Source organism: Urtica dioica, chromosome 4 (genome assembly GCF_054948205.1).
Source record: "Urtica dioica subsp. dioica isolate 48M chromosome 4, U.dioica_male_clone48M_v1_H2, whole genome shotgun sequence".
NCBI lineage: Eukaryota > Viridiplantae > Streptophyta > Magnoliopsida > Rosales > Urticaceae > Urtica > Urtica dioica.
This window is the reverse complement of record NC_142759.1, coordinates 29138579-29210667: the sequence shown is the minus strand read 5'-3', so window position 1 is coordinate 29210667 and position 72089 is coordinate 29138579. Positions and strand designations below refer to the sequence as shown.

Here is a 72089-nt window from a genome sequence, read left to right as displayed (position 1 = left end):
TTTAAAGCTTCTCTCGTACGCTTCATCTGGACCGTCCGCCCATTGAGTATTTAAACCTCAATCCGGGTTTCTGGCTTCATTTCCTCATTTCCCCTGGTTTTGATATTTCCCTTTCTTTCTCTTCTCCGGCGATTTCTCATCTTTTCCGGCCGTTTGTTCAATTGAAAGCTTGGTTTTCTCAGACTTAACGCCTTCAAATACATTGGGTAAGTTTTTTATATGTTCTATTATGTGGTTTTTGTTCACAATGCACGTATTTTGCCCAGTTTTCGCGAAATTTTATTAGAGGTTTGCATTGTGAGTCTGCTCGGACTTTTATGCTAGGAATTATTTATGTGATATCATAGGAAATGGGTGGTTGGTCGAGGCCGAATTTGAGGATTGATCCTCGGGTGGTCAGGAGGATCGAGCCTGATCCCAATTAGGTATTCTTCCTTCTGGGAGTAGTATCTCGTTTTTTCGAGATCGTGATTGGTATCACGTCCCGGAGATTGGTTGGGATCAGCTGGTCTTTTCTATCGCGCTTTCTCAAGTTTTCCATCGTCCTCCCGTGCATCCCGAGCTTATGAATAAGGAGCTTGTGGATTTGGTGTTTGACTCCTCGAGATTTTATTGCGGAGAAGAGATGTCGTCCGAGTCGAGCACTCTTATTTCCGTGGACGAAGCCAGTCCTCATCCGAACTCTTTCTCAGAGCATGCGTCTTCCTCTATGCCTGAGGCCGAGGAGGCGGTTGCATGGTCTGGATCGGCTGGTCCGAGCGGTCGGACCATTGGCGTGGATATCCTGGAGGATGACCTTGACGAGGATGTCTCTGAGCGCTGATAAGGTCATTTTCGGCCGTTCAATGGACTTCTCCGGTTTCTCTTGCGTATCTTGCAAGAGTACGAAAGGAGTTCTAGATTCCCGAGAACATTGTGTTGTCGGTCCCGGAGAAGCAGAACGGGCTTGTAGCCCTCCTCCCGGGAAAACGGCGCTAAATGTCACCATTTGGAGAGTGATTGGCGGGTTGTCTATGCACCCGCTCGTCTCTCAATTTGTGGCCGACCTGGGTTATGCCCCGACGCAGCTTGTTCCAAACGTCTACCGAACATTTGTTGGGATGACAGTACTCTGATGCAGCTCCGACCATGGCCTTTCTTGAAGGTCATTTGTCTGCGGAAGGTGTTGGGGCTTTGTGGTCCAAAGCAATGGTGGCCTGTTTGGAGTCGGTGGCCGAGGCCACATCCTTGGTATGTTCTCGTCTCTTTGCTAACTTTTCTCTTTAACAATCTCTACTATTATTGTTATTTATGTGATATGTTAGTATTTTGCGTAGGCACTTGCCGGGGCTGTGAGTTTGGTGGACACGGTCGGTGCCGAGCTCCAATCTTTCCAGAGGAGGAACGACCGCTTCCTCAAAGAGTGGGGTGCGGCTAAGGCCGAGCTTGACAAGATCAGGTCGGAGCTTGAGGAGAAGCACCGTGTCGACCTCGAGGATGCTCACGCTGTTGATCGTCCGGAAGGAGTGGAGGCTTACAAAGCGTTAGAAGATTATCGCAACATGCGAGATGATCTTTATAACGCTGGCCTTATCGAAGCGGTCAAGATTTTGGGTCCGAGGAATCCCAACTTGGATACCACGAATTTGGATGACGAGTCCCAATCGACTGAGGGCAATGCTGATCAAGCTCCTCCCTCCGACACCATTGTGGGCACTCCCATATAATCATGAACAAGTTGCTGTTTTTTCTCCTCTCTTCCCCCTCTTTTTTTTTGTTTTAACCCGAAAGGGTTTTGAACAATTGGTCCTGGTCGGACCTTATTATTGTAATAATATATTTTTGTTATAACCCGAAAGGGTTTTGAACGATTGGTCTGTGATCGGACCTTATTATTATTGTAAATCTTCTTAGACTTCACCATAACTTTTCTTGTTTATTTTCGTTCAACGGTTTTTGAAGTAAAGATATTCCCAAAGTATTTTTGGTTCTTTGTCGGTACTTTTATTTAATCTTTTCACTCTATAATTTCTCTCGAAAACATTTCTTTATTAAATAGAAGTCTTTCTTTAAACTTTTGGCTCCGAAGTTGTATGGTAAAGAGTAATTTTTAAAAATATTCCCAAGTACTTTTGATCGGTTCTTATACCAGATGAAACTTTTCTTGTACATGCGTTGAAAATCAATCATCTTGTTAAAGCTCGACAATGTCAATAATAATCGGGACCGGACTTGTGTTCGGTACCTTTGTTATTATTATTTTTTATTTTTAAAATGAGTAATGAAATTGAAGAAAAAAGATAAATGATTTTTTAAATTAACTTTTTGATGGTTACATACGGCCAAGCTGTTTTTTGAAAATTAAAGACGGTACATTAACTTTCGGCTACGCCGCTTTTTGAATTTAACTAAACGAAAAATTAGCGAAGGTGCTCGGCGTTCCATGGATTTTTTTTTCTGCGTTCCCATTCTCCTGTTGTAGCCAATACCTTCCCAATTAGCTCCGAGTTCTCCTTCTTATTGGATTTTAGTGTGGAGGAAGATTTTTCGGAGAAATTTGTCACCAACCTGGAACTGGCGAGGTTCGAACCTTCCTGTTAAAGTACCGAGCAATTCGTTGTTAGTCAGCTAGATTTTTTAATCGTGCTTTCTCTTGTCTTTCTTCTAGTAGATCGAGATAAAAACAGAGATTTACAATATTTACCTCCGTTGAGTAATTGTTTCGTCGCACGGTCGGGATCATAACGTCTGTTGGAAGCAGAGTGTCGGAACCATACACGAGAGGGAAAGGCGTTTCTCCAATTGCAAAGTGGCTGGTTGTTCGGTACGACCATATGACCTCGGGTAGTATGTCTACCCATGCCCCTTTGTGGCTTTCTAACTTTGTCTTCAGATCATGTTTGATGGTTTTGTTGACAGCTTCGACTAACCAATTGCTTTGTGGTCGGACTGCACCCTCCTTTTCCTAGTGGTAGTGCTCCAATCAGATCAATCCCCATTCGGCAAATGGTACCGAGCACGTCATCGTGATGAGGGGAGAAGGTGGAAGTCGCGGTATGTTAGAGAATTTTTGGCACTTGGGGCATTTTCGTACCATGCCCCGAGCATCCACCGTGGATAAAATTAAATTTTGTAATATGTTATGGCATCCCATTATTAAGTTGACTTGGGTTATTGTGGGCCAATAAACTCCTTGTCGGAGTATTTTTTTTTTTTGTGCTAACGCTTCCGCCCCAATGTGACTTCCACAAATTCCTTCGTGAATTTCTCTGAGGGAATACTCGGCATCGTCCTCCTCCAGACATCTCATCAGTGGATAGAAGAATCCTCGCTTGTAGAGTGTGTTCCTTTCCAGTACATATCTTGCAGGTCGGAACTTCAGGTTTCGTGCTTCCGACCTGATTTCTGGTAGGTTTCTGTCTTCCAGGTACTTCTTGATCGGATCTTGCCAGCAAGACTGCTGCCTCACTTGTAAGAATGGATCTCCTTCTGGGATTCTCGGATGTTGGATTTGTATGACAGAGACGGGGTCGGAAGCAGACCCCTGAGTGGCCATTTTTTCTAGGGCATCTTCTTCTTCATTCATGGACCTAGGAATTTGAGTTATCTCACAACTTTCAAACTCTTGCATAAGGTTACGAGCCTTCTCGGCATGCGACATCTTTTCGTGTTTTGCCTGAAATTCGTTTTTTATTTGGTTGATTAATAATTGAGAATCCGAATATACTTTTAGCTTTCTGGTTTCTAAATCTTTAGCTATCTCTAATCCATGGATCATGGCTTCGTATTCGGCCTCATTATTAGATGTATTAAATATAAATTTCAAAGTGAATTTTACCTTGTGTCCGTCGGGTCCGATGAGTGCGACTCCTATTTCGACGCATTTTTTGTTTACAGCACCGTCTACATGCATCTCTCATGTGGGGTACTCGACTGGCCTGTAGGTGAACTCAGAAATTAAATCCGCCACGGCCTGCCCTTTTATGGCTGGTCAGGGCTTATTGCTTCTTGGAGGCTTCATGTCCAGTAGTGTTGTTATCTTCTCGGGATTTACCTCAATTCCTCGTTCGTGGAGAATGAACCCAAGGAACCTTTCTGCGGAGACACCAAAAGTACATTTAACTGGGTTAAGTTTCATTCTATATTATCGCATAACTTCAAAAGATTTTCTTAAATCTTTGGTGTGCTCGTTTATTTTTCGACTTTTCACGAGGAGGTCATCGGTGATGCTTCCATGGTGACTCCGAGTAAGTCTGCAAACATATTATTTACCAACCTTTGATATGTGGCTCCAGTGTTTTTCACTCCGAAAGGGATCACTGTATAACAGTACAATCCTCGGTTTCTTATGAACGCGGTATGATCCTGGTCGGGGTCATACATGGGGATTTGATTATATCCCGAGTAGGCGTCCATGAAGCTCATGAGTTCATGCCCGGTCGTAGTGTCTACCAATTTATCTATTCTTGGCATTGGGAAACTATCTTTGGAACATGCTTTATTTAAATTTGTGAAATCCACATAGGTCCTCCATTTCCCGTTAGGTTTTTTTACTAGCACCGGGTTGGCTAACCAACTTGGATATTTAGTTTCTCGGATAGATTTGTTAGAGACTAGTTTATCTACTTCTTCTTTCAAAGCTAGATATCTTTCATTATTCAGAGCTCTCCTTTTTTGTCTAATAGGTTTTTCTTTGGGGTCTATGTTTAGCCTATGACATGCTAGCTCGGGATCTATCCCTACCATGTCGGCCTGGCACCACGCAAAGATATCTAAATTTTTTGACAAAAGAGATATGAGGTTTTGTTTGGTACCTGAGTCGAGATATTTTCCGATCATGAGCCTTTTTTGTGGATGCTCGGGAACTGCAGTGACTTCTTCGACTTCGTCACTCAGGCCGATAACTCCCCGGCTCGAAAAGCGAGGGTCGAAGTCGAAACTGATCGCCATCACCTTATGAGCTTCTTTGTCCTGGCTGTCAAGTCGGCGTAACAGTTTCTCGCCAGAGCCTATGTGCCTTGTACCTCCACAACTCCTTCGTCGGTGAGGAATTTCATTTTAAGATATTCCACCGATGTTATGGCTCCGAGTGCTTGCAAGGTGGGTCTCCCTATTATCGCATTAAAGGAAGTCTTACCCGAAACCACCACTCATTGGGTGTTTACGGTTTTAGTTCTCGGATTTTCTCCTAGAGTCAGGGGGACTGAGATGATACCTCTTGGTTTTATCGAGTCGCCCGTGAATCCATAAAGATTTTCTGGGGAAGGAGCCAACGAGTCTTTCTGAAGACCCATTCTATCCAATGATTCTTCATATAGGACGTCGACGGTACTTCCGATGTCCACCAAAATTCAGTGAACGTTCCGATTACCGATGAGGGCGGAGATGACCAGGGGGTCGTTGTGTGGAAACATCATCCATCTATTGGCATTGGTGCCCACAAGAGGAGTAGTAGTCATAACTTATATACATTTTATATAATAAAGTCTCACGAAGACTCTTGCTTGTAACTGTTGAATAATTAATAAAGAGTTGAAACTTTCATTCATTCTTCCTTGTTTGTTTGAAGCTTTATGATAAACCTTAATCTTTAGTCCTTAAAAAAAACCTAACAACAAATGAAGAGTCAAATATAGATTTGCATGAACAAACTCTTCATGGTTTGCTTAAAACAACATATTCACAATCTAAGGATCAAATGGCTATTGATCTCAGTATGATTGTTAGGAGAATCTATGATGTCTGGTTATGACACATAGACAGTTGGAGACTCTATAATTCTTCCTAGGTATCTTCTAAAGATACTGAGTTGACATGTGCACTTCTAGAGACAATGTAAGAATAAACCATTTAACCTCTTCTGTCTCGAAGTCACTATGTATGAATTGCATCATGCTTACCTCAATCCTTAAATGAGACATGTCATTTCATAGCTTACATACTCTCATTTGAGAAAGTCAAAGTTCTAGATTCACTATGTGATATAGACAAGACCTATTGGTGAAATACTAAGTTATGAAGATGTCATGAACAACTTTGTGAAGATCTCATAGATATGAAATTCATGTACAAGATTGCTGAAATGCAATGTATATCACATCATGCTTTGTTCCTTGGAATGTGAATAAATGAACTAGCCAGTGTCCAAATTGAGTCATGACTCTTTTGGATGAATCAATGTGACTTGTTAGCTCCTCGTCAATACATTATTTCTAACTTATTCACAAGTGACAAAGGAGTTGAGAAAATAATAACTAGAATGGTAAAATTGTAATTTTATAATTCACATCTAATTGATGATATTCATGAAGGGTAAACATAGATAATATTCAATGGATCCACTCATCACAATTAAGTAGAATTTTGAGTAGAAAATATATTCATTTGAACCGAGAGATTTTCAGTGTCAACTCTTTAGTGGAATCAGTTGACATTAAGCTAGAACTTGGAAAAGGTTTGTGAACTTTTGTGTCCAAGTGTGCTAGTTCAAGCTTTGTTCATTTGGATCCATGAGGTAACTACCACAAGTCATTAGAGTAGAATTTGTTAAACTAGTAGCTAAGTCAAAACAAGTTCAAGTGTTGAACTAGACGAATTTTACGAAAATCGTCTAAAGGGTAATTTTGTCCATAAGGACAATAAGATTGTATAAATGTCAAAATAGTATTTTGGACATTGTCATATGATGACAATGTAGATGATCCACAGTGCCAACATGGACATTTGGGCCTTGAGGATTGAATCTCATTTTATGGAAGTTTATGTGAAAATTTTACATGGGCTTTTCTTATATTGTCATGAACAAATAAAGAAACATCTAGAAGCTTGTTCTAGACACCGAATTTCGTGGCCTCCATCAAAGAAAAGAAGAATTTATTTTGTGCATTGATGTATGAAGATAATTGCCAAAAAAGGAAAAGAGGAAACAAATTTGTGGCACATGCCACATCATGTTAGACGGCCAAGCATAGAGAAAAAGAGGAAACTATTTCCAACCTCGGTATTTTGATCGGAATGGAAAATAAAGATTGTGCTCATGAATATTTGATATTCAATAGAAAAGAGGAAACTACCTCATCAAGGCAATCTGTCCTCCTATAAATACCACGCCTCATTCACAATGTTGAATACACAAGTTTTTTAGATTGAGAGCTTCTCTCTCTAGACTTGGCCGCCCAACCTCCTCTACCTCTCTCTCTCTCTTCTTGCTCTTGTTTTGGAACCTAGGTCCTCATTAGACCTAGCGTTTTGTAATAGCTCTTTGGCTCTAAGACTAGTTCTTGAGTCATTGTGTTTAATAGTGCCCACACACTAAATCCTTTCTAAACTCAAAGACTCTAGTGGTAGAAACCATCGTGGTTACTCAGGATTTAAGAAGACACAAAGGAGACAAGCTAAGTGGGGAGACGAGCGGTTTAACCTTTCCAAAAGCTTCTCAACGTTCAAGCTTCAAGCGAGGTTGGTACCAAGTGAAAACTCGTTATAGTTTTAAATTTTAAATTATATGCTCATGCATTTTGTCTAGGTAGTAAAATCGTTTTACATGTTTTAAAGAATTTTTTATATTCCGCCGCTTGCTAGAAGCGATAAATTATTCTTAATCCTATATCTATTCCAACACCATCTTGCGTCTTCTGAGGTGAAGGTGATTGGTTCCGAACTATACCTAATGATCTTGCTCGGCCTCTGCTCTGTTGTTAAGAGGATTTGTCGATATCCCGCCCGTGCTTCCCTCCCGTAATTTTTCTGGGAACTTCGAGTGTTTCCCCTCCCACGATGAGAGATATCTCTCCATAGGCTTCCCTCTTCTGCTCTTCAGACTCCTTCTGATCCGCTCGAAACTTTTTTAGTGATCCTCGGCGGATCAGAGCCTCGATTGCCTCTTTCAGGTTGAAACAATCCGCAATCTCGTGGCCGATGTCGTGGTGGAATGCACAATATTTGGTTTTATCTCTCTTCGAGATATCTTTCTTGATCCGATTTTGCTTCGGAAAGTCTTCTTGATCTTGGGTAAGGATGTAAATTTCATCTATTGATGTATTCAAAGGATGATATTTATCGTACTTAATCGCAAAAGGTTTTTGTGGCCCTGCGCCTGATCGGATCTTCTTTGGGGGGCACGCGTGTTCTGATCGGTGTCTGCTGTGTTCTTCTCATCGAGGCCTCGGGGATTCGATCTTTCGTGCCGCCTGCCTGGCTTCCTTGGCATTGATATATTTTTGCGCCCTTTTGAGGAAATCGTTGTAGTCCCGAGGACTAGTCTTTTGGAGGGATCACCAGAATTTTGATTTTTTTTATCCCTGAGGTAATGCCAAAGAGTTTAAAATCTTCGTTCAAATCGTCGACTTGGAGCGCTTGCTTCGAGTAGCGGTTGATGTAGTTCTTCAGTGTTTCTTCATGGGCCTGCTTTACAGCCAGAAGCCTCTCTTTGGGGGTTTTCCCTGAGCTGAAGCCGACGAACTGTTCCATGAACTTTCTTGCCAGCTTCTTCCAGGACCCTACTGAGTTAGGCCTCAGTTTTCGATACCACCTTTTGGCTGAGCCTGCGAGAGTGATCGAGAAAGCTCGGCACATTACCTCGGGGCTTGCTCCCTGCAATAGCATCCATGACGAGAAAGTGTCGAGGTGATCCCCTTGGTCAGTCTTTCCATCATACACTAGGATGCTCGGCATCCTAAAGCGATCCGACAGAGGGTGCTCTAACACCCTAGCCGTGAATGGTGACACAGATTCCCTTATCTTTTAGGGTAGGCTCTTTTTGACCCAGTGCCACTTCTTCGATTCGGCGTTCCAACCTTTTGAAGTTGGCTTCATCGGTGTTTGCGCTGTCTCCGATTTCTGAACCTTCGTCATGATCTTTCATGACCGAGGTCCGTCTTTTTTCAGTGGAGGGCTGGTACCGATCAGGGATCTTTTCCCGACTGACCAGGAACCCTTCAGACTCTATGTCGTCTTCTTCTCGCTCGTAGTGGTCTTTGGCGTGTTTTCGGGAGTTCTTAGTCCGCTGATCTGGATCCAAGTGTTCTTTCCCGGACCGGTGTGAGAGCTCGTCATTTGGGATCACCACAGCGCTTCGCAGGATGACCTTCTTCGTCTGGAGTTTTCCTCTCAACTCCTGGTCACTGGCTCCCAGCTCTAGGACGCGCTCTTGCATTTCCTTGAACTGCTCGGCCAGACTGGGCTGGGGGAGAAGCTCCTCAATTTCTTCTGTCGTGATCGGTACAGTGCGGTTGTGGTGTTCGATCTCTTGATCAGCAATGTTGTCTAGTGGGTTGGATGAGCTAGCCATTGATCGCCAATGAATTCTTACCCCCTCCTTCTAGCGCCAAACTGTTGACCTATAAAATTAGTACAACAATATCTCACGAAATACGCTAAGTTCCGGGAACGTGAGTTCCGAGAAGGCTAAGTGTTTAAGAAAGACTTTTTCAAAATACAGACGAATCTCGTCCAAGGAAGTAAAATATAAGGGGATTGTAGAAGTAAAGCTACGACAAGTTTGTTAGTAAAAAATAAAAGTCCTCCTCTTCCTTGAGTCTTTCCGCTATTTATAGATGTCCTACATTGATAACGTGAGGTGATCAGTCTCACGTCTCTAACGGTTACCACTCCACTGTTTTTTGTTTGTGCATTTAGTGGGTAGTTATTTTTTGTGCTTTCCTTGGTCATAACCGTCGAGGTGTTTATTTACACATGTTTTCTTTCTTTTGAGTAGTCTTTGACCTACCAACTTCTCTTCTCATTGAACTTTTGCTCGGTAGGTGCCGTTCTTGACTTATGAACGTAGTGCTCCTTATCTTTCGTGAGTTCCCGGACCTATTTGACTCGAACTCCAGTCTAGATTTCTGTTGTTCTCGGCACTCTGAGGACTCTCTTAGTCGCTTCGGATTATTTACACAATGTGTTCGTAATTATATAGGGTCTTTGTGTACGTTTCTAGAATAATTTAGATTGTAGTACGTGGTCAAACTTCCATGGAGTTGTCACTTTATATTACTTGTATGATGAGATTTCAAAGATAATGACATATTATATTTAGGGAATATTTTCTAGCATGTATAGATATTACCAATTAATTATTGACGTTGATGGACTCTTGAGAAGGTAACAAGTAGCAACTTAAAAGAGCTTTATGTACAGCGCTGTGTGACAATAATTTGGTCACAAAACAACTCACTACCTCGTCCTTAGTGCGTGATTGTTTTGAAATACGACGTGACATGTTTCGGATATAGAATTTCAATTTTAAGTTCTACATTTTGCCCTGCACTTTCAGTTTTTTTCTTTCTTTTTCTCAGTTGTTGATTGGTGATATGATTCGAGAGTGCCAAAAATAATTGAATAAATATATACAAATATATATCATTTTATAGATATGTATATATACAAATGTATACACACACACACACACATATATATATATATATATATATATATATATATATATATTACTCATTGGAATTTGAATGCGCACCATATATTTTTTTTAAAGAAACAAAAAATATGTATCAATTAGCCAGTGTGCATATAATTCAAATAATTAGTAATGTTTACATTTTTAAATTGCTATTTAACCAATTTTTTATAAATTATTTATAATTAGTCAATTTTTATTACGGTTACAATTATTTACACTTTTATTTACAATTGATTATACATAAATTGGTTATTCATCAAATATTTATTAAAAATTAGCTAGATAACAAATCATATATGTAAATATGATTATATATCTACTGGACCGCATATAATTCCATCTAACATTACTCTTTCAGCCATCAACATCTTTCACACTTGACATGAAATTCATTATTCAATATTGCGATATACCCCGCCATACTCAATAAAATATCGCCTCAAATTGTATCATTACTATATGTATTTTCTTGTATGCATGTGTACGTACATAATACACACAAACTTCATTAAGGCTGACTCAATTGACGCTGACATGTTACGAATAATGAAGGGAGAAAAAAATACACAATCAAGGTCCAAATGCAAATAACATTTATTTTCACCGGACGAACTCGTTGAGTAGTTATATTCTGATTATTAAATTATTATTTGGACAATGTAGCGAATTAGCCCGATCAAAACATCTGAATTATAAAGTAGATGATTAGGTTCATTTAGATTAAAATAAATAAATAAATCATTATAAAAAAAATCTTAAAGATAAGAAATACCATTCATTAATCAATTTACCAAAGTACAAAACAATAAATAAATGAAAGAGTACTTTTTTTTTTTTAAGGCAGCTTAGCTGCAGTGGGGATTAAACCCACTACCTCCACAAAAGAGGTGGTGTAGAATTACCACTAGGCTATCCTAGGTACCACAAATGAAAGAGTACTTAAAATCTCAAAAGACCCTTCTCTTTGGATCTCAAACCCAAAAATTGAGGAAACATAAAAAAGAAAAAAAAAAAAAAAAAAAAAAAAAAAAAAAAAACCTTAGAAACAACTTGATATTAAAGATATTTTCTTTTTCTCTCATAGTTCTTTCTTGTTTATCATATAAGGGTTAATATAATGAGTCTGTAAACGAAACTAATTAAGCACACAAACATTAATATCAACTGTTAATGACAAGCAAATAAGATTAACTTTTCTTTTTCTTTTTCTTGGAACATCTTTTATTTTAGTTATTAATGAAGTGGGTTACATTACGAAATCTATATTTTTAATTGGCTTGTAGTTACACGGCCATGACTTTTATAAGAAGTTTGTCGCTTGATAATTACAATAATGCGTTTTTTTTTTTAAAATGATCGCGTATATAGGGAAATATAATGAACCCACAAATAAGTGATCTTAAATGGTTATTGATTATTATTTTTTTTTTTGTAGGGGTCAATAATTTCACCTATAGACAAGATTCGTCAAAAGGGCTGGTCCATTGGTCGTGGGCGATATGTACAAGTCTATGAGAGCTCGTTGAAGCCACGTCTTCTAAATCTAATATGGAATATTGAACATATGCCGAAAAAAAAAAAACAAACAAACAAACCTCTGTTTATGCAGGTATTCGCCTGTTTCATATTACAATTTTAGTGATCTTATCAGGCTGAGATTTACACTAAAAAAATCATATCTTAGTTCTGAGTTCAGATTTGAATATATCTCCAAAACCACTCCGATTTTATTGCAATTATGTAATGTATAAATTTTTGTAAACGCTCGATTTGTGAATTTGAATAAAATAAACGAGTTATATTTTGAATCAAATTCTTGTTGCATATGAGACGTCCTTAAGATTTTAAATATCTTGAAAAAAAAAATATTTAAGGTTGACGAAATTTCGGAATAAGAATATTCGAGTAAACTCGATACTATTCTTATTTTCCGAATAAAATTATTCGGAACGTACTCGGAGATTTAAAGTTCTCGAGAGTAAAAATAAATTCCGAAATCTCTTAAGTATATTCAAGGTAATGTGAATTAATGAGAATTTTCTCGGTTTATTTTTCAAGAATATTTTTAATTAATTAAGGACAAAGTTGTGAAGTTTTATTTTGGAAGGACTTATGTGCAACAAAATGAGGGGCGAGATTGAAAGAAAAAATTACAGAGGGGTTAATGGGAGAATGACGTATCCATCACGTTATGAGCCACCTGTCCACATGTGGCATGAGGAGGGGATGCCACAGAGCCTTCTTTTCCTCTTTCATTCCCTCTCTCCTTCGGCCTCTCTCTCTCTCTCTCTCTCTCTCTCTCTCTCTCTCTCTCTCTCTCTCTTCTTTCTTTCTTCTTCCTCTTCCTTTCTTCTTCTCATCTTCCCGCGCGCACACATACCTACGAACAAAGAAGAAAAAAAAATTATTAGCTAATCACCATCACCGATCCTCACTACCATCACCACCCTACCTCACATCTCTTCCTATTTCCTTCTCCTTCGTGCACCAACACCCACCCGAGTCTCCTCCACCGCGCGCGCTCCGACCGGGACGAACAACCACCGCCGAGACGCCAGACCAAGGGGAAATCACCGAGAAAGGGACGAGAAAGCACCGAGAACGAGAAATTTCACAAATTGAGGTAAGGAATATTTTTTTCGGATTGGATTTAGGATCTAGGGTTTATGTTAAATTTTGGGGGTTTTAATTATGTGATGATTTCTGAGCAATTGATTGGTTTTGTTTGGTTATTGAGCTCGATTAGTGATGGTTATATCTTGAATTTGAATATTTGATTTCGGATTTCTTGGTTTTGGTTTGAATTTTGGCCGAAAATGTGATGAACTAGGGTTAAGGATTCAATTTTTGGGGCTTTTTAATTCTGCGTATTAATTGATGATTCTGAGACGTTTCTAACGTTGTTTGATGTTTGGATATTGATTGAGAATCATTGTTTGGAATTATGTTTAATTTTGGACGAATTTCGGTGAATATGGAATCATGGTCGTGTGAATTCCTTTGTGTTTGGTTAGGAATTCTGGTTTTTATTGATTGAGGCTATGATGATTTTGTGAGATTCTGGAAATTTCGGTTGCAGGTGTCTTGGCCGAGGGTTTTGTCTTAGCCGAGTGCTTGTTTTGGTCGTGTGAAGTGTTTTGGCCATTTATGTTTCGTATTAGAAATTTTGAGCCTCGGGGAATTATTTTGTGATCGTTATTGATTTGGAACTGTTTTGTTTAGCTTGGATCCGTTTTGGCTTGTTTGTTTTGGATTGGATTCGGTTTTTTGGGTCAAGATGCCGGGATTTGGATTTCAGGATTTAGTATGAAATTAGTATCGTGGATTAACTCGTTATCGGATTTCGCGGCTTATTTAAAGATTTTGGTGAACGAGCGGGAACCGGCAGAGTAGATAGCAACGAAGCCGGGAGTTGAACTTTTTAAGAAAAGAGGTATCGAAGTTAAAGCTCGATTAACTCGTGAGTGTATTAATCGCTTATAGCGTTTAAAACTCCTGTATTAAATCGTGAATTTCGTTATTTGGTTTATTCTTTTATTTAAATAAATAATTTATGATTATTTATTTCAAAACATTTAAGAATTTAATTTAATTATCCACTTTGGAATTCTCGGTTATCTTAATTTGGATTAATTCATTTATTTAAGACTCATAATTATATTGTTGAATTTTATTTCGTATTATTTTCGATACGAAAGTACGCGAGTCTTAAATAAATTTGACTTCCGAAAAACCAAAGAATAAAATTTAATTCTCGAATCCCGAACCGACTCGAAACGAATCCCGATTACGAACCCTATCTTCTTCAACTAATTTCGAATCCAATAACTAACGAACTTTCAACTCTGGATTCTAGTGCTTTCGACGCTTCGACACGTGCCAAGTATCTCGAAGAACGTGAGAAGCAAGAAATCTCTGGTAGTCATTAAGCTTTCTGTCGAACTATTCCGGGTAAGTGAGGATACATAAGTCTACTACTTACCAAGGGGATAACCCTGTTTGTTTGTGCATTTATTTTTTTAGTAAACAAGAGTAGGTGAAAGCCCTAAAATATATCAACTTAAAAATTAAGGCTTCGGCCACTCTTGCCTGAAAACTTAGCTCAGGTACGCCCGTTAGGTTCAAACGCTAACTTGAATCAGCCACATTTACAGTGTAATAGTTGGACTTCTCTTCTAACTCTAGGAAGTATGTTAGAATCGAGGTTACGGAAGAGCAATAGAATCTCGAATTCAATCTGGAGTAGGAGAATCGAAAGTTACATTTCGAGACTTCAACCTAAAATATTTAATGAGCAATCAAAGGGAAACAATAAGTTTTCTTTCGAGGTTTATCCCGATACACTCTTCCGTATATGAGTTTAATGTGTACGCTGCTAGCTGTAGAGTACTCAAACTTTAATTAACTAATGTCGGTGATATCCACAAGTCAACGACTTGTGCTTAGCTGGCCATGCATGTCCGTGCGTCGAGTACTCAATGCAATGGGTGTAGGTCGCGCATCGTGAGCTCATTGCTCGTTGAAAAACTCAACAGGAGCTGCATTGGGGGCCCCAGGGCGCAGTGGGTGAAGTTCGCGATTCGCGAGCTCACTGTGCTAGAGACTAGCGGCATGACGTCATGACAAAGAAAGTACCACTAGTGGATCCCAAACAAGTGTTAAAACATAGATCACCTGATGACTGCTACTCGAAGTCTGAAGCTGGTCTCTGGTCGGACCGGGGGTTATAGCAGTGAGGAGTGTATAACCTTATGTTACGGCAAGTGCTTTTTTTAGGATGCGCGCTCATTAGTCACTTTTAGGTGATAGCTGCATCATGCATTCTTGTACGCTTGTTCGCATGTCATATGCTTTGCATTAGCCTGTTTTCTTTCCTATGTTATACTCTCGCTTGCTGATTCATTCGACTCATAGTTCTATGTCCCTTGGTAATGTAGATAAGTTCAAGGCGGCGATGTAAGCAGCGGGAAGGCAAACCGAGACGAGACGAGTATCTCTTGACCTATGGGCTATGGGTTCTGACTCGGGAAGTAATCTACTATATAATAATATATATAATATCAACTCGTCTTAAAATAATATCCCGTGTATATGAGTAAGTTTGGGAGCTTCTATGTACATATGTAAGGTCGATATACAACTTTAAAGTTTAAGCCAAAAACGAAAAATTTCACATATAGTTACCCGTGTATATGAGTAAGTTTGATAACCACTTTTATAGTAAACGTTTTTGCACTTTAAATTATGTTGTATCTTATCTATTATATGTTTAATAAATATATTTGCCTTGAGTATTTTATTTAAATATTATTGCTTATACGATGACATGCTCGCGATATGTTGATGTTGGATTCGATAAGTCGCGGCTTGCGGACGAGTTGACGACGCTCGCGGGTCGTGACAAATTAGTCATTTCATTGACTCTTTTTAATGTTCTAATGCAAATTTCATTTTATTATAAAAAAAAATAGACCACCAACTCGCAGTAATTTAAACGACTAAAGAGTTAATTACATTAATTATTTAGTTAATTTGATTTATTGCGGCCTAGTGGACTATTCTTTTAATAAAATAAAATTTAAACTACATTTTAAAGAGAGTAATAGGTTATTGGGCTACTGGATTAATTGCCCCTTTTATATTTTGATACTTATTGATTATTCAATATAACATGTCTATATATTGAAGCTTTTTTTTAAAGAGGGCATAATTATTAGTCAATGATACAAGAGTATATATATATATATATATATATATATATATATATATATATATATATATATATATAAATATGGAGGGTTAGACGGATCTAAGAATTTATGCTACCACACAAAGGCACCTCAAAATTAAATAAATATGGGTAATGCTACCCGTGGAATTCAATCCCACGTTAGATACGTAGGAGGATAAGTGGTATTATCACTTATCCCAAACAAGTTTGGGTTTTTATATATTGAAGGCTTGATTATAATGATTTATAATTACGTTATATTATAATTAAAATATTAGTTATTTTGTAAAATTTATATTTTGATTTGATTCAACCAAAACAGCTTGAAGTATATAAAAATAAAGTAAGACTAGGTAGTTGTTAGATGTGATTTTGCTTTATTGGAAAGAGAGAAAATGGATGGATGATTCAGAATAATGGAAGAGAAAATGCATGAAACTAATTAATTATAAATTGTTAAAAGGATTAATTACACCGACACCCTTTGAACTCGAAAGTCTCGAGCTAGGTTTTCTCCAACCAACGCACTTCTCAGAGGAGAGAAGAGGTGAGGAAGAGGAGTGACCGTGCCGTTTTGGTGTAGGCTGCCTACGTATCCGTGTGTGGGATCAGGTCAGAACGTAGTTCAGGGCGTATGTAAAGCAGAGTGAGGCGCGGAGCCTGGGGCGCGTTTTCGACGAAGGAGATGGAGCGCGGAGGAGTCCTTGGCGATGTCTCAGCACTTCGAAAATCGCGGACGCGTCTGGTGTGCTAGACACGTAGGGGACTTTCAGTGGTAAACCCTAGGAGCGTGCCTGGGCACTAGTTTCGGTGTTCGATCAGAGGGAGCGACATCCGGGAGTTCCCGAGAGTGCTTCGGAACCTCTGAGAACGAGAGAAACTCGTAGAAAGCACTTCAGGCCAGAGATGGCATCAAGAGAAGAAAATGAGAACGAGAATTCGAGCGTATCGATCGTAGTGAATAGGATGGCTTCCCTCTCAATGAGAGGGGGTATTTATAGTAGTTGGAGGGCCTTAGGAGGCTCATTTCCCATCCATGTGGGACTGGGGCGTGCGCCCCGCCAAGAGGAGGTGCGTGGCATGCGTGCGGCGCGCAACGCGCGATGCGCAGTCTGCCCCGCGCAGCGCGCGGTGCACGTATGCGTACGCGCGGCGTGCGTCGCGCTGCGTGCAGCTCGAGTCCAGCCAGGCGCGGCGCGCGGCGTGCTGGGCGTAGCACGCACCTGGCGGACTTTTCGTGGGACTTTGTGGCCTTTGTGCTGAGCTTTGGATGTCATGCTTGTCGCATGAAACTTGAAAGTCTCCACTCGTGAAGGGCGACTCAACTCGAGGAGCGAGACCCGACTCAAGGAGAATGACTCGAGCCTTGACTCGAGGAAAATGACTCGACTGGAGGAGCGAAGCTCGACTCGAGGAGAACGACTCGACCCGAGGAGCGAGGCTCGACTCGAGGAGAATGTCTCGACTTGAGGAGCGAAGCTCGACTCGAGGAGAACGACTCGACTCGAGGCTCGACTCGAAAAGCTGAAAGTTTCGGCACGAGGGCTTGCTAGCGACTCATGACGGAAGGCTTGCCATACTTCAGGACCTCCGGCCTGACCATCGGCCCTTTGAGCGGCGCGTCTTCTTGGCGCTCCAGGTTTTCCGAATACGACCGACAACATTAACCCTCTAAGTTCGTCACTCGCGAGGCTCCTGGCGATGAACTTTAAGTCCTTTCAGTTCGGTGTTTGAGGAAACTTCATTTCAAAGTCCTCACCGCCACCTATCTTTTTTCTTGTTTTTTTCTTTTTTTTTGGGCAGCGCGGTCTGTGCGGTACGTTCTGCGCGGCGCGCGCCCCGTGCGCGGGGCTGACGCGTTTGCACAGGGGAATCCGACTTTTGGATGTCTTTTCCTCCTTTTCCCTCTTTATGGGAGTAGGATTTGGACTCCTACCCCCATAGGGGTCTATAAATAGTGGCCTCCTTTCTCCCATCCTCTCACTTTATTTTTTCTCTCTTTCTCTACACTTTTCCTTCCTCTCTACATTTTTGCATTATGGATATTCCCTCCCCCTTCTTTCATCCCGAGGAAGGCTGTGCCGCTCCCGAGGGCTTCGATTGTTCGAGGATCAATGCTTCGAGCTCGCTCATCTACCGAACATTCATCAGCCTCAGGGAGGCATACGCCATTCCGACGTCCGTGGCGCTTCTCCGTCCCTTACCGGATGATCGCCCTTTTCGTCCACATCGTGGATTCACCGCAGTTTTGGTTGCACGTCTCTACTGTGGGTTGCGGTTGCCGTTTCAGTCCATCATCCAGCAGCTCCTCACGCGACTGGCGGTGCATGCTTGCCAGATGAGGCCGGCATTTTATCGCACGGTTGCGATGTGTCACATGGAGTGGCATTACCAGACTAAGCGGGCGATGACCGTGAGCGATTTCCGCAATCTTGTCGCGGTCTTCCCCGCGCCCGGGCAATCGAGTTTCTTCATGGCACGCAATCGTCGGAACACCAAGCTGATCACGGACTCGGTGAAGCACAACCAGAGAGCGTGGGTGTGGGTATCAGTCAAGGCCTTTGGAGATGCGCCACTCCGGTTTGGTCCCTTGACCGACTTCTTTGCCAATGTGGGAGCCTACGACCTCGACTTTGTGAAGGAGATCCGGGGAATGTCGGAGGCTCGGAAAGCTGGGGAGCGATTTCGCTCTCCTGAGCCGATGGTGTCTACTGGGTGGTCCCTAGCGCTGTGTTGTCTCCCTCGAGCAGTGGCCTTCCAGGTACTTTTGGCGTTTGCTCTTTTTGTTGGTTTTAGTCTTTTTCAGCTAGAGTTTCGACTTTGTTGTTTTTGTAGCTTCCTCGGCTAGGGCGAGGGCGAGGGCGCGCCTGGCAAAATCTTCTCGAGACCCGAAGTCGTTGGCTGCAATCCGTTCCCGGATCGCGGCGCGAAATGTCTGGGAGAAGTCCGACGCTAGTCATTCGGCGGAGTGTGGTCCCCGCGCTTCCTTGAAGCGACCCACTTCCTCAGCTCTTCCGGACACGTCCTCATATTCGAAGCGCGCGAACTCGATGATCGAGGTGGAGGTTATGGAGGTCAGAGGGGAATGTTCCTAGGGGCTTGCGCAATCTTCTATGAAGATGTGGAAGGGCATCGTGGCCAGCAACGATGTGGAGTTCTTCCGTAATGGCGTCTCCGACGCACAGAGAGTAAGCTCCCTCTGTTTTATCATTTCGCTTTGTTTTGCTAGGATCTTGTTTTTGTTGACTTTTCTTTTCGCCCTCTCAGGTGCTTGCACGTGCGACCCGAGGCGAGAAGCTTCTTCACGACCTCATTCGACGCATGGGCCTCGCCCAAGAGGAGCTTGCTCAAGCGAAATCTCAGCTAGCGGAAGTTTTCCGCAGCGAGGTGTGGGACCTTCGATGCCAGTTGGAATCGCGTACAGAAGATGTGAGCATTCTTCAGGGTCAGCTCTCATTGAGCAAGGCCGCCCGTGTCCGGGCAGAGTGCGAGCGCGACTCTTTGGCGGAGGAAGTGGCTCGGGTCTCCACAGAGAAGGTTACGGCGAAACAGCTCGTGTCTCACTTACAAGATGACTTCGATGTCGGGATCGAGGAGGCGAGGCACGCGACAGCGGTGGAGTGTCGGGATGCTACCGCTATCGAGAATGTTTCTCGAGGGATCACCTTCCACTTCTTCGACTCTTTGTTCCCACCGCTTGACGGGGTTGAACCCCTTGGTGATGATCTTGCCGAGTGAAAATTTTTTATTTTTCTTTTTTTCGAGCAAGTGTTTAGCGCATCCCTGTGTGAATTGATCTAGAGTTAAGAAAAAGTTTAACGCTTCGAGCAAGCGGCGGAATTTAAAAAATTTCTTTAAAACAAGTAAAACGATTTTACTAACCTAGACAAAGAGCAAGTACATATAAATTAAAAACTATTATGAGCATAAATGTTTACTAACCTTTTAGAAGTTTGAATGTTGAGAAGCCTTTGGAAGGTTAAAATGTTTGTCTCCCCTTGCGGCACGTCTCTCTTCTTTCCTCGGGAACTCGAGTAACCACGAAAGTTTCTATCACTAAATCACTCGAGAAAGAAAGGAATTAGTGTGTGAGCACTTTTAAACACGACGACTCGAGAAAAAGTCTTGGAGTCGAAGAGCTAAAAATACTAGGTCAAATGAGGACCTCGGTGCCAAAACAAAAACGAAAAAGAAAACTAGAGAGAGGGAGGGAAGGGGGCGGCCAAATTCTAGAGAGAGAGGCTCTTTATCTCTTAAACTTTGGATGAATGAAATGAGAAGAATAAGGTGTCTATTTATAGGGGAGGCATAACCTTCAACAAGGTAGTTTCCTCTTCTATAGAATATCACATATTCATGAGCAAAATTTGCTACTTACCCCATAGAGTCACACGGCCAAGGAGTTTCTAGAAAGCCCTTGGATTTGTTTCCTTTTATGTTTTCTTCTCCCTTGACTTGTCTTGGCCGATTCCCTCACCTTCCTCTTAGAGGAAATTTGTTAGCACTTTTTCTTTTGGAAAGTATCTTGATACATTTAGGTACAAAATAATCTTTCTTTTTCTCCCTTGGGTTAGGCGGCCAAGAAGGCCTTCTAGAAGGTGTTTCTAGATTTTCTTCACTTGTTCATGACAACATAAGAAAAGCCCGTTAAGAATTTTTCAAGTAAAATTCTATGAAATGAAATTAATCCACAAGGCCCAATGAACTTATCATGGCCGAGCATCAACATTTCATCATATGACATTGTCAAAAAATTTATTGACATTCATTTCATCTTCTTTTCAAAAAGACAAAAATACCATTTTGACAATTTTCATAAAACTTGTCTCGTTCTTGTTTTGACTTAGCTTCTAGTTTAACTATTCGTACTCGATATGATTTGTGATAGTGACCTCATGGATTTGAATGAACAAAGCTTGAGCTAAAACACTTGGACTCAAAAGTTCACAAACCTTTTCCAAGTTTAGCTTAATGTCAACTGACTCCACTAAAAAGTTGAACTGAAAATCTCTCGGTTCAAATGAATTTATTTTCTACTCAAGAATTCAACCTAATTGTAATGAGTGGATCCACTGAATATTATCTATGTTTACCCTTCATGAATATCATCAGCTAGTCGGGATTTACAAAATTACAATTTTACCCTTCTAGCTGTTATTTCCTCAACTCCTTTGTCGCTTGTGAATAAGTTAGAAACAATCTATTGACGAGGTGCTAACAAGTTACATTGTTTCATCCAAAAGAGTCAAGACTCAATTTGGACACTGGCCAGTTCATTTATTCATATTCCAAGGAACAAAGCATGAGGTGATATATATTGCATTTCAGCAATCTTGTACATGAATTCCATATCTATGAGAACTTCACAAAGTTACTCGTGACATCTTCACAACTTAGTACTTCACCAATAGGTCCTATTCAGAATCACATAGTGAGTCCGAACTCTGACTTTCTCAAATGAGAATATGTAAGCTGTGAAATGGCATGTCTCATTTCAGGATTAAGGTAAGCATGATGCAATTCATACGTAGTGACTTCGAGACATAAGAGGTTAAATGGTTTGTTCCTATCTTGTCTCTAGATGTACACTGGTGAATTCAGTACCTTCGGAAGATACCTAGAAGAACTATAGAGTCTCCAACTCTCAATGTCCCATAACCAGACATCATAGATTCTCCTAACAATCGTACTGAGGTCAATAGTCCTTTGACCCTTAGATTACGAATATATCGTTTTAAGCAAACCATGAAGAGTTTGTTCATGCAAATATACATTTGTCTCTTCATGTGTCGTTAGGTTTGTTTATGGACTAAAGACTAAGGTTTTATCATAAAGCTTCACACAAGGAATAATGAATGAACGTTTCAATTTTTTATTAATGAATAAGCAATTACAAGCAAGAGTCTTAGTGAGACTTTATTACATCAAATATACAATAGTAAAGACTACAACTCTTCTTGTGGGCACCATTGACAACAATCGCTTTCTTTTACGAGTTTCCTTTCAGCGCACTTGTTTTAGCGCTTGCTTTATAGGATTTTTGGGGCGGTTGCCCTCTTTTTATGAAACATTACTTTCTTTAATGAACACGTTTGCTCATTTTATGTCTTGTGCTCTTATCCTGAATGGCTATGGCATGTTTTGATGGACATGCATCTTTTACCAGTGGTCTTGGCAGGTCTTTTGTCTTAGCAGAGTTTTGCCTCAGATACGTCGACCGTTTGTATGGTTTGCGTTATGTAGGTGTTTCGACTGCGAATTGGTTGCGCCATATCGGCGTCTTACGTGCGCCATGTAGGCGTCTTTAATGCGCCATGTAGGCGTATTTGGTACGTCGCGAATGACGACTTAGTTGCACCATGTAGGCATCTTACGTGCACCATGTAGGCGTCTTAGGTACACCATGTAGTCGTCTTAGATGCGCCGCGAGGGACGACTTAGTTGCGCCACGTAGGTGTTTTACGTGCACCATGTAGGCATTTTAGGTGCGCCATGTAAGCATCTTAGATGCGTCGCGAGGGACGACTTAGTTGCGCCATGTAGGCGTCTTACGTGCGCCATGTAGGCGTCTTACGTGCACTATGTAGGAGTCTTAGATGCGCCGCGAGGGACGACTTAGTTGCGCTATGTAGACATCTTATGTGCGCCATGTAAGCGTCTTAGGTGTGTCACGAGGGATGACTTGGTTGCGCCACGTAGGCGTCTTATGTGCGCCATGTAGGTGTCTTAAGTGCGCCATGTAGGCGTCTTAGATGCGTCGCGAGGAACGACTTAGTTGTGCAATGTAGGCGTCTTACGTGCGTCATATAGGCGTCTTAGGTGCGCCATGTAGGCGTCTTAGGTGCGTCGCGAGGGACGACTTGGTTGCACCATGTAGGCGTCTTACGTGCGCCGTGTAGGCGTCTTAGGTGTGCCATATAGGTGTCTTAAGTGCGCCATGTAGGCCTCTTAGGTGTGTCACGAGGGACGACTTGGTTGCGCCATGTAGGCGTATTACGTGCGCCATGTAGACGTCTTAAGTGCGCCATGTAGGCATCTTAGGCGGCCATGTAGGCGTCTTAGGGTCCTTGTTCTCGTTTGTGTTCAGGTTGAGACTTAATATTTTTTTTTTGTGTAGCGTGTTTTCTTGAGGATTTCCTTACTGTTGCTAGCCCCCCAAGTTTTTTTGGGTTACAAGTTTTACCTTTGATAACCGGAAAACTTTTATAAAGTGGATTTTGAAAGGGAAAACTCGAATTTTATTATGATTGTGAAAATTTTAAAATCCTAAAACATTGGCTCGCATGCCTTATTGAAAATGGGAAATTAAAGCAATAAAACGGGGGAAATGCTAGCTAGTGGTAGTACTGCCTCAAGTGTTCCGCATTCCATGGGTGGCGGATCGAAGTTCCGTCCGTGTGTTCGATGTAGTAGGTCCCGTCATGAATGACTTTGCGGACTCTGTAAGGTTCTTCCCAGTTTGGGCCGAGGACGCCAGCGCCTTGCACTTGGGTATTCTGAAACACCCGCCTGAGTACGAGGCTCCCGACGGCAAAGGTTCGCCTTTTGATCTTGAAGTTGTAGTATTCTTCGACCTTGCGCTTCTGTGCGGCGAGGCGGTTGAGCGCTTCTGATCTTTTTTCGTCGATTAAGTCTAACTCTAAGCGCATGGCCTCGTCGTTGTTTTCTTCGTCGAATGTCTCAACTCGGAACGTGGGGATCTCGGTTTCGACCGACACCACGGCTTCGATCCCGTATGCGCGGGAGAACGGCGTCTCACCGGTGGTGTTTCGCGCGGTCGTTCGGTAAGCCCACAGGACGAATGGTAGCTCTTCGACGCAGGCGCCTTTTTTTGTCTTCGAGCTTCTTTTTAAGATCGCTCTTAATAGTCTTGTTGACTGCTTCGACCTGACCATTGGCCTACGGATGACGCGGCGAGGAGAATGTCTTGCTGATCTTTAGTTGATCGCAGATATCTCTTACCCGCGCATTATTGAATTGTGTGCCATTGTCAGTCACAATCGAGACAGGGATGCCGTGCCTGCATATGATGCTTTTTCAGATGAAGTTTATCGTATTTGCTTCGGTTATTCTGGCTAGCGGCTCGGCCTCTACTCACTTGGTGAAGTAGTCTATGGCAATTATGGCGTACTCATATTGTCTTGGCGCTCTAGGGAGTTAGCCAATAATGTCCACGTCCCATTTAGCAAAGGGTCGAGGGACAATGATGCTGCTCACTGGTGTCGGCGGCTGTCTCGGGATTTCGGAGAAGCTTTGGCACTTGTCGCAGCGCCTCGCCCATTCACAGGCATCTCTTTTCATGGTAGGCCAGAAATAGCCTTGTTTATGCGCTTTGAGCGCGAGGGAGATTCCAGCGGCGTGGTTCCCACAGATGCCCTCGTGTATTTCGCGGAGGACCTTGGTCGACTCGACGCTGTTGAGGCATCGGAGTAGCGGTGTTGAGTAACCGCGCTTATAGAGTATGTCATCTCGAAACGAGTACTTGGATGCTAAGACTCTCAACTTATCTGCTTCCTTGCGGTCTTTGGGAAGTTCCCCTCTTCGCAGAAACTCGATAATTGGGTCCATCCAGGTAGGCTGAGACACAACCCCTATAGTCCCGACTTTGTCTCGGGAGACGAATGGCCGTGGAAGAAATTCGATGGGTACGGTCCCGAATCTGTTTTCGTCGATGCCAGTTCCGAGGCGAGCAAGTGCATCAGCCTCTGAATTTTTTTCTCTCGGGATTTTGGAGAATCTCGATCCAAGAGGAGGCATCGAGTTTGGAGTTTGTCTTTGCCAGGTGTGCAACCATATTAGGTTCCTTGGCAGTATAATCTCCTTTAACTTGGTTCACGATCAACTGCGAGTCGCAGTGTATCTGCAGGTTCTTTGAGCCGAGCTTTTGCACTAGCTCTATCCCTACAATGAGGGCTTCATACTCGGCCTCATTATTGGAGGCTTGGAAGCCGTAGTGGAGGGCATATCATAACTTTTCCCCATCGGGGTTAGTCAAAATGATTCCGGCGCCAGCCCCCTGAGCATTAGATGCTCCATCTACGTGTAACTCCCAGATGGGACCCGTTGGGTCAACCTTTCTTTTTCGCGTCGTCGCGTCATCGGTTAACTCTTTTTCCGCTCTTCCCACATCGGGAGTATAGGAGAATTCTGCCACAAAATCGGCTAGGGATTGACCCTTTATAGTCGCTCTTGGGTGGAACTCAATCTCATACTCGCTCAATTCTTGGGACCAGATCGCAATGCGAGTCGATGTTCCCTTTTGAAGAGCTTTACCGATCGGATGCTCAGTTCGCACCAAGATGGGGTGAGCTTGGAAATACGGACGCAACTTTTTGGCTACCGTCACGAGAGCCGGAGAAAGTTTCTCTATATCGGTGTAGCGCGTTTCCGCGTCGAGTAAGGCTTTGCTCACATAGTAGATCGGCCACTAGACCTTATCTTCTTCGCGGACAAGAATGGAGTTTACGACTGTTTCAAAGACAACAAGATATACGTATAGCACCTCGCCCTCTTTTGGTTTGGAGAGGAATGGTGGGGACCCGAAGTAAGCCTTCATTCCTTGAAAGGCTTTTTCGCATTCATCAGTCTACTCAAAGTCGTCCGTCTTCTTCAGAGCTTTGAAGAACGGTTGACACTTGTCGGTGGCTTTTGACACGAAGCGCGTCTGAGCAGAAATTCGACCGGTCAGGCTTTGCACCTCTTTGACTCATCTTGGAGACTTCATCTCAAGGAGTGCCTTGATCTTTTCGGGATTCGCCTCTATCCCTCATCTGCTGACGATGTATCCAAGGAATTTCCCGGATTCAACCCCGAACACGCACTTGTTGGGGTTGAGTTTCATTTTACATCGGTAGAGGATCGTGAACATCTCCCTTAGGTCGTGTACATGATTAGTTTCCAGTAGGCTTTTAACGAGCATGTCGTCCACGTACACTTCCATGGTCTTGCCGATTTGATTGGCGAAGATTCGATTAACCAAACGTTGGTATGTTGCTCTCGCATTTTTAAGGCCGAAAGGCATGACCTTATAATAGTAGAGACCTCGATCGGTGACAAAGGTTGTCTTAATTTTATCGGGCTCATGCATTCGAATTTGGTTGTAACCCGAATAGGCGTCCATGAAGCTGAGGAGTTCATGACCAGCCGTGGAGTCGACCAGCTGTTCGATGCGCGGGAGTGAGAAGCAGTCCTTAGGGCTGGCTTTGTTAAGATCTTTGTAATCTATGCGAATACGCCACTTCCCATTAGTTTTTTTCACAATTACCACGTTGGCGACCCACTTGGGGTACTTAGCCTCTCGGATGAAGTTTGCGGTGAGAAGTTTCTCGACCTCTTCATTTATGGCCAGGTATCGTTCTGGATTGAACGTTCGTCTAGCCTGCACTTTTTCGGCGACCCTTGGGTCATCGTTTAATCGGTGCACTATTATTTCGGGATCAATTCCGGGCATATCCGCATGAGTCCATTCAAACACATCCTTAAATTCTCGGAGGAAAGCAGTGAGTTGAGTCTTGATGGCGAGTGGAAGTCGGGTGCCGATCTTTACAACTTGGTCAGGTTTAGATTCGTCTAGCATGACCGGCATGAGATCATCAGAGGTTTCCACTTTGAGTCTCTCGACTTCGTCCCGAGGGTCAAGTTCTCCGAATTTCCTTCTGTCCCTTAGGTCGCATGAATAATCATCTTCCAGCTGGAAGATTGTGCTAACCATTTTTCCAACGGACTTGCCATCGACTCCTTGCACGTAGCATATCTTGGCCTGGGATTGGTCTCCGGCCATGATGCCAATTCCCTCTTCAGTGGGGAATTTCACCAGTAGGTGATACGTAGAAGTAATAGCCCTCAGTCGGTTCAGTGTGTGTCGCCCGATGATTACGTTGTAGGGAGACTCCTGATCAACCACTAGGAATAGGACCATGTGAACGACTTCAATGCCTCCGGGGGTCCCGAAGGTGACCGGTAGATCGATGATGCCTTCAGTCATGACTATCTCCCCAGTGAACCCAAACAAGGGCGTTTGGGTCAGAGTTGGGCGTAGCCCCCCGAACTTCATGCGCTCTAGGGTGGACTTGAAAATTATGTCGGCAGCGCTGCCGTTGTCGATGAGAACCCTTTTCACCAAGTTATTAGCCACTTGGGCTTTGAGCACTATCGCGTCATTGTGCGGATGCACAGCTCGCTTGGCCTCTTCGTTAGTGAAATACATCGTCTCGCGTGGCACGGACGGAGGTTCCTCATACGTAAAGTTGACGTGCATAGCAGCGTCTTCCTGAGCCACGGCCCTAAGGAATTTTTTCCGTTGTCAGGCTGAATCTCCATCTTGTGGACCTCCCAATATGGTAGTCACAACGTGGAGCTGTGGATTGGCGTTAGCAGTAGCCGCGGTTCGGTTGGCAGAAGCGGCTGTTCCTCCCACTTTCCCAGACTGTGGTCTGTTTGTGGTGGGGCCCGCAGCGCTGATCATACGTAACACGAACTCTTTCAGCTCACCCCGTTGGATCAAAGCCTCGATCTGCCTTTTAAGATTATAGCATTCGGAGGTCAAGTGACCGTATTCCTGATGGAACTCGCAATATCTAGATCAATCGCGAGTCGCATGATTTTTTTTCATTGGAGCCGGGGGAGTGAACTTGTCATGTGCCAAAGCCAGGATCCGTTCCGGCGTCGTGTTCAATGGTGTGAACGACGAATACCCTTTAAAGTCTTCCGCAAGTCGCGGCTTCTGGGGTGCAGGGGGTTGGCTGTTGGAAGCCTAATTCCCCTTATTTCGTCTTTTACGAGATTCGCCTTGTTTGTGGTTAGGTTTGTCTCGACGACGAGAGCTTTGATTATTGCTCTTGCGACCGTCGAGGTAATCTTCGATTCCCATGAAGGTCTTAGCTCGAGTCATCAACTCGGCCATGGTAGAAGGGACACGGCCAATGACTGACTTGAGGAAGTCACTTGTGCGCAAGCCTTCAATGATAGCGGCAATTGCGTCACCATCGTCAAAGCGGTCGACCTTGTACGACTCTTCGGTGAATTGGGCGAGGTATCACCTAAGAGACTCGCCACTCTCTTGCCTGATTAACCACAGGTACATCTTGGCCTTCTTTTGGACCATAGATGTGACGAACCATGCTAGGAACATGTCCTTCAGGTCTTTGAACGAGGGGATGCTTCCTAGCCTTAAGTTCTTGAACCACTCGAAACCAGGTCCAGCGAGGGTAAGACTAAAGGCTTGGCACATGGCGCCGGGAGAGACACCCTGCATTGTCATCCAGGTTTCATAGTGCTGGATGTGGTAAGCAGGATCCGCTTTTCCATCATAGGGAGCGAGGTTCGGGAGTTTGAAATTTCCCGTACAAACCTCGGCCAATATCTGAGCCGTGAAAGGCGAGGAATTATCCTCAACGACTCCATAGGCACTTCCGCCTATTCCGTATTCCCGGAGATCTCGTACCTCATTTTGAAGATTGTGGATCACAGTGACCACATCGAGACCGGTTGTCTGAGTAACTCCATGTTCGGGAGGAGTCACCTGCCGCCTCTCATTAGACCCTTGACCCGTGCGGTGGTTTCCGTTAGTTGGGGCTGCCAGCGGGATGTTTGGCCGAGAGCGCAGCCGCTCTCTTAGATCATTGCCACGCTCGTTGCGCTAAGCAGTGAGATGGTCCCTGAGATCAAGGCTTGTCGCACGGAGGTGCAGGCTTCATCTACGACAGCGCGCTCTCCGCGTGCCCTGACTTTCCGCAACATTCTCCCTTTGACCAAGTCGTTCAAGGTTCGAACGTCGGGAGTTCCCCTTTTGAGAGGCAGCAGGCATATCCCATGTCTTGGGTAAAGGTTTCGAAGGACCGACTTCATTCACGGTGGGGAGTCTCTCGTCCATCTTGAGAGAAGTCTCGACATCCTTCGAATCACCAGTACCCTCGTAATCAGGGTCGCGGTTGCGACTTTCCTCGTTGAGGTTCTCAGGATCCCCATTGGGGATCACTGCGTTACGCGTAGGTTGTTTTGCAGCCAGTCGGCTGTGGTACCTCGCGTTCTTCGCCTTCAGTTGGCGGATATTCTCCTCCAATTCCATGATGCGGTCGTCCCTGCTATCTGGAGATGGAGATGGCGAACGGGTCGAGCTCTCTTCATGGAGCGACTCTTTGTCACCATGCGCTTGGGAGCGCAAGAAACATTTTTTGATCTCAGTGACGTTATCAAGGTTATTAGCGCTCTCAGAACGTATGGGTGGCTGACTACTCATCTTTTCTCGAGCACTACTATCAAGGTTCTGTACCGTTGTGGAATCCTCCGATGTGGAATGTTTTCACAACGGTACTTGTCCCGTTGTGGAAAAATAATGATTCCACAACGGGACGAGTCCCGTTGTGGAAATGTCCATGATTTCACAACGGGACAGTCCCGTTGCGAAAAAATTTAACAGATTTAAACACCTCGCCGCGGCAACGTGTATAGTTCGCCGCGGAGAATCTTTCCACAATGGTACAATCGTATCGTTGTGTAAAGTTTCGCCGCGGAGAAATTGTTCCTGAGAGTTATTTTAACAGTTTTCTAATTAAAAACCCAGAAATGAAATTTTATATCCAAAACCAAATATCCTTAACATCCAAAACATATCCATTACATCCAAAACCAAATATATATCCAAAAACATCCAAAACAAATATCTATATCATCCAAAATAAAACTAATATTCACGTTCTATAAAAGTTTGTACGTAAAATACCCACTCTTCTCGAACGTTTTCTAAGTTATCCGGTGTATATGACTTCTTCAATTGTACGTAAAGTTTGATTGACGTTACTTCGGGCTCCTTGGTTGTCAAGCTTGAAATCCGAAAAAAAATCCTTATACGCACAACAAAAAAACATTAGAAAACAAATATTCGTGTAAATGAAATACTTCAAATAACATGTAATTAATTTACTTTTTTATCAACCTCCTTAAATCGGATGGGATTTTATTTTTCAACGGGTCGAAGAACATCGCTTGATCTTTCCAAAGAGCGAAGACAACAAGCATCCAATGATCATTTAAATTGTACGGCATCAAATCCAAATCCTTTCTTTTAGTTGTTTATGCTCTTTTAGTCTTCAATCGAGCATCGTAATCGGAACGTGTTCTCTAGTTAACACGTCAAAATAACTCGACAACTCATCACCCTCCTTATTCATTGGTTGATTTTTTTCATCAAATACTACGTTTATTTTCCTACCAAGAGTTCTACACTTATTAACCTTGGGCATAAGAGTATTTCTTCTTTTCCCGAGACCATCGATATTGGTGGATCTCCGTTTACCGCTAATGGTACTAGTGGAGGTCGTAGACACAATCTATGAAAAAAAAACAAAATTAAACATAATCTCAATTCAAACCAATTCCAACCGAAATTCAATATAATATTCTAACTCAATTTCAACTCAAACTCAACGTAATCAAATATTCTAACTCAAATCCAATATAAACTCAAATCAAAATTCAATTCCACACTCATTTTCTACATAAATATCAAATTCAATATTCAATTTCTATATAAATTAGACACAAATAAACAATTCTAACCTAATTTCAACATAAAAATATAAATTAAATAAAAAAAAATACTTACCCAGAGTGAAGATGATGAGCATGGGGCGTGGTGAGTCAATGAAGTTGTCGGAGATGTGGGTTGTGGTCGGAGGCAAGGTTTGTGGGTTTGTGTGGGGGTGGGTCGGAATGTTTGGTGGATTTGTGAAGAGTGGGTTTGGTGGGTTTGGAAGAAGGAGAAGTGGAGAAGAAGAAGGAGGGTGGGGAAGAAGAACGGGGTGGAGAAGAAAATGGAGGGCGAGGGAGAAGAAAAGGGCGGAGAAGAAATAAGAGGGCGGGGAAAAAGAAGAAGGGCGGAGAAGAAGGAGAGGGTGGCGGGGAAGAAGAAGGTCAGGGAAGAAAAGAAGGTGAGAAGAAGAGAAGGGTGAAGGAAGAAGAGAGAAGGGTGAAGAAGAAGAAGAGAGAAGAGAGAGTGAGAGCGGCGATGGCGACGGAGGAAGAAGGAGGGGCGGTGAATGGGCGTGGGTGGGAGAGAGAGAGAGAGAGAGAGAGAGAGAGAAGAAGAAGAAGAAGAAGAAGAAGAATTTCTGAAATGTTTGAAAAAAAATTGAGAGGGAAGTTTTTAAATTCCAGTCTGCGACATTTCGCCACGGCCAAATATATACGTGGCCGCGGAGAAATGTTTCCACAACAGGTTATTGTACCATTGTGGAAACATTTCGCCGCGGCCAAGGCTTAAGCTCGCAGTGGAGAAATGTTTGGTTTTACAGTTCTCCCACAACGGTACATTGTACCGTTGTGGAAGAGTTTGGCCGCGGTGAGTTTATGCCTTGGCCGCGGCAAGAACGGGTCACCATTCCGTTGTTTAAACTTTAAATTTTTTTTAATTCCACAACGGCTCAATAGTCCCGTTGTGGAATCATCAAGATTCCACAACAGGAGAGTTGTCCCGTTGTGGAAACATCAAGATTCTACAACGAGACTCTTGTCCCGTTGTGGAAACATCATGATTCCACAACGGAATAGCGTTCTGTTGTCGAATATCCGTTGTAGAATCTAACGTTTGTAGTAGTGGAGTCTGAGAAAGTCGAATCTTCAAGAGAAAAGAAGAAGATGGATAGAAGGGATTTCGGGCTGAACAGGTCGGGAAGTCCCCTCCTTCTAGCACCAAAATGTTGTCGCACGAAAATGAACAACTATTAAAGGCGTCGGGCGGTTCGACCCAAGGCCCAAGTGGCCGCACCCGAGCCAAAGGTGTGAACTCGAAAGTCTCGAGCTAGGTTTTCTCCAACCGACGCACTTCTCAGAGGAGAGAAGAGGTGAGGAGGAGGAATGACCGTGCCTTTTTGGTGTAGGCTGCCTACGTACCCGTGTGTGGGATCAGGTCAGAACGTAGTTCAGGGCGTATGTAACGCAGACTGAGGTGCGGAGCCTGGGGCGCATTTTCGACGAAGGAGACGGAGGGCGGAGGAGTCCTCGGCGACGTCTCACCACTTCGAAAATCACGGACGCATCTAGTGTGCTAGACGCGTAGGGGATTTTCTGTGCAAAACCCTAGGAGCGTGCCTGAGCACTAGTTTCGGTGTTCGATCAGAGGGAGCGACATCCGGGAGTCCCCGAGAGTGCTTCGGAACCTCTGAGAACGAGAGAAACTCGTAGAAAGCACTTCAGGCCAGAGATGGCATCAAGAGAAGCAATTGAGAACGAGAATTCGAGCTTATCAATCGGAGTGAATATGTTGGCTTTCCTCTCAATGAGAGGGGGTATTTATAGTAGTTGGAGGGCCTTAGGAGGCTCATTTCCCATCCATGTAAGACTGGGGGGGCGCCCTGCCAAGAGGAGGCGCGTGGCGTGCGTGCGGCGCGCCGTCTGCCCCGCGCGTGCCGCACTGCGTGCGGCACGAGTCCAGCCAAGCGCGGCGCGCGCCTGGTGGACTTTTCGTGGGCCTTTGCGGCCTTTGTTTTATTTGGCCCGTTGGGCCGTCTGAGCTTCGGATGTCGTGCTTGTCGCGTGAAACATGAAAGTCTCCACTCGTGAAGGGCGACTCAACTCGAGGAGCGAGACCCGACTCGAGGAGAACGAATCGAGGAAAATGACTCGACTCAAGAAGCGTAGCTCGACTCGAGGAGAACGACTCGACTCGAGGAGAGAAGCTCGACTCGAGGAAAGAAGCTCGACTCGAGGAGAACGACTCGACCCGAGGAGAGAGGCTCGACTCGAGGAGAACGACTCGACTCGAGCAGCGAAGCTCGACTCGACTCGAGGAGCGAAGCTCGACTCGACTCGAGGAGCGAAGCTCGACTCGACTCGAGGAGCGAAGCTTGACTCGAGGAGAACGACTCAACTCGAGGCTCGACTCGAAGAGCTGAAAGTTTCGGCAGGAGGGCTTGCTAGCGACTCGTGACGGAAGGCTTGCCACATTTCAGGACCTCCGGCCTGACCATCGGCCCTTTGAGCGGCGCGTCTTCTTGGCGCTCCAAGTTTTCCGAAAACGACCGACAACACATGGTTCTATTCTCTGATTTCTTGTATTGTATTGTTGGTGGTTGTGCTTGTAATGACTCAGATCATAGTGGAAAAAGCTTGACCCCTGGAGCTCAAAGTAGATTAGCCCATTGGATGGGGTGAACTACTATACATTTCTTTGTCTCATTTTACTTTACCGCATTTTACTTTTTTTGCACATATTCAATCATCTACACTTAGTTATATTTGTTCTTGTATGTTTGTATGCAATCCTAGATATTTTTATTTAGAATCACTAAGGAAAATCTAGGGCTATAGTTTTTTTCATTTGTGTGTTGAAAGTCATGGTGGGAAAAGGGTCGGAAACACACGGAAGGAAGAGCTTTCGTGTGATGGGTGTGCCTCACGGTACTACCATGTATATCGTGTGGGTTGGATGCGGAAGAAGGCCATCCGACACGTGTCGGAAGTTGGTAGTGGCATGTCGGAAGGCGTGTAGTGTGTCATTGGGTGTATGTGTGTGTGTGTGTGTAACGTTAATGTCTAAAGGTTTTTAATTTTTTTTTAATTAAATCTCAACTGTTAGATCATCAATTGTTTGGATCTGGACGACTAAAAAAATTTGATCGTTATTTTAGCGTTGGACCTCCGAATTTACACAACTTATTAAATTTTAACCAATTCATTTATTTCTCCTATAAATACATCACATTTCTAACTATTTTAATCACAAATAAAACATCCATCTCTCTTAAACTCTCAAATTTTCAAAAAATATATGATAAGTTTGTATTCTAATTTTATTTATATAGTTACGTTTATAAATTTTTATTATATACTTAATTTTGTATTCTAATTAATTTTATATAATTAAGTTTTTATTATATACTTAAATTTGTATTCTACTTAATTCTATATACTTATGTTTCCTAAAAAAATATTAATATACTTAAGTCATACAAATATATATATATATATATATATATATATATATATATATTATAATTTTAATTATAGTTTATAAAAATTTATAATGTCTGGTGAGTCATCATCTCACCGAGGTTCTCGTTGAGGTTCACATGAATCGCTTCGAAGTTCTAGTCGCACTCTCACGCCGTCGCAACCACAACAACAAGATGAGCAACACGAAGAAGTTCAGCAACCCTCTCCACCAAACCAATTTCCACAAAACTGGCTAAACCTTTCTCAAAATCTCAATTACATCGAATTCCAATGATCACAATGGCATCCTCCAAATGTCCCTCAAGAATTAGCCCGAATCGCCCCAATCTCCCCTTATCAACCAGAATATCTACCACAATTTCTTTCACAACAACTTCCACCTCCTCCTCATCCAATTCATGAACATATCATACATAACATCTTCCTCCTAATGACCAACATTCTAGCTCCCACCAACATCCACCCGAAGACCCTTACCTCGTAGATCAAGAACAACTTCGTAGATTTCAAGACCAACAACACGAGTCACCTCCTCCACCACCTCAACACGAGCCACCTCTTATATATGGTCGAGAAATTCCAAAATGGACTACATGTCTGTTGTAGTTCATAACATAGACGAGGCTTGAAATCTAAACAAGAGAATCATAGCGCCTTTAAAAGAACAGAGGGTAGTCATACATCAGGTGCCATAATAGGTATCCTTCTAGATGTAATAGAAGAGTGGAACTTTCGTGAGAGAATCATCTCAATAACTCTAGATAATGTCACTAGTTCATATCATAAACCAGTGAAAGTCGTATTTAGGCATTTCGACAAGTGTATCAGTAAGATTATAGAAGCCATAGCTTTGATAAATAGTTCAAACCAGAGGGTAGACAACCTCAAGAGGTGTTTTTTATTTAACGGTCTAAACGAGAGGCAAATCCACATCGATAACAGGATTAGGTGGAACTCAACATTTTTAATGTTGAATTCCTTCTTGGCCGATAGATATATAGAGGTTACACGTGAATACGTTAACAGGAACGGAGGGCTATGACCTAACCAAAACAGACATCGCAGTGGCTAAGGTCTTTATTCATTTTCTTCATGTTTTTTACGATGAAACATGTACATTTTCCTCCGTTTACACACTCACATCTTATTTAGAGATACATAGTATTACAAAAATTGCCGAACATCTCAACGATTGCAACCATTTTGAAAATTTTCAACCATGCATCGAATCTATGAGAGTAAAATTTTTTAAATATTGGGGAACTTCAAAAATTCCTTACTTATATGGTTTTGCATGCATTCTAGACCTCCAAATAAAATTTGGGGTTATTTGACATTTTTACAATATTTAAAACGTCATACTGGACAAGATTACGTGGCACATGATCATGTTAGGGTCGAGGAAGAGTTTTACTCCTTTTTAGGTATTACCAGTAACAGATTCCAGCGTGTCCTGAGCCGAGTCCACCCCGACACTCATCAACAAGAAAAGGAATGTTCCGAGATATAGCTCGTTTTGCCCGAGGCGGAACTTCATCTCCAAGATCGTCACCACATCCCCAACCCCCTGAAGAGAAGTCTGAACACGACGACATCGCGCTATACACCTCTCAATAATTTGCCTCCATGAATCAAGACGACCTCAACTTGCTGGCGTGGTTTCGATCTTGCCGAAGATGGTCTGAGACGTATATTCGATCTCGGTTTCAATGGTGTCGTCCGAGTCCATATTTAGTAGCTTGATCGCATCATTGACGATCGAAGGCAGAGTTTGAAACCCGAAATGGTCAAGGAACTCACCAATTACAAAGATTTGTGTCAACACGAACAACGTTCTCAAGAAACATTTGTGAACATTGATCTTATTGATAACTTTGATATAAACTTTCAAAACATGACTGATAATGAAATGTAGTCTTGTTGTAATATTTTACTCATAATATTGTTGTAATGTTTTTACTTTTTTTAAAAAAAGTTATTAATAAAGACGAAATTCAGTTTACATATAAGTACATTCTTTTAAAATTTTAACAGTTTAGTCTCTTTCATTTATCATTAAAATTTGTTTTTTTTAATTATTTAACGGAAATTAACGAAAATCCATATTTTCATTAAGTCTAACGGAAATTCCAATTCCGTTAAATAATGAAGGCTTTAATTTGTCTAACGATAGTGCCACTTCCAATAATCATTCAGAAAATAGCTTGTTGAAAATGAAAGTAGCACTTTCTTCCGATTACTAGGACCAGTTGAGTTGAGAGTAGATCTTTGTCGCTAGAGATGAGAGAGGAGCTATTTCTTGGCTGTGGAGAAGCCCAATCCAGGCGGTTTCGGCGACTGAAGCTGAGCTCAAAGGTGTTTATTTAGCTTTGCTTGTTGCTAAATTCAGAGGTCTCAGTAAAGTCGAAGTGGAAGGAGACAACAAGAGTTTGATGGAGAGTCTGGAATCTTCCAAAGTCTGTCCGTTTTGGTTTTTATTACCGGTTTTTCAAAGTATTTTGAGTTGTTGTTGTTCTTTTGTTAGCGTTAGCTTTGTCTGGATTAGTAGAGATTCCAATAAAGTCGCACATGCTTTGTGTCAATGGGCGGCTCGCGATGGTTGCTCTGGTTTTTGTACTTTCGGGGATACTCCGACCCTTGTTCGGAGTTATTTTGACACCGATTTGGCGAGTTCTATGTCAGTGGTTCCCTCGTCCTCTGCTAACCTTCCTACCCAGGAAAGGGAGTGAGTGGCGAGGTGTTTGTTTCAAACAAAAAAAAAAAAAAAAAAAAAAAAAAAAAAAAAAAAAGAAAAAGAAAGAGGAAAAACAGAGTGGCTAAAGATACAAAATCCCTACGACTTTTATTGCGAATATCTATATATTTGTTTATTCATTTCTTTTTTAGTGGATTGCTAATTTACTTTATGCCCTCGCATTTATTATTCCGACTATGACGAATTTATAGAGTCTATATTGTTGATGTATTTTCAACACTTTTTATCTATCCATATTTGCCGGTCAGGTTTAAGGGTCTTTATATACGTAGCTAGGTTTTTGTTTCCTTTTTCTCCCTAGTTCTTATCTCTTTATCTGTCCCGCTTGAAAATTCTGGGATATATACGAAGTATTATTGCAATCATCTTTTTTTTTTTTTTTTTTGAGGGGATGAACATTAACGAGTTTGGATATTTTAGCTGATTGAAATACAGGACAATGATGATATAAATATACATTGAACACAAATGATGCACAATTAATGAACTGTTAGATTGCCGTACTTGGTAGGTACAACAGTCTTTTTTTTGCCATGTTGTCATGGTCTCACTAATTGTGATCTATTTCTGACATATAAAACCTTCCTACATTGTTTATTTTTCCTGGCGGCTAGCTGAAAATGCGCTGATAAAAATTAAAATTAAATACGTGTGAAGATGGATGATAAAGCATTTTTTTAAGTGATTAGATTTTTCACCAAACATGATTTCATATTCTTTTTTCCTTATAATTTTCTGCTTGATCATGCAATTTATATATAAGTAAGAATAAGAGAAATTGCCTCATTTGCCACTAATTTAATAACATTTTTTCACTTTCCACCAAAACATTAATTTGTCCCAAAATGCCACCATATATGTCAACAATGTTGACATCTATTTTTGCCATTCACTATGAGATGTCAACATTGTTGACATAGATGTCAATAATGTTGACATCTCGGTGGCATTTTGGGACAAATTAGTGTTTTAGTGAAAAGTGAAAAAATGTTATGAAATTGGTGACAAATGAGGCAATTTCTCTAAAAATAAAATGATTACGATACTGTACTGAAAACATGCGTACGATATTAGAAATCGCTAGATTCTCGTTAAATCAAACTATAAGGAGTACGCGGACGTACAAATTTAAACAACACACTAAGAACTTGATTTTCTCTTAAAATGCTAAATTAATTCGATTTTTGTGAAGTCTTATTATTGATCCATTATATCCACATTATTAGCTTTTGAACGCTATTTAGTTCTTAATAATAGATTTCACATATCAATGAAAATCCCTTGTTTGCTTGCAGGATATTGGTTGGACCTAACATTTATATTAATGATGATATCTATCATTAATGGCCAACCGTTTCTGTTAGAATGATGGACTGAATGAACGGTGCAACGAAGTTGGGATTTCAGAGATTCTATGTCTTGAAAAATTTGGTGATTGCTTCCAATGAAATGTATTTAAATTTTAAATGATGTGTATATTTGAAGTTTGAACTGTTGCTTGGATGATAGACACAACGTACTTAGAGTTATAATTTTTTATTATTTATAATTATGCTGAAATTGAAATAATTAAGTAATAAATTTAAAATAAACTGGGTGTCTAAATTTCCTTCATAAAAAAAAAATTGTTGGGCTGATCATAAATATTGTTGAAGATAAAATTTGAATACTATATTTTAAAGCATTTTTTAGACGCATTATATTAGAAAAAGGGTAATATAGCTAAATAGCCTCCCTTATTTAGACAGATTTGGATTTGGCCAACATTCTGTTAATTTCGGGTTAATAGCCAGCCTAATTTATTTACATATATAAAAATACCAAAATAGCCTCCAACTGTTCCCGCCCATTAATCTCACGAAAATTAAAATCATTAAAAGCAATATATGCCTTAATTAAACCACAGATACACGCAATCTTCTTCTCCTTCTTATCCTTCTTCTCTTCTGCGCTCGGACCAAACATCGTCTTCTTCTCATTCTTCTCTTCTGTGCGAGGCCACTAGCACCAGCCCAACCCGAGCTTCTCTTCCTCGCGCGCCCCATCCCGCTGAGACCGAGCGCCGCCGTCTTCTTCTCCTTCTTCTCTTCTGCGCGCGGCCACCAGCACCAGCCCGAGCCCGAGCTTCTCTTCCTCGCGCGCGCCATCCCGCTGAAACCGAGCGCCGCCGCCTTCTTCTCCTTCTCTGTTGCGCGCGGCCACCAGCACCATTCCCTTCGTCCTGCGACGTTTAGTCGCTGTTCTCGCTCCGATCGTCCTCGCGATGCCTCTCCTCCATCGCCGATCTCTAGGGTTTCCACTTCGATTCGGAGAAATAAAAGATTGGAAAAAATGGATGAACGCTCTGGTTTTTAGATCCAATAAGAAAGAATACAAAAGGAAAGTTTTTTTTTTGGTGCGTATTTGAGTTGTAAATAAGAGTCATGAAAATTATAAATTGTAAATTGATTCATTTATATGTAAATTGATGTCATGTTAAATATACTGGTTCATTTACAATCTGCAGAAAGTCTGTTTTTGCTTCTAACAATCAAATTTGTGAGAAAAATACACGCTATTTACTGGAATCCTTTTAATAGACAGTAAATACAAAATTTATTTACAGTTTACTTGTATTGTAAATAAGCTGAAAAATCAATTAACATCAGATAACGTGAAAATTATGCGAACAACGATCCTTACCAGATTCAATGAGCGAAAATGAAGAATAATTTTTCAGAATTTTTTAATGCAAAAACACGCTGAAAATCAAACTGTTTTGGCGGACAAAAAATTCAAAAAATCAAGGATGATTCGCTGATTTGAATCACCTAATATTCAGTAAATAAAAGAAAATATTTACTGATTTTATTCCATAATTAATAGCCACTAAAATAGAAACAAACCTAACTACAACAGTTTAATCCGAAATTTAAAAAACTGCCGATTTTAATGCCGATTTTAATGGTACAACACACGTACAAATATAACTACTTTCCCATTTAGTTTATTTTTAAATTTAAAAAAAAAAACTGCCTCAAATATAATGAAGGTCGATAATTAATAAGGGCAAATAAGTTAAAAAAAAATGCAATTAATATCATGCCACGTAGGCGTATTGGCTATTTACAAATAATTAACCAAATGTTGGCTAAAACGCAATTGTCAGTGTTTGTAAGGCTTATGTGACCAATTTTTTGTTAGAAAAATGAAGCAAAATAGTCAAATTGAGTTTGGCCACTTACAAATCAGCCACAGTTTTGAAACTAATAAATAAATAGCCACTATGCCCACTAAATTAATTGGAGATGACTAAAAATATCCTTCATTTAATTTGAAAATATCTAAAATAGGAATAAAACCCAATAAAATCTAATTAGTTTTAAAACTAAAAAAAAATCATTCAGATGATATTTCATAAATTAAATTGAAAAAGAAAACTGAAAAAAATCAGATCTAATTACAACTAAAAAAATAGGGACTAATTTTTTAAAATAATTGGATTTTACTTTTAAACAACAAACACTTTCGTTTGTAAACAAACAAACATGTTTTACACTAATTGATTTGCTTAGTGTAGCGGTTTGTTTGTTAAAATTCAAATGACGTTGTGTTAATATATGGTATGTGTTTGTTAGATAACAAACAAATTTGCTTAGTATAGTGAATTTTTTTTTTTTTTTTTTTTTTTTTTGTGTTTGTTTGTTGAAAAAGATAGACTAATTACTTATAAAAAATAAAAAATAAAAAAAACGTTAGATTGAAGAATGAGAATCCGTGTGCTTTTATTTTTATTTTTAAATAAAATTTGTACAATTTAAATGGTGAGACTTAAAGGTCTAGACATAAGAAAAAATTGCTAACTAATAAGGGTTTCATTTAATAAAAACATATTTCTAAAAAATCGTGTTATCATTTATTTTTTTTAAACAGGAAATAACATATCATTTATTGATAAAATAGAATCCTTAAAAAAGGTAAGTCAACTAATTAAATCATACTAAAATTAAAATAAAGTCAACTAATTAAATCATAATAAAATTAAAATAAAAAACGAATTATAATAGAAGGAAAAAAAAAGGTAAATTATTTAAATAAATATTGCCTAAATAATTCAGGTGGGCTAATTATTTGAAAATATGTAAAGGTTTGGCTATTTGTTAATTGCCTAGTTTGTGCAATTTCTCTTAAATAAAATCATATAATAGTAAAATGATCTAATAAAAAACTAACTAAAATAATAAAATGGCTAGTTATTTAAATATAATGAAAGATTGGCTATTTCTTAAATGAGTTAATTTTAAGTAGTCTAATTTGAACAATTTCTCTTAAATATAAAGGGGTGCTTAGATAAATAACCCACAACAAGACATGAAACCATTATAAAATTATGTAAATAGTTTTTATTAAGATAGAAGAATCAGAGATTACAAACATCAAATAATTTTTAACAAGATACAAATTTATCTTGGATCGGTTTGATCACAAGGATCGAATGCAAGTTTTTCACAAATAAAAGAAAACGGTACAGACTTAATTTTGAAGTCATATATTTACTCTTTTATATTACTTTTACTGGCTGATGGAAAAAATCAACTGAAATCTTGGGAATCAACTCTTTATATTACTTCTTAAAATTGTTTAAGAGGTACAATAGATATATATGTATTTACATTAAAAACTATTTGGATGATCTATGATGAAAAATAAATATGATTAAAAGAAAAAAGTTAATGAAAAATCCATTTACATGTGAGTAGCCGAACAGACAAACATTATCCCAATCCCTAGAAGGGGATAAATACAACCGAATATTATAGATTAGGAAAAGATTCTCTACCAAAAATAAAAAATAAAAAAAAAATAAAACACACACACACTTGATGCCGGTTCAAGCGGTCATCAACGTTTTGCTTGCACTATTTTGTTCTTAATTTTCTTATCTTGTCAACCACGAATAATAATAACAATATATCCTCGAGCAAGCTCCTCTTAGATTCCTTGTTTATCGATATGACATATTTCATTCGTTCGGGGCCTTTGGGCACAAAATAGCTTTTTCCAATGTTAATTATTGGCTAGGCTTTTGGCTACTATAGTAACTTTAGCCCCCACACACACACCCAAAAAAAAAAAGTGTAAATGATGGAAGAATTCGTGTATAGGATGAGAAATTTCATTTTCTAGACCCAAAAACTATGAAAATATCACCATTAGACCCGTTACTTAAAAAATATTCAAAATTGGACTTTTGGACACATTTCGGATAAAAATACCCTTATTTCAAAATAAACCCTATCTTCTTCTCCAACCACACCATTCTCACTCTCACTTTCTCTCCAACCACAACCACACCCATTCCGACGCCCATTCCGACGAAACCACACCCATTCCGACGCCAACCACACCCATTCCGACGAGTTCCGACACGCCTCCGACCGAAGCTCCGTCACGCCTCCGACCGAACCACCATAGTTCCAACCTTCACCAAATGACAAAAAAGGTTAGTTTTTTATAGTTTTTTCATGGTTTGATTAGAGTAGGAATGATAGGATACAAGATTTGAGTGGTTGTTAGTTATTTTAGGTTGATTTGAATGAGATTTGGAGGTGAATTTTTTTTTTTTTTTAAATTTCTGGGAAATTTCCGATGAATCCCATCGGAATTCATCGGAAACTGTCGGATCCGACAGTTTCCGATGAATTCCGATGGAATTCATCGGAAATTTCCGACTAGTTCCGACGTTTTCCGACCCTTTCCGACCTCTTCCGATGTATCGGAAATTCCGACGTTTTTTTTTTTTAAATGATTTAAGATAAATAAAGAGTTTTTTGTATTTTTTTTTAAATGATGAACAACATAATTAATCTAATTAGTTGTTTGTGTAATTAATGATTAGTTTTTTTTAATTATGAACATCATAAATAGTTGTTTTTTTCTAATTAATGATTAATTATTTTTTTTATTATGAACAACAATTGTTTTTTGTAAGTATATTTTTTAAATGATGAACAACATACAAATTAGTTGTTTTATATAATTAGTTTTTTTTTTATTATGAATTCTTGGAGTTATGAAGTTTGTTGTTTTTTTTTTTAATTATGAATTCATGGAGTTATGTTTAATTCTATTAATATTTTGTGATAATTAAATATGTAGGATAAATTGACGTATTTATGCGACCACGACTTTGCCGGTCGAATCACGTACGGTGGTTCGGGGCATATTAAGACGGTGAAAGAAAAATTCACCGATCTCGGTCTACTTCAAAGGGTCGCGGAGAGTCCCTTCGCTCAATTCTTCGAAGGGAGCACACTAAACTTTTCTACAGTACTTCTACACTCTCTTCTTCTACGTAAGATCCATCCAACAAAAAGGGGGGAGATTCATTTCGGAATAGGAAATAAATGCGTGAGATTCGGGAGACTCGAATACGCATTGATAACCGGAATGAGCATGGAAGATGGTCCATCGAAGGAGGAGCAGAATGAGCGGAGGAGCGATAGGCTCATTAAAGATTACTTGAACGGCGTGTCAAACGCCAAGTTCGACGCCTTGATTAGCGCGTTCAAGACATGTCAAGATCCAAACGACGCGTACAAGCTTGGATTATGTGTGTTTGTCTTGGGATATCTCCTTGGACTAGAACACAACAAGGCAGTCAACGACAAGTACCTATACATGGTTGAGGATTTGCCGTTCTTCTATTCTCTGCCATGGGGGAACATCTCGTGGGCTGAGACGATGTCTTCCCTCTCAGTAAACTTGCTGCGGTACTACAAACGAGTAAAGGAGAAATCTCTCAAAGAGAATGTCCTACAGAAGGAGGCGAAGTATTCCCTATCAGGGAATTTGCACGCGGTGCAATATTGGGCGTTCGAGGCGATCCCGGAGATTGGTCAGCAGTTCGGGAATAACGTCGGTGTTCAAGTACCGAGGATGAATTCTTGGTCAAGCACTCGAGTGATCACGCGCAAGGACGTGGAGAAGGTTTTGCTCAAAAAAACGGTAATTTATAATTTTTAAAAATATTTTATAACTACAATTATCTAACTTATAAATTTTAATAAATTTTGTTGTCTTGTAGCTCGGTGTTTTTCAGATGTTGAGACCACGGACCGGAGAGCGCGAGTTCTTCGAGCTACTAGAGACGCAACTCAGTCAATCACTCTATCCGACTGAAGGCGAAGACGTGGTTGAGCCACGTAATATCGAGGAAGAGATTGACTTAGTAGAGTCAACGGCGAAAGAAGCCGGCGTGCTCAGACAAGACGAAGAGGAGAAGTTGTGGAGTGATGAAGACGATGACGAAGCCGACGTAAGTTCTAGTTTATAATTTATTAATTAGTTAGGCTAGATTATTTATTAATAAGTGATTAGTTTATAATTTATTAAGTAGTTAGTAGATTATTTATTAATACGTGATTAGTTTATAATTTATTAAGTAGTTAGTAGTTTATTTATTAATAAGTGATTAGTTTATAATTTATTAAGTAGTTAGTAGATTATTTATTAATACGTGATTAGTTTATAATTTATTAAGTAGTTAGTAGTTTATTTATTAATTAGTGATTAGTTTATAATTTATTAAGTAGTTAGTAGATTATTTATTAATACGTGATTAGTTTATAATTTATTAAGTAGTTAGTAGTTTATTTATTAATTAGTGATTAGTTTATAATTTATTAAGTAGTGATTAGTTTATCATTTATTAAGGAGTAAGTAGTTTATTATTATTCATTTCAGTTCGAACTTCCCGATCATCCCGCACCTCCCGCTCGTCCCGATCATCCCGCTCCTCCCGCTCGTCACGATCATCCCGCACCTCCCGCTCGACCCGATCATCCTGCTCCGTGGGCTTTGACGGAGAATATGTGGAATCAAATGATACATTCTCAGGCAACCGTCTTGAGAGCACTGAGTACGAACGGTCGCAGGCTAGAAAGAATGAGGCAAACTCAAGTTAGTATTAATTTTCGTTTAATAAATAAGTTTCTAATCAGTCGTTTCTATAAATGTTTAGTTTCTTATTCAGTATTTTGTGTCACAATTTATAGCTTGACATGCTTGAGAAGATAAACATCATGTTCGAGGACGTGACAGGTTTACCTCCGGGGCCGTTACCAACTACGCAAGCTGGTTCACGCCGTCGACATCGATCGCGTAGTCCTCCTCCTCCTGGTCCTCATGATCCCCCTAGTCCTCCTAGTCCTCCTAGTTCTCCTAGTCCTCCTCCACCACCTCCTCCTCCTCCTCCTCCTTCACAGCCGTCCTCTTCGACAATACCGCCTTCTTCGACTCCATCGTCGAAGAAGCCACCCTCTCCGAAAAGGAAACGTTCACGACGGCTCGATGTATCGGAAAAGACGCTACCATTGTCAACCCTAGCGCAGAAGAGGCTGAGGTCGGAAAGCGACTCGGTACGAACACCATCTCAGAAGCGTCACCGAAAAGATACTTTTCCCTCCGATTTCACAGACCCGACGCGGCCGAAATACTCCTCAGAGGTGCGGGTAACGCCGTTCAGACCATTGAAGGAACCAAAAACTTCTGATTGGAATGACTGCGTGAAGTGGTCCCGCACTTCTAAACTTGAGGGAAAGTTCTTGGGCCGAGTTTATGTGAAGGTCGCTGATGTGGAGACCGAGTTCTTCAAGCTCCTTTTGGAAAATGGAAAATGGCTAACAGATACGATAAGTTCAATTACATTGAGTACGTTTATAAAAAAAAAGTTAATTAATATGTTTGTTGTTTCATATACGATTACAGCATATTGATGCTATTCTGGATATGCTTCGGAGACGTCAGCGACAGTACGCGGAGTATCGTCAAGACATATGTGTCATGGATAGCCGGTGGGTCCAAAACGTATACGGTCGTTATACGAAGCAAGAGGAGAACAAGAAGATAGCCGCAGAACAAGGCACAGAGGTGGAGCTCGTAGAATGGGATCGCAAGGTCGTGTTCGACCCGATGACTGGCTGCAGAGATTCCCAAGTCATTCCGTGGACTAGAGCGCGAGAGATCTTGTATGTCGTCAACTTCAAGAACATGCATTGGTTCACGTTCCGGGTCGATCTTCAAAAGTGGACCATAACCGTCTTGGATTGCCAGAAAGATATTGTGAAGATGCAACACAATTCAGTTGATTTTAACACGATGATGGAGGTTAGTAAATGAGATCTCTAGTAAATACTCTTATGAACTTTATGTTTATTATCTTACATTATTATAACATTATTATGTTAACGTAGAATTGGATACGAGCGTTGCCGACGGTTATGGCAATGTCGGGGATGTTCACCGAGCATCCAAAGGCGGAGCGAGAACTAGATGGCGGCGAAATTCGACTTCCTGAGTTTCTATGGCTAGTCGATCAAAAAGTGCCACAATGTGTGACAAGGTATGTAATTTGAATAAGAACAAGATTAAGAGTATTTTGTGTATAAATTTTGTGGTTTTGTCTTTCAGTGGTGATTGCGGGATGTTCGCAATCAAGTATGTGGAGCACATCCTTGTTGGCGTGGGGTTCGATACACTTCTAAGCGAGAACATGAGGACGTTCAGGAAGAAATGGTCGACCGATTTATTTTTCCAATTAGAAGCGCGATGATATGTATTCATTAAATATTTGGATATTTTTGTGTCATTAAATATTTTAAAATGTTATGTTAATGTTCGCTATGAAAATATATGATAAATAGTAAATATAAATTATATGAAATTACATAAAGATGAAGTTCACCTTAAACTACAAATATTCAACAAAACACGTACAAAAGTTGTCAACATAGAAATGCGTCTTTAATTCAAAACAAACAAAATAAAAGATAAATGTTGTCACTCTCTCCAAGTGCACGTCTTCCTGTTATGGCCAATACCACCACATTTACCACATTTGCGGTGAATAACAACTTTTTCGCCTTGCGAAGGATAACGATTGACCCTGCGCCTTCCTTGTTTACTTTTCTTCGGTCGACCGGCTTGTTTTTTTCAATTGGTTCTGACACCTTCATGTTCTTTATGTCATCCGGAACGTTCCATTGGTCTTCGTTCCCAACAGGATATATGGATTCCTTGTACATCTCAATCCATGTTTCCTTTGAATAGAAAGGACTGCATAAAGAATAGATGTCGACACTCCTGTGTTGTGCAGATGCAATGGCATGCTCGCATGGGATTCCAAGTAGTTGTGGTAGGCCGCACGTGCATGTCTTTCTCAATAAATCAACATCAAAGTCACCTCTCTCGTCTTTTACATGACATTCATACATACCGAGTCCATAGGTATTAACGAATTGTGCCTTATTGTTTAGATGGGCGAGATTGTCTTGAAACTTCGGGGATAGTCTTGTATCACATTTTCTAGCCATTTCCTCTCGATCAAAAAACCACGTTTGAAGTGTGAATCTAATAAACTCAAGCAACGTGGTAATTGGAAACGTTCTAGCATTCCTCGTCTTATTGTTGAAGCTTTCTGCATTATTACTTGTCATTATATCGTACCTATATACACAGTTACATATTAGCGACGTTCTAGTTAAAACACTTGTAATGACAAAGGGAAAAGTTTTAGTTTTACCGTTTTCCAGGAAAAAATGCTCGTGCCCACCGATCAAAACCGACTTCCTCGAGATACTTAGCCATCTCAACATCTTTTCTCCGCAATTGCTGAAAATGAGCTTCGAAAGCCCTCTTATTGAAGGCATAAGCGGCTTCATACAGTTCAATTCCACAATGATCGGTCTTGAATTTGTGTTGGACATTTAGTTTGAGATGATGGAAGCATGCTCCATGAGGGATACCGGGAAACACCACTTCGACGCCATGTATGATGCTAACATGTCGATCGGATATGAACACCAACTCTTCAACGTCTTCACCGATAGCTTCTCTCAACTTTCTCAAAAACCAAATCCACGAAGCATGACACTCGCTATCTACTACCCCGAATGCAAGTGGATATAATTGTGAATTAGCATCCATCGCAATTGCGCATAACAACTGTCCACCGTATTTTGTCTTCAAAAATGAACCGTCTAGTGATATCACCGGTCGACAAGACTTGAATCCTCTACGACACGCCCCAATAGAAAAGAACGCGTACTTGAATCTATCGCCATCTTTCACAAACGCAGACAGAGTCCCAGGGTTCTTCTGCTCCAACATGTATAGCCAAGATGCTAACTTCTGATAAGATTCTTTTGGCGTACCCCTTACGTATGAAATTGCTTTCTCCCTGGTTCTCCAAGCTTTCAAGTACGATATGTCAACACCCCATCTTGTCTTGACTTCCTCTCTTACGTTATGTGCCGAATACTCAGCCATAGAGCTAATATTGTACTTATCTTTAAAAACGTGACCAATAACCCATGGTGCAGCTCCTCTATGTCCTTCTGTTCGAACCACACGCGCACAAGAATGTCTACTCTCGTACGACGTAATCTGCCACATTTCAGACCACTGCACAACACCCCTCAGCTTCCAAGTGCACATCTCATTTTTGCATATGACATACCATCTACTTCTCGAAGAGGATTTCACTCTAAACTCGAAATTATTTTTTAGAGCAAAAACATGAATCTCTTGCTTCATCTGCTTCTTGGACTCAAACTCCTTCCCAAGATACATTTCTTCTGTGCTACCTATTGCATTCAATGGTTATAATACATATAACATTACATTTTTCATTTAAGAATATAAGTACATCTCATTCTTAATACCTGTCGAAGAATTTGGCAACCGACTTGGATCGTCATTATGTTCTTCCTTCACAAAATCATCGGTTGTGAACTCAGGGGCTTTCCATGAATAAGGCACGCAATCTGTTGGTGGTACAACTTTATCCGTCGGAATTTTGGTCTTGTCGGAATGTGTCGGAAAGTGTCGGAAATTGTCGGAATTTGTGGCTTAAATTTCATCGGAATTTTTACATGATTTTCATCCGAAAAGGTCGGAATTCATCTGAAATAACGTTAAATTCCGGAAACTTTTACCTACATCTACCAACTTTATTTTTTCTATACAAGCTATATGACTAAAGCAATAAAAGATGAATGGAGAAGCATACTTACCCATTTTGAAGGAATTACACCAATTGGATACGCGAAATGATGAAAAAATGATAGACAATGAGAGAGAATGAGAGAGAATGAGAGAAGTAGAGAATGAATTTTTTTTAGTAGTGTTATATGGTCTTGTAAGGGTATTTTTGTCCGAAATGTGTCCAAAAGTCCAATTTTGGATTTTTTTTAAGTAACGGGTCTAATGGTGATATTTTCATAGTTTTTGGGTCTAGAAAATGAAATTCCATAAAGGATATAATAGAAGTATAGAACGCGCATGCGGTCCATACATCACCTGAGTGATTGTGTAAAGAACAAAACAATCCAATGATCGATACTTCTAAACTTATATTCAGGGACGGAGACACGTGTAAAGCAATAAACCAAAATAGCCCAAAAAAATTAGTAAATTTAAAGAGAAATTTCATTAATTAGACTTAAAACTTGACTAAATATCAAGATTAGACCCTAATTTTAAAAAATATCCAAATATGAACTTTTGTACAAGATAAAAATGTCCCTCTGACCAATATTTGAATATTTCCCTCTCCCTCTCAACACACTCTCACTCGACTTCTCTCTCTCTCAATTCAAAAAAAAAATCTCGTACGACTCCATATATTCTACGCCTCTATACGATTCAATATGATATAATAACGATGGCGTACGATGGACAAACTTCAAACTCCGGCGGTGGTGGAGCTCATAAATCCCGAGCTCTAAAAACGACGAAAAAAAATAATTTTTCAACAAATTTCTTGTTAAATCTCATTGGAAATAGTTAGAATAGGTATTATGACTTAGTATTTTGATTTGTGTTGATTTGGGCTGATTTGGATCGGATTTAGAAAGTTAGGGTTTGAAATTGAGGCTGAAATACGATGAACTTAATGTATCGTACGATGTCGTACGATGCTGTACGATGCGGTACGATGACATTCATACAGTTGTACGATGTCATACGATGCTATATGATGTTGTACGATGATTTTAATTTTTTCAAATTTTTTTGTCGTACGATGCTGTACAATACCATACGATGTTGTACGATACTGTACGATACTGTACGATGCTCTATAATTCTGACTGTTTTTTTAGGACAATTTGAAGTATATCTACAACATGCCTTTCCCGGGTCGTATCACTTACGGTGGGACCGGTATCTTGAAGATTATAAGAAAGAGATTTGAAGATCTTGAGATAAAAGATCGAATAGTTGGCATTCCTTTCGAGGAGTTTTTTACCGAGACCGAACTCGGTTTCTCTCTAGTGCTCGTACATACTCTTCTTCAGCGTAAAATCGCGGCAACGACACGCCGAGAGAAATAGTTTGGAATAGGCGGTAAACAAGTGAGATTCGGACGCCTCAAACACTCCCTTATCTGTGGGTTGAATTACAAAAACGGTCCGTCTAAGAACGAACAAGACCAGCGCATGAGCGACAGGTTGATAATTGAGCACCTGAACGGAGTTGCCGGTTGCAAGGTGAGTGCATTGGTAACGGCGTTCAACATATGTTAGAGTCCGGATGATGCATTCAAGCTCGGTCTCTGTCTGTTTGTGTTGGGCTATCTACTTGGGCAGCAGGCCAACAAAGTGATCGAAGAAAGGTGGCAGAAATTTCTTTACATCGTTGAAGACCTCATGTTCTTCTTCAAGATGCTGTGGGGAAATATCAGTTGGTCGGAGACATATTCAAGCATCTCGGTGAACTTGAAGCACTATCACGAGGCGTTGCAGAAAAAGTTAAAGGAAAAGCCAGACGTGGCTCAGAAAGAGGTGAAGTACACATTGACGGCTAAGTTGCATACCTTTCATTACTGGAAATACGAGGCTATCCCAGAGATCGGGATGAGATTCGGATCAACCCACGGTATTCGAGTGTCCAGGATGCATTCATGGTCCAGTAATGTTCTTATCATGGGCAAAGACATCGAGGCCGTATTGAATAAAAAAACGGTAACTTCTTTTCTTTTAACATATATCAAATTTATGTCACTAACTTTGGAATATTAATAATTGTTTTTGGTTTTGTAGGTGGGCGTTCTTCAGATGTTGAGACCAAGGGCAGCAGAGAATGAATTTTTCACTCTGCTCGAGATGCAGACGAGCAAATGTCTATATCCGATAGACATCGAGGGAGAAGAAACGACGGAGCCATGCACTATTGATAAAGAAATCGATCGAGTTGCGTCTGTCGCGGAGGAGGCCGATGTCCTCGGATTTGAGTCATATATTCTTCGTTGAAGTGACGTTCCCACGACCCAAGCTGAAGAGTCGTGACGTCATCGCCGTAGCCCTCCTCCTCATCCTCCTTCTTCTCAAAGGCCATCGTCTTCATCACTGAAGCTATCTTCTTCTCAGAAGCAGTCTTCGAAAAAGATGCCCGTTTCTTCACCGAAGCGGTCTTCTCAAAGGCCGTCGTCTTCACCAAAGCGGTCTTCTCAAAGGCTGTTGTCTTCCCTGAGGCCGTCTTCGAGTGTCTTCTTTGTCTTCGAGTCCTCATCGTTCAAGAGACATTCCAGACAAGCAACATACGCTCACGAAACCGCTTAAAAGGAAACGCAGAGAACCACAAAAACTCCGACACATAAAGAGCGGCATGTGTGACAGAAGACGACGTATTGGGATGCATTCACAGATCCGACGAAGTTGAAGTACGCCGAAAAGCAGCTCATTGCGGTCAAGCCAGTGAAAGAGCCAAAGGATAAGGATTTTTAATCCTTTTATGAAGTGGATGCGGATGTCGAAATGGAATGACAAATTCATGGGTTTTTTTCGCCTCAAGACTCGCGACGCTAAACCTAATTTCTTCGCGACGTTGTTGGAGTCCACGAGATGACTAAATGATTCGGTACGTTGAATAAATACTTATATGTTATAATTCGCATTCTCTTTTAATTTAAAGTAAATTTATATGTTTGTTATATCGCAGCATATTGATGCCATTCTGTGCATGCTTTGGACTCGCCAAGGATTGCTCGACATATATCGTCAAGACATCCGAATCATGGATTGTCGGTGGATCCAACATGTGTACAACCAATATCTGAAGGAAGAAGCAAACAAGAAGAAGGCCATCAAACTGGGGATGGAGGTCGAGACCGTGGAATGGGATATGAAGGCGGTGATTACCCCGATGACTGGGTACAGAGATGCCGAAGTATTGCCATGGACGGGTGCTCGTGAGATCCTATTCGTCGTCAACTTCAAGAACCTTCATTGGTTCACATTCCGGGTCGACGTCGAGGAGTGGACTATTACCGTCCTCGATTTCAAAAAGGACCTCGTGCAGACGACGGGTAATCAAAACAATTTTAAACAGTTGATGGAGGTACGTAAAAGTTTATTTATGGTTATTAACATGTTTATTAACATTTGTAGTTAATAAGAGTATTATGTTTTTATATTCGACCAAATTGGAGTCGAGCACATGTCAAATTGACAAGTTATAAGTTTAAAACATGTCAAATTTTTTGATATTAACAAGTTCAAAACATGTCAAAATTTTTTGACAAGTTACAAGTTCAAAACATGTCAAATTTTTTTTTTATAATAACATGTTTGTATCTTTTTTTTTGTAGCGGTGATGGCGGGATGTTTGCAGCGAAGTATGTCAAGCAAATACTAGTGAAGGAATCGTTTGAGACACCTCAAAGTGCGAATATCAGAACGTTCAGGAAGAAATGGTGCGTCGACTTATTTATGGAAGGATTGTCCCGTGACTCTGTAATGATCAAATTGTTTTAATTTTTTGGGATGTAAGAACTAAGTAACTTATAAATATACTTTATAGTTGGTTTGATGAGTATTGATTGAATGTGTGTCCTAAATTAAAACATCAACTCGTCTAAAGTTTTTAAACAAAATGAACATATAAGTCAAAAAAATGTTAAACTTATAAACTTAGAAATTAAAATAACAACACCACGTCTAAAAAAAAAACTATTCGTCTAAAGTTTAAAAAAAAAACAAAAAACAATGAATTTCAAATAATAAATATAACAACTCTTCTTCAATCCCTCCAAGTGCATGTGTTTCTACTATGTCCCATATCACCATATTTCCCGCATCTCGGTGGATAACAACCTTTTCAGCTTGAGATGGGTATCGATTGATCTTTCTTCTTCATTGTTTACTTTTCTTCGGTGGACAGGCTTGTTTCTTTTCAACTAGCTCCGCAACCTTCATGCTTTTTATCTCATTCGGGACATTCCACTGTTCTTCATTGCCAACCGGATATATGCTTCCTTGTACATTTCAATCCATGTCTCCTTCAAATAAAAGTGACTGCATAACGAGTACACGTCGACGCCTCGATGTTGGGCTGATGCGATGGAATGCTCACACGGGATGGCCAGTTGTTGTGGTAGTCCGCAAGTGCATGTCTTCGCCATCAGGTCTACATCGAAATCACCTCTTACGTCTTTGACATGACATTCATATAGACCAAGCACATGCGCATTGACGTACTGTGCCTTGTTATTTAGATTTGCGAGATCATTTTGCCACGTTGGTGTCAATTTTGTGTTCAACTTGTGCACATCTCTTCCCGATCGAAAAACTAAGTTTGGAGTGTGAATCGAATAAACTCGAGCAACGTCGTAATGGGAAACGTTCTAGCATTCCTTGTTTTATTGTTGAAGCTTTCTGCGTTGTTTCTTTTCATTAGGTAATACCTATAGAAAAAGAGCAACGTTTATATAATCAACAACATTTTAATTTAATAAATAAACACAATACGGTGTAGACTTTTACCGTTTTCCAGGAAAGAAAGCTCTGCCCCACCGATCTTTACCAACTTCTTTGAGATACTTTGTCATCTCGACATATTTCCATCTCAACTATCTAAAATTAGCTTCAAATGATATTTTACTGAAGGCGTAAGCAGCGTCGTACAGTTGATAGCGACAATGATCTGTCTTCAACTTATGTTGGACATTCAGTTGTAAATGATGGTAACATGCTCCCTGAGGGATACCAGGAAACACAACTCCGACACCATGTATGATGTTAACATGTCGATCGGATATGAACGCCATATCAGGTACGTCTTCACCAATAGCTTCTCGCAATCTTCTGAAAAACCAAATCCAAGAAGTATGACACTCGCTATCTACAACTCCAAATACAAGTCGATATAATTGTGAATTCGCATCCATTGCAATTGCCCAAAGCAACTGTCCGCCATATTTTATCTTTAGAAATGCATTGTCCAATGATATGACCGGCCAATATGATTTGAACCCTCTACGACACGCCCCAATAGAAAATAAAGCGTACTTGAATTTGTCACCATCTCGCACAAAATCGGTTAATGTCCCAGGATTCTTTTGCTGCAACATGTATAGCCAAGACGGCAACTTCTTATAGGATTGTTCCGGTGTACCCCGCACGTACCCAATAGCTTTCTCTTTGGATCTCCAAGCTTTTAGATACGATATGTTCACACCCACATCTTGTCTTGACTTCTTCCCTGACGTTATGCGCCGAATACTCCACCATAGCGCTAATGGACTACTTATCTTTAAATACGTGACCAATGACCAATGGTGCAGCTCCTCAATGGCCCTCTGTTCGAACGACACGCGAACATGAGGGTTTACTCTCGTACGACGTAATCTCCAACATATCAGACCACTGCACGACACCTCTCAGCCTCCACGTACATTTTTCATCTTTGCATAGAACATACCATCTCTTTTTCGAAGAAGATTTCACTCTAAATTCGAAATTATGTTTCAAAGCGTACAAGTGGATATGTTTCTTTATTTCATGCTTGCTCTGAAACTGATATCCAATATATATTTCTTTTGAGCTACATGTTACTTTCAAATGTTACTTAAACAATAACTTAACATATTTCACTTGAAAATTTATATCCACTTGAGATCTATATTACCTGTAGAAGAATGACTTGGATAATGACTCGGTTCTTCCTTCACAACATCATCGGTGGTGAACTCGGGCGCTTTCCATGAATAAGGCACGATTGGTGATCCGATTATCGGAGGCTCATGCTACGGTTGACAATGACCCGAGGGCACTGTAAAAGTTTCTATAAATTCATCATATTCTTCCGGATTAGCGAATTCTTCAAATTCTTCACCTCTAACATTGTTATCTCCATTATCTCTGTCACTATTGTCTTCATCACCTTCGCCACTGTGGTGTTCATCACCTTCATCACTATTGTGTTAATCACATGCATCATTGTTGTGGTAACCATCTCTATCACGCATGTACACTTCATCTTCCGCACCCTTGTACGCGTTATACAAGTCACCATCACAGCCATCGTGTTTGTTTTCGATTATAGGATCATTTTGTCAGTCCTCGATAATAAGATTATTATGTCTCTTCTTCGGTTCATTGCGAGACACCTCTCCAACTATCACATCATTCCATTTACATATTCCTCGATACGCAATAGGCGTCACGATCTGTTTTGTTACCAAACTTACACAAAGGGGAAATCTATTACGATTTTTGTGCTTCGTATAATACGAAACGTCACCATCGTCCTTCAAAATAGCAGGAGCCATTGGAATCGTACCCATTGCATAAGGGACTTCGAGTTCTAAGTCGAACGCAAATCTGTCTACATCGATCTTCACGTATAGAAAATCCACTAACTCTGTGTACGTTATCTCTTTCGAAATTGCGAAACCATGCGTAATTGTATTGTTGAACCTCCATAAGTGTTCTTCCTTCTCCCAAGTGTTGTTAACCAAGATAAAATCTGCAAAAAAATAGCCAAACTATGCAAAATTAGCATATGTATCGTACAACATCGTACATCATCACACGGCAGTGTACAGCAATGCATCGTACATCATCGTACCGAATCAAGAATTTTGTTAAAATTTCACCGTACAAAAAATTTAAATCTCATCCTATCGTATCGTATTCCATCATACAAAAAAGTTAAAACCCAAATTTGTGGCTATGTACTTCAGATCTGATCGATATTTATCCCTACATTCTATCATATTCAAACCAAAGTTATTTAAAATGACTAAGTAAGTAATCTTACCCATGATTTCACGAAATCCACTTAAGTAGAGAGGATTTGAGAGATAGAGAGAAGATTGAAGAGTTAAAATGAATTCATTTTTTAGAGTGGGAGAGGTTTATATGGCCAGAAGGGCATTCTTGTCCATTTTTTGTTCAAATGTCCATACTTGGATTTTTTAAAAGTTATGATCTAATCTTGATATTTAATCAAGTTTTAGGTCTAATTAATGAAATTTATCAATGTAAATATATAATTATTAAAAATTAATAATTTTACTACATATTAATAAATAAAATAAGTACACCAATATCAACACGAAGCTTGATAGTTCAATTGGTTTCACACTTAACTAAACTGAAGTAGTTAAGGGTTTGGGGTTTGAAACCCATTGGAAGCAATTTTGCCTTTTGTTTTTTTTCCAAGGTTATACTCATTTTATTATATGTAGCGGTGGTCCCTCGTACTATCAGCGTTTTTTAATAGCAAGAGTCCACAAAAAAATATTCATTCTTTACATTTACCATCTTCAATGTCTACAAAAAAAAAAAGCCCCAAATATCAACCATACTATTTTTCTTCTAATTTTTATCCTTTCAAGTCTTCTTCTTAATTTATCATTAACAAAGTTTTATATATGAATATGTGTGCATTGTTCATTATGTATTTACATCGTTTGAGTTCTCTAATTCATCAATGCACACTATGTGTTTGATGAAAGTCCAAAATGATAATTTTTACAAATTGTGTTTTAAAAATAATAATTTTTAACTCTAATCATTTGTGTGTTGGTTTTTTTCATATGAGTATAGGCATGGAGAAATATACTAAAAGAAAAGTAGACTCAATGGCCTCCATAGAAGAACACGGTAAACGTCCAAAGAAGAGAAGTGAAGAAGTAAAAAAAATAAATTTGGAGGTCAACTAAGAAGAGCTCGCTACCTATCCTGAATTATCATGCTAATGACCGAGATGAAGTGTGTAGAAGATATATGCTGAAAGGTCCTTGTCAATTACACAATCATGATTTTCCAAGAGCGTTTTTTGGAACGAAAGCTAGAAGATTCAACCCATCAAGATTTCAAGAGTATTCTACTTCAAATAATGTATGGCTTTGATAAACCCAAAGCAACATATTACGATATTTTCTAACAACCAATCCCATAAAGACAAAGCCCAGTATCCAATAAAGTTGATCATCAACCAATGCACCTTCAAGAATTGAACAGTCGTTTCGATGAGATATATACTACATTGCTTCTTTGTGTATCGTATTTGTGTCCCGATAATTTGTTTGTCGCCTTCGAGAAACAAAATATGATTCAATTGCCGATTGTTGTAAAAAAAATTATGCCATTGAGCTTAATGACCTTTTATGATCAACTTGAAATTTATTTTTTGATATGCGTTCAAGTCTAGAGTTTTCATATTTGGAAGGGGATTACTCATCTTGCAAAAAAAAAATGGTTGAAATGGAAAGAGATAAGGTATATCATTTAGTCTACCGATTATTGACATTGGCATTTATTTTGCCTATTGTTACTGCTAGCGTCGTAAGATTGTTTTTTGAAATGCATCTCGTAAAGACCAAGTTACGCAATCGTATTAGAGATCAGTGGTTGAACGACAACTTAGTTATCTATATTGAGAAAGAAATTTTTTATTGCAATGTCAATTAAGTTATTATGCAGCATTTTTAGAATGGGTGAACTTGTCGTGGGAATTTGTAATATTTTTATTGAGTTGGATGATTTTATTATATATTTTATATCTTTAATTTTTTTCAAATTTTTTTTGGTCTCCCCTGAATTCAATTCATGGCTCCGCCAATGCTTACATTACATAATAAATAAACAATTACATTTTGAACAATTAAATACAAACTTTTAAAATATTTTTTTAAGCTTTAATACAACAAAATAAATATTAAATTGAGAATAAACCATCGTCTTCTCGCATTTAATACAACAAAATAAATATTAAATTGAGAATAAACCATCGCCTTCTCGCATTAGATCACCTCACAAGAGTTTTCCATTCAAGTTTAAACATTAGAGATTGTTCAATAATATTTTGAACATTTAAACATAATTTTCAATGAATACTTTTTTAGCTTTAATACAATAGATTTTTTGTTTTTGTTTTCATATTTCGTAGAGATCGAACCATCCTCTTCTCCTATAAGATCACCTCACATTCAATAGCTTTTTTTTGCCCAAATTAAACCATTGTGAATAATCTAATGATATTTTTTAACCCCAAAAACTCATGTTTAAATCAAGGATTGCAATCCCGCGCGGGATCTTGTTTGACCGCGAGAGCAGGACGTAGAAAACTCGAAAACTGTTAAAAAAATCCATAAATATTTCACATATATCGTATAAATTCTTCATATTCCACAAATACGGCATATATTTCACAAAATTATGCACATGGCGCACATTTTTAGACTAATATTTCTTAAAATTCCTCAAATAATGTGCATTTATCTTAAATATCGCAAAATTTAATTTTTTTATTATCATTTTTATATTTATATTTAATACATATAAAAATATATTTTATATATAGTCGCGGTAGGTTTAAAAACCACGGTATACCCTGAGCAGTACGCGGGTTGTCAGTAAAATCAGAAGTGCAGCGCGACTACGATAAGCGTTATTTTAAACCTTGGTTTAAACTATAATTTTTTTTCCCTAAAAGCTATTACAAGAGTCCAAAACAAAGAGCCAAGTAAAACAAGAATAAAGAAAAAAAATAGAAAAAATAAAGATAAAATTTTAACCAACAAAAGAATAATATATTTATCAAAAAACAACATGACTAAAGAAGACGTAATAATCCAAAATTCATAGATGCACCCTTTTTCGCACCCAAATGGCATGAAACTTAGTCTCCCGTTCTTTACCACGCCACAAGCAACAAGGGTCAACCATCATTCTTCTTGGTGACATGTCCTCAGACGTAGGAGGAATGCAAGTGAGCATCGCATGCCACCTAATACCCACTTCTAGCTGAATACTCGCATCCTCCGGGAAGCTTGAGAACCTTATCTTTTGACCCCATCAAAGTCCATGGAACCTTAAGAGCCTCACTAACATCCTCCTCTTAAAGATAAGGTTGAAGAACATGAAGATTCCAATCCCCGCAAGCAAGCGTCAAATCCAACACCAACAAATCCTTCGAAAGAGATAATGCATTACGAAGCTTAAGCTCATAGGGAATCGATATCCAATGATCCTTTCGAGCAACAATCTCTTAATCATATCTGATCTTTGTGTTCTAAACAATCTGAGTTGGCTAAATCATTTTCTTGAGTTCTAAGATATTGTTGTTAAGTCTAATTTTGCTAGGTGAAGAGTTAAACATCTACAATTGGTATCAGAACTTTCGAGTTAACAACAATGGGATTCTTCAATATCGAGATCGAGTGCTTTGATGGAAAAAGGGATTTCTCAGTGTGGAGAGAAAGAATGAAAGCCATTCTTGTTCAGATGAAGGTGGCGAAAGTTCTTTATGAGAATAAGCCCCTATCAGACACGATGAAGCCTGGAGAGATCGAAGAAATTCAAGAATTGGCGTACAACATAATAATTCTCTACCTGAGCGACAAAGTTATTCGAGAAGTTTCATAAGAAACCACTGTGTCTGGCGTGTGGAAGAAGTTAGAGAATATGTACCTCACGAAGACTTTCTCCAGTCGAATCTATATGAAAGGAAGGTTGTTTGGGCTTTCAGATGAGCGATGAGAAAGCGATCAAAGATCACCTCGATGCTTTTTCCAAAATTGTCATTGACCAAGAAAACATGGGAGCGAAGGTTGACGAAGAAGACCAGGTAGCTCTGGTCCTCAACACCTTGCCTAAGGCGTATGCCAACTTTGTCGATACAATCAAATACGCCAGACAGAAATCAATCTTGAGGAGGTCTTGGTGGCACTGAAGTCAAAAGCAAATTGAAAGTCAATCCAATTCCGATGTCGCCGAATGGGTTGTGGCGAGAGGCAGATCAGATCATCGCAATTCGAATAACGATTAACGGAGGAAAATCGAAGAACCGCAGCAACAACAAATCAAGATCGTCGGGTCCAAGTGAGAAAGATCAAATGAAGTACAAGTGCTTCCATTGTCATAAAGAAGGGTGTTTCCACAAAACATTTCATGAAAGAAAGCGTGGTGATCACCCTGATCAGAAACAAGGAGATGCGCCTCTCGTCGAAGAAGGTTATGTCACACAGAGGTCTTAGAGGTATTAGAAAAACATTCCACTTATGATTGGATCATGGATAGTGGTTGTTCGTTTCACACGACTCCTAATCGTTCTTGGTTCGAGGAGTTACAAGAATAAGATGGTGGTAAAGTTCTTCTTGGAAATAACAAGGCATGTAAAGTCATGGGCAAAGGCACTGTCGGATTCAAAATGTTCAATGGTCAAGAGAAGATCCTAGGGAATGTGAGATTTGTCCCTGAATTGAAAAGAAATCTCATTTCTCTCGGATTGCTAGATCAACAAGGCTACTCCTTCAAAACTGAAAATGGAGTGATCAGAGTCACCAAGGGTTCTTTCATAATCATGAAAGGTACAAGGTCTTGTTGCGAATAAATCACACATGCAAGCGCACGTGTCGCCCAAGTAATATAATTATGGAATTAACGAATGTCAAACCCACAAGGACTATAAGAATTAGCGATTTTACTCAAATTTATTGCGAATTGATTCCAAGTAAACGGGAGATGGTTTGGTACGAATAAAAAAAATAAAACAAAATCTTATAACTAATTAACAAAAGTTTTTCAATAAAGAGAAAGTAAGGATCACGATTTCACCGGAACTAACTAAGTCGGGGGTTTCGGGCTCGAACAACAAAAATCTACTTCTATGGATTCTAGTCTCGCTCTATCAAAATTATTCACTAGCCTCTCGCGAGTGTTCTAACAAATATATGCAATTTACGTATTGTTACCCTATCGGCCTCTAATCCTATTAATACAAAAAAATTACATGCAATTAACACAAGAGCTCAAACAATTACACAATTGCCTAGAGTATTCTACTAACCTAGGTCAACGATGAAGATATGAACAAAAGAACTTTTTTTTACTCTCTCTCGAGTAGCTAAATAATCCTAGATAACAATTCTAATGGTGATCAAGTACTAGAAAGCGTTAAGCATAATTCATATCAAGCAACCCATAATAATGAAGAAAACAATAATCATCTAATCCTAACAAACCCCCAACTATTATCAATACCGGCTACATCGCAACCTCACAAGAAACTTAGCCTCTAATGGTGTTCATAATCAATAATATATAAAGCATAATAATTGAAAGCAATAAAACAAAGACTAAAAGCAAAAGAAAATTCATAATAAATAAAACTGATGTTTAACAATAATTCAATAACTAATAATGAAAAGAAAGCAAGAAGAATGAATTGATTCGAGTTCAAGAGACTCGTCGGAGGCGTCGATTCCAACGAAGAACACTTTTTCTCTCTTCAAAAACTCTCCAAAGTAGCCAAACACTATAAGAGAAACAAAAATAAAAATAAAAGTTTATTTTTGATAACCTAAATTCGTATATATAGGATTTTGGGTAAGTTTCGGAGGTATTTGAACCCTTAGATGAAATCCTAGGGTCAAAACCACTTAAAAATTGATAAATTGATGAAAACATTGATTTTTGAGCATCATGGTGCGATTGATGGCCGTGTTTTAGCATGTTTTGTCTCTCGATTTCATCGCGGCGCGATGAAACTGGGCAGCTGCGCAATGATTTTGAATCAACCGTAACATCTTGCTCCAATGTTCGATTTTCGCAAATAAATATGTGTTTGAAAGCTAAGAGAAAGCTCTATCCAATGGTGAAAATAATTCATCCAAAATCATTACTTCAAATTCTTAAATCATACAGAAGAAGCCGCCATATTTCTTTATTAGCTCTAACTCGTCCAAAAAGTTTTCAAATCATCCCAAATTTGCTCTATTGCCCTCAAAACACTTTTAGCTCATGAAGAACCTATAATAACAAAGAAAAATACTAAATTATATAATAAAAAAAAACACCTAAGGATTCGCTTCGATTCAAGTCCGAGAGCGAGCAATTTATACGTATAAAACGCACTCATCAGGTCTATTGGCTTGTATACTTTGATTGGCTCTATAGTTTTATGCTCTACAGCAAATTTCACTGAGACCTCCTTGTGACATCACCAACTTAGGCATTTTAGTGAAAGGGGTCTAGAAGAGCTCAGCAAGCAAGGCTTCTTCGGCAAGGATCGTGTTGGGAAGATAGATTATGCGAGAACTGTTTACCAAAAAGTCAAGTAGAGTCAAATTTAGCAAGGCAATTCATCGAACAATTGGCATACATGATTACATACACTCAGATCTGTGGGGGCCTTCAAGAACTCAGTCACAAGGGAAAAACCCTATTTGATGACTTCTTTAGAAGAGTATGTGTTTATTTTTTTGCAAATAAGTCTGATACACTTCAAGTCTTCAAATATTTGAAAATGTTAGTTGAAAATTAGATTAGAAAGAAAATTTAAGGCTCCGTTTGGAACCCGGAAAATAGGAGGGAAAAGAAAATGGAAATCCCTCCTATTTTACTTAGGTTGTTTGGATTGAGGAAAATAAGGTGGAAAAAAAATATGATGGAAAATGCAAGGGAAAGTGTATAACTAAAATGAGAATTTTATTTTCCTTCGAAAATCAAATGGAAAATGAGAATCTCTCCAAATTTGTCTATGAGGGGATCACATTTGTGTATCTCGTCCAGGGACCGAGCCAGAAAAGCTGAATAGGGGAGCTTATTTGAAAAAAAAATATTTAGAGGGGCTAATTAAAAAAAAATCATTGCAAAAATGAATTTTTTTTTTTTTTAATGAGTCAAAAGTGTAAATTTTTAGGGTAAAAAATGTAAAACTTTTTAAAAATTGACAAAAAAATGTAAATAAAAAATATTTGAGGAGGGTTAATTAAAAAAATTCATGGTAAAAATGAATTTTTTTTTTAAATACGAGTCAAAAGTGTAATTTTTTATGGTAAAAAAAGTAAAACTTTTTAAAAATGGGCAAAAAATATAAACAAACAAATTTAGGGGGGTAATTAAAAAAATTCATGGTAAAAATGAAATTTTTTTAAAAATGGGTCAAAAGTGTAAATTTTTTAGGGTAAAAAATGTAAAACTTTTTAAAAATTGGCAAAAAAATGTAAATAAAAAAAATTTGAGGAGGGGCTGAGCCCACCCTGGACCTGAGTTAGCTCCGTCCTTGGTCTCATCGTTACTTTCCCGTCAATTTTCTCTTATATTTTCCATGACTTCCAACACAATTAGAATTTTGACTTTTCCTATTTTTTTCTCTCACATTTTCATTTTCTCTATTATTTTCACTCTATCTTATTTTCCGGGTTTCAAACGGAGTTTAAAAGGTCAGAACAGATAATGGACTTGAGTATCTTATAAGGATTTCATCACCCTATGCAATAGCTCAGGGATTGCTAAATATCACACAGTAGCAGGTACACCTCATCAGAATGGTCCAACTGAAAGATATAATAGAACCATTCTTGAGAGAGTGAGGTGTATGTTGTCGCAAGGTGAGTTGCCAAAAGTGTTTTGGGCAGAGGCTATTTAAATAACATGCTATCTCATCAGCTATATGACCTACATCAGCTATAGGTTTCAAGACTCAATGCAGATGTGGAGCATTTACATATGTGATTTCGTTTGAGACTAACAGAGATATTGGGACGTAGTTGGCGAGTCGGTCCTGACGACATGCCTTGGGATTCTTAACGACGGAAATGAGGTGGCCTCCATTAATGATATTGTGGTCACCCTCATCCCCAAAGTTGAGGACCCGAGGCGTGTCAGCGACTTCAGACCGATTAGCCTGTGCAATGTGATCTATAAGATAGTGGCCAAGTGCTTGGTCAACCGTCTTAAGATCACTATGCACAAAGCTATTTCTGAGTCCCAGAGCGCCTTCGTTGGAGGTAGACTTATCTTCGATAATGTCATGGTTGGATTCGAGGCTCTCCATACGATGAAGCGGAAACGCTTCGGAAATGGAATGTGTGCGTCTCTCAAGCTTGACATGGCAAAGGCTTTCGACAGGGTTGAGTGGGCCTACCTTGAGTCGATGATGTTGAGACTGGGTTACAGCACGCGGTGGGTGCACCTTATCATGAGATGCGTTACCTCAGTCAGGTTTGCTTTCAACATCAACGGCTCCACCCGAGGCAGTGTGACTCCCTTCAGAGGCCTCCGTCAGGGTGACCCTCTATCTCCATTTTTATTCCTCTTGTGCTCTGAGGGTCTCTCGAGCCTCTTTCGAGCTAGCGAGGATGCTGGAGCGCTCTCAGGCGTCCGCTTCCGAGATCTTCACGTGTCTCACCTTCTCTTCGCGGATGATAGCCTGGTCTTCTGTCGTGCGACTCCCGACGAATGTGCGAGGGTCACAGACATTTTACGGCCTCGGGCCAGATGGTGAACTTTCAAAAGTCCGATGTCTGCTTCGGCACGGAGGTCAGCGATGAAGAGGGTGAGGTTTTGGCTCAGATCCTAGGTGTTAGGAAGACGGAGTGCCATAAGAGATACATGGGCCTTCCCGCGTTTACTGGTCGGAAGACGACAGAGCTTTTTGGGTTTGTGAGAAACCGTGTCTGGGATAGGATTAAGAGTTGGAACGGTATCTCCCTCTCGCAGGCTGGCAGAGAGGTTCTCATTAAGTCCGTCCTCCAGTCTATTCCCAGCTACGTGGCCTCATGCCACAAGATCCCGCTACGTTTGATTAGGGACATCCACTCGGCGATTGCCAGATTCTGGTGGGGGGTGGTACGGCGACGAGGAAAATCCACTGGTGCAAGTGGGAGGACCTTACGCGTCACAAGTCAGTGGGAGGGATGGGTTTTAGAGATCTGGAGAAGTCCAACCAAGCCCTTCTGGCTAAGAGTATCTGGAGACTGCTCAGGAGACCGGATAGTCTGGTAGGCCGAGTTTATAGACTAAGCTACTTCCCCGATGGAGATATCATGTCGGCTCTTCCAGGCTCATGCAGTTCTTCCATGTGGCGCAGTCTTCTTTGGGGACGCGAGATCATTCAGTCTGGTTCGAGATGGCGGATCGGGGACGGAGAGTCTGTGTTGGTCATGGGCGACAGTTGGGTTCCCAGGGACAGACCTGCCACCTGGATTGACCCCCCTTGGATCCCCCCCGATATGCGGGTAGCCGAGCTTGTGAGACCCGACGGTTGTTGGGACGTTGATCTTATTACTACAATGTTTAGGGCGGAGGACGCTGAGGCGATCTTGAGCATCCCGTGTGGTGGTGGGGGTATTCCTGACGTGCTTCGCTGGCATTTCACTGAGAACGGAGAGTACTCCGTCAAGAGCGGTTACCGTGTTGCGATGGAGAGAGCCAGTACTCCGGCCGCCAGCTCTTCAGATCCGACAGTCATGGAGAGGTGGTGGACGAAGTTCTGGCAGCTGAGAGCCCCTCCTAAGGTGAAACTCTTCTGTTGGCGAGTCTGTTTAGGCCAGATTCCGGCCAGAGCAGTCTTAGCCAAGAAGAAGATCACCTCTGACGACAGCTGCCCGGTCTGTCAGGAGGCGAGAGAGACTGTTTTCCACGCGTTTTGGGGTTGCAGGTGGAGCAGGAGAGTCTGGAAAGAGGTGGGCTTCGGCCACATTCTTCCGCCTTTCAGAGACGGCGATGTCTTCGACGCTATCCTCAGAGCGACGGAGAGCCTTGAGGTTCGTTTCCATGAGCTTTTCATTTCTATTATTTGGGAACATTGGAACCACAGGAACAATGTCTTAGCCGGGAGATCAGCTTGGAGCCAGCCACAGCTAGTCCAGTGGACGGTGAGCTTCCTCGAGGAGTACAGAGCGGCTGCGGTTGGGGAGACTCCGACGAGCTCGAGGGTGACTACGACCCACAGATGGACCCCCCCTAGGGACGGGACCCTCTCGATTAACGTCGACGCGGCTCTCGCTCGCGACCGTGGAGGCTTCGGTGTCGGTTGTATAGTTCGAGACCACTCCGGAGAGGTGATCGCCTCGCAGACGCTTTTCCTGGCTAGGGGGTTCTCCCCCCAGCTTGCGGAAGCGTATGCTGTCCTCCAGGGCATAGAGCTAGTGCGCAGCGTCGGCGGCAGGAGAGCGGAGATCCAGTCTGACTGCTTGGGGGTGGTGAGGATGATCGATGAGGGTGTGACGCCTGCGACAGAGCTTGGGACGATCGTTGAGGGTTTTCGCATTATGCATATTTCTCGCCTTTGTAATGTTGCTGCGCATAATCTAGCGCGATATGCGGTCAACCATCACTCGTCCTCGACCTGGCTGGGTTTAGTCCCGCCATGTTCAGAAGAGGCCATTAGGGCCGATGATCGCGAGTTGAGGTCCCGCACGGCCTCCTAGGGCCCTGTTTGTTTGAGCTTATTTCTGTTTTCTTTTCCGTTGGTTCCTGTTTCTTTCTTATCTTTGTAACCACGGTTTTCCTCCGCCATACGTGAGGGCTTTTATGATATTCCGTGGCACCGACCACGTTTCCTCAAAAAAAAAAATAAGGAATATTATGAAACGTGTGATTATGAATCAATAAATAAGGAGTCAACTTACAGTAGAAATGAAATTAAGAAGTCAACAAACAATCAAAATGTTAAATATATTTAATATAATTGTTATAAATTAGTTTATTTTAGGGCCGGTTAGATATCTAGCCCAAATTGACCACCTCTTTTAAAATTTTCGCATAACTATTACTTAAATTAGGTAACTAGCCGAATCCACTACCAAACAATATTATATTCTTATCTTACCCCTCATCAAATACACACCAAAATTTTCGGATCCGACTCCAAATCCTTCAATCCTCCGATATTGCCTCCGAACTCTCCGTCGATTTCGAATCCCTCAATCCTCCGATATTGCGTCCGACCTCCTTTTCCGCCACCAATTTTCTGATTTTGCCACTTTCGAAGCCGACGAAGCGTCCCCGTTCTCAGACTTGGAAAAAAATGGTAAGTATATATTATTTCCAATTCGATTAACCCATAGAACACCATAATCGAAACCCTCCCCCGCATCTCCGATCAATTCTCTGTTAGATTAACTATAAAATATGCTTTTTCGAATGGTAAATAATATTTACTATCGGATGGTCCGATAGTAAATATTATTTACCATTCGAAAAAACAAAATACTTGTCTCCGATTTGACAAACGATTCCATGATTCAAATCTGATGATGAATAATTGGAAAAAAATTTGGAATTAACAACCAAATAAGAATGAAGTTGTAAGAAACTAAAGAACATAAACACCTACACTAGACAAACATAAACTAAGAAGGATTAAATGACTAACCTAAACGAACAGATAATATAAGAACAATAGAAGAACATCTACGAAATCGATGATCCTACTATTCCAAATGAGTTGTCAAATATCCTGGTTCCAAATCGCATGATAATTTTAATGGTAAATAATATTTACAGTCGGGCCATCCGATAGTAAATATTATTTACCATTCGAAAAAACAAAATACATGTCTCCGATTTGGCGAACGATTCCATGATTCAAATCCGATGATGAATAACTGAAAAAAAAAATCTAGAATTAACAAACAAATAAGAACGAAGTTTTATGAAACCAAATGCAATTTTGGAAGTATGAGAAATATTGGCTATTTCCCTAAATAAATAGATAGTTGGACTATAATTTAAAAGTCTGCTCTATAAGTAGGCTAGTTGTTTATAAATCTCTTATTTTTAAGCAAACATAAATTATTTTTAAAAATAAATTAAAAGTAAAAAGTAATGATCAACTAAAAAATGAAAAAAAAGAAAAAAAGAAAAAGAAAAAGAAAAGAGAGACACTTCCGAAGAAAATTAGGGACCATCCACTCCACTTGCGGAGAATTAATGAACTTTCGAGGTCACGTCCGTACAGGTTCTTGAAAGTATTTTACGTTGAGGTATCGGAGGTTCGGATTCTGCGGTGGGTCCTTATCGCACCGGTGGTGGGACAATTCTTGATTGGTCCTTGGAGGAGGTTTTTGCCTGCCTCTGTCTCAGCTAGGAGTACAATGGGTCCAAAGCAGATGGAAAAATCGGCCAAGGATCTAGAAGGTGTCGAAGAGGGGGTGGAACAAACGACGTCGCTATTGGCATCGGAGCTCCGCCTAGAGGGGGAGAGTCAGTCGTATCCGGGCCGTGCAATGGAGGAGCACGTGTTGGTGGCCAAGCGGCTTACCAAGAGGCCTATGAGTAAGGCGACGCTAATGGCGATCCTTTCGAATGTGTGGCGTACCTCGGGACGGTGGACTGTCAAAGAAGTGAAGACTGGACTCTTCTTATTCCAGTTCGCATTTCGCCGAGATTGGGAGAATATTCTGAACAAACGCCCCTGGACAGTTAAAGGAGCTCAATTGGTGGTGGAGATTTGGCCCAAACATCTGTCGATTGAAGAAATCCCGTTCGCGGAATGCCCTTTCTGGATCAGACTAGAGGGCCTCCCTCCGGAGATGATTCATGCCCAGTCAATCAACCGATTCGCTGGCCTTTTCGGAGAAGTTGTGGAGTGTAAGGTCAATCCCAAGGATCGTCTCAACTCTTCTGTACGGTTCAAGGTTAAGGTCTCCACCAACTCCCCCCTGTTCGCTGGCTTTTTCCTGGATAGGGAGTCACTTCCAACTCTCTGGATCCAGGCTAAGTTCGAGAATTTGGGGCTCTTTTGCTTCAGGTGTAGCTGCCTTGGACATGAGAGTTCCGAGTGCTCACGCCAGAGTGACCAAATGATGCGTAAAAAGGGGTTCCCGGAAGTACCGATGTATGGTCCCTGGTTGGAAGCTAAATCTCCTATTTGTGATTGTTTCGCTGACGATGGTAGGACGGGGACCCTGGGGAACCGCCATCCACCGGAAGAGAAAAACAAAGGAGTCTTACCGGAGAAGAAGCGTTATGTGAAGCTCACGCGCAGGGAGAATGGGTCTGAAAAAGCTGCAAAGGGCAAGTCTGTCCAAAAAGAAGCAATGGCTAGAGACCACGTCTCGAAGCTGCAACCTTCCCCTTTCGACGATATTGCTGGAGGAGGAAATCTGGCGAGGGCAAAAGGGAAGGAAAAATCTCCCCATTTTAGCTCTGCGGAGAGGCCTTCCCAAGACAAAGTTGCTCAGTCTGCTGGCACAGGAGAGAACAGGGATCGAGGAGTTGACTTATTGCCAAGGCCAGACTCTTGTCTGCCTAGCTCGAGGTCTGGATTAAAGCAAGGCCGACTCCCTCCTTTTGAATTGGGCCTCTCGGCCCAATGTCATAACCATTCACTTTCTGGGCCTATTACTTACTCGCCAAAGGAATCCGGCCCAAAGATCCTGGTGGCCTCTAGCAGGGGTTCATTTGCACAACCATGCCCTGAAGAGGTAGCGAAAATTTCTGACTCGTTCAAACAAATTTTTGCCTCTAAATCCCCAGGAACTTCTGAGAAGACTAAAACCCCACAGACTCAGAAACGTGTATCCACAAGAAGCGTTTCCCGTTCAGCCCCTTCTTCCTCGACGGCTGGAGGTTAGCTCAAAAGAAGGAGGGTTTCTAAAGAGAGCTCGGGGACTCCAAACGTTCGTGGAAAAGAGGAAGCCACCCATGGAAGTGATGATTACACCTTGGCCTCACCCCTGGTCTTTTCTCACGCTCGAGATATGGACGAGGACTCTACCCATATTTTATCGGCGACCCCTGCGGAGCAGGGGCGTCGGGGCCAATGATCGGTGTCATCTGGAACGTCCAATGGATTGGCAACCCTTGGACGTTGGACGCCCTCAGGTTCCACGTGACAAAGCACTCCCCCGATTTCGTCTTTCTTTCGGAGTCTTTAATTTCGAAGGCCTCGGCGGAGAGACTTCGGGTCAAGCTTGGATACGGGAGTTGCTTTGCGGTGGAACCGGTTGGGCGTAGCGGTGGCCTCACCCTGCTCTGGAAGGAAGGGGTAGATGTTTAGGTGGGCTCCTTTTCAATATCACATGTGGAAGCTAGGATGAAGAATCTTGACGGGAAAGAGTGGAGGTTCGTGGGGTTTTACGGGAACCCGGAGACGTCCCAACGGAAGTTTACTTGGGAGTTACTGAAGAGAGTGTATGAGTTAGCTCCGGGTCCTGTCCTATTTGGAGGAGACTTCAACGAAATCCTCTTTTCACATGAGAAGAGAGAGGGTCGAGTGAGAAGTCCGGGACAAATAGAGGCGTTCATGCAGGTTCTGGACGAGTGTGATTTGGAGGATATTAACTATATCGGCGACCCGTTCACGTGGCGGAAAAAGTATGGTGATGAGTTTATATGGGAACGGCTAGACAGATGTGTGGCTAATGGCGCGTTGAATGAGTCCTTCCCTCCAGGGTGTGTTCACCACCTTGATTTGTGGGCCTCAGACCACCGCCCTCTTCTACTTCAACTGGAAGGGAATAGTCTGGGCACGGAGAGGCGTCGCAGATGCTTTACTAGACGGTTTATGTTTGAAGCTGCTTGGTGTGAAGATACAGAGTGCAGAGAAATTATTGAAGATAAGTGGTGTCCTAATGTTCCCATGGCGCTAAAGGAATGCTCGAGAGCGCTGCCGATTGGGGAAAACACAAGTTTCGCCACATGAGACAAGAGATCGAGAAACATCGTCTCCTTTTGGTTGAACTCAATTCATCGCATTCCCCAGGGAGCTTTGAGGAAGCTAGAAGTACTGAAAAAAGGCTGAATATGTTGCTTGAGAATGAGTCGACTTATTCGCGCCAGAGAAGCCGTACGGAATGGCTGAAAAGTGAGGATAGAAACACCAGCTTCTTTCACAGGAAGGCATCCCAACGCAGAAAGAAGAACCAGATCGGGGGTTTGGAGAATGAACGTGGGGTTTGGACTAAAGATTCCGCGGAGATAGAAGGAGTCATCTCCCGATACTTTACGGATCTGTTCTCGTCAAGTGGGCTGAGTGAGTCGGTGATTGAACAAGTGACAGAGTGCGTGGATCCAATTATCTCGACCACAGTCAATCTAGAGCTCCTTAGAGATTTCACTGAAGATGAGATCCGGAATTCCTTTAAAGAGATTGACCCGGCGAAGGCTCCCGGCAAGGATGGGTTCTCCGGATTGCTCTTTACTCGCTTCTGGAATGTTATAGGGGATGATGTTACAAGAGTGTGCCTGGAGATCCTGAACGGAGGCCGTGACTTTGGCGCCTTGAACGAGACATCGATTACCCTTATCCCAAGTGTAAAGAGCCAAGGCGCATTCAAGATTATAGACCGATAAGCTTGTGTAACGTGATATACAAAGCTATCTCGAAGTGTATCGCAAACCGGCTGGAGCCGACGATGGAGTCGGTGATTTCGGAAAACCAGAGTGCCTTCGTGGGAGGGAGATAGATTTTTGATAACGTCATGATAGGCGTCGAAGGTATTCACACGATGAAACGAGGAAGATTTGGGAATGGCTTTTGTGGCGCTCTCAAACTTGACATGTTGAAGGCGTACGATCGAGTTGAATAGAGATTTTTGGAAGCGATGATGATAAAGCTTGGGTATGATATCCGATGGGTCAACCTTGTTATGCGTTGTGTGCGGACGGTGCGCTTCTCTTTCGTTTTGAATGGGGAATTGAAGGGGGACATTTTGCCGGAAAGAGGACTCCGACAAGGAGACCCTTTATCCCCGTTTCTCTTCTTTTTCTGTTCCGAGGGCCTTTCGGCGCTGTTTAGAAAGGCAGAGAGGTCGGGTTTGATCACAGGCGTGCAGTTTGGAAGACTGGGGATTCTTCTCACACCTTTTCTTCGCCGACGATAGTTTAATCTTCTTCAAAGCATCTGTTCAAGAAGGTCGCGCGGTTCGACAATGCCTTGATGTTTATGCCGCTGCTTCCGGGCAGGTGGTTAATTATGAGAAATCGGATGTTTGGTTTGGCAAGAAGGTAAATACGGAGCTAAGTGAGGCGGTCGCTCAAGCGATGGAGGTTAAGATCTTTCCCGGGCATGAAAGATATCTGGGGCTCCCAATGGTGTCAGGACGTAGCAAGGCGGAGCTTTTTCGGTTCATCAAAGACAGAGTTTGGAGTAAGGTGAAGGGCTGGAAGAGCAATTACTTCTCGTTGGCAGGGAAGGAGGTGATTATCAAGGCAGTCATTCAAGCTATACCCAGCTATGTTATGCACTGCTTTAAA

General features: G+C 40.8%; 3 protein-coding genes and 1 pseudogene across 5 annotated transcripts; 3 read left to right on the top strand and 1 right to left on the bottom strand.

The window, feature by feature from the left end:
• Nucleotides 1-42301: 42301 nt before the first annotated feature.
• Nucleotides 42302-43740, top strand: LOC149401464 (uncharacterized; the record flags this gene model as incomplete). Its single annotated transcript, XM_089610730.1, has 2 exons — nucleotides 42302-42313; nucleotides 42970-43740. Coding segments are annotated over exons 1-2 (783 nt in total), but the record flags the coding sequence as incomplete, so codon positions are not given.
• LOC149401463 (uncharacterized) lies at nucleotides 43741-46504 on the top strand. 3 transcript variants are annotated; one of them, XM_089613105.1, is made up of 4 exons: nucleotides 43747-43818; nucleotides 43898-44128; nucleotides 46065-46213; nucleotides 46282-46504. In XM_089613105.1, the coding sequence occupies exons 1-4, from the start codon at nucleotides 43750-43752 to the stop codon at nucleotides 46421-46423; spliced, it is 591 nt and encodes a 196-aa protein (XP_089469231.1). In that variant the 5' UTR covers nucleotides 43747-43749; the 3' UTR covers nucleotides 46424-46504. The 3 variants fall into 3 exon arrangements, 2 of the variants coding, with proteins under 2 accessions (XP_089469231.1, XP_089469230.1); XR_016296670.1 differs by lacking the exons at nucleotides 46065-46213; nucleotides 46282-46504 and adding an exon at nucleotides 44557-44614 and having other exon boundaries at nucleotides 43741-43818; XM_089613104.1 differs by lacking the exons at nucleotides 43747-43818; nucleotides 43898-44128 and adding an exon at nucleotides 45633-45978 and having other exon boundaries at nucleotides 46282-46502.
• A 146-nt stretch (nucleotides 46505-46650) lies between these two features.
• On the bottom strand, nucleotides 46651-47994 carry LOC149401462 (uncharacterized; annotated as a pseudogene).
• Nucleotides 47995-69927: 21933 nt separating this feature from the next.
• On the top strand, nucleotides 69928-70536 carry LOC149401461 (uncharacterized). Its single transcript, XM_089610729.1, has one exon. The coding sequence runs from the start codon at nucleotides 69928-69930 to the stop codon at nucleotides 70534-70536; it is 609 nt and encodes a 202-aa protein (XP_089466855.1).
• The last annotated feature ends 1553 nt before the right edge of the window (nucleotides 70537-72089 follow it).

Excerpts from the sequence above, each read along its gene's own strand:
- LOC149401463 (XM_089613104.1), top strand. The coding sequence starts at position 45,655 with ATGGATAGCCGGTGGGTCCAAAACGTATACGGTCGTTATACGAAGCAA. Across the intron at positions 45,979-46,064 it reads ATTTTAACACGATGATGGAG|AATTGGATACGAGCGTTGCC; the intron begins GTTAGTAAATGA and ends ATGTTAACGTAG. Across the intron at positions 46,214-46,281 it reads GTGCCACAATGTGTGACAAG|TGGTGATTGCGGGATGTTCG; the intron begins GTATGTAATTTG and ends TTTGTCTTTCAG.
- LOC149401461 (XM_089610729.1), top strand. The coding sequence starts at position 69,928 with ATGAAGAATCTTGACGGGAAAGAGTGGAGGTTCGTGGGGTTTTACGGG.